The 72,089-nt window shown below is 41.1% G+C and overlaps 2 protein-coding genes across 2 annotated transcripts; both read right to left on the bottom strand.

The window, feature by feature from the left end:
- Positions 1–1,066: 1,066 nt before the first annotated feature.
- Positions 1,067–41,468, bottom strand: PIWIL4 (piwi like RNA-mediated gene silencing 4). The gene is given in 21 exon segments (XM_036861535.1): positions 1,067–1,347; positions 2,059–2,206; positions 2,313–2,438; positions 4,121–4,274; positions 5,643–5,713; positions 7,220–7,323; positions 8,373–8,573; positions 12,082–12,154; positions 14,143–14,327; positions 16,784–16,895; positions 17,422–17,539; positions 18,619–18,742; positions 23,040–23,151; positions 24,996–25,193; positions 27,279–27,297; positions 27,300–27,357; positions 29,751–29,888; positions 34,349–34,563; positions 37,577–37,708; positions 40,088–40,166; positions 41,382–41,468. Coding segments are annotated over 21 exon segments (2,571 nt in total). The 3' UTR covers positions 1,067–1,230.
- A 22,425-nt stretch (positions 41,469–63,893) lies between these two features.
- LOC118899489 (proline-rich protein 20E-like) lies at positions 63,894–64,508 on the bottom strand. Its single transcript, XM_036861278.1, has one exon. The coding sequence runs from the start codon at positions 64,506–64,508 to the stop codon at positions 63,894–63,896; it is 615 nt and encodes a 204-aa protein (XP_036717173.1).
- Positions 64,509–72,089: the final 7,581 nt, after the last annotated feature.

Raw genomic sequence — 72,089 nt, forward strand, 5'->3', positions numbered from 1 at the left:
AAAGCAATTTTGCTCTCGTGGTTGTGGTGAAATTCTGAGTGGAGTACGGAATTGGGTACATTTTTCTGTAAAGAGGAGCAAAGAAATGGGGTGGGAGCTGGAGGGCAAATGTTTCTGTTTTAATATGGAAGCAGTAAGAGTATATTTACAATGCTGATGGGAATAATCCAGTGTGAGAGGGAAATTGATGATGCAGAAGGGAGAGGGAAGGATTGCTAAAGCAGTGCTCTTGATAGAGCAGAGGCAACGGGATTTAGTACACCAGTGGAGGGCCTTCCACAGGAGCGCAGACACAGTTTATTTATGATAATGAGGCGAGGGGCAGGGTCTATGCACAGAGATGCCCTTAGGTGGGTAGATGGGATGGTAGCCTGTGCAAGTTGTCTCCTGATGGCGTCTGTCTTTTCTGTGCGGTAGGAAGCAAGGTCATCAATGAGAGCAGTTGCTACTAAGTGAAATAAAATCTCCTAAGAGAACAAGTAAAATCTGAAAAAGAATATATATATATATATATATACATATATATATATATATATCACTGAATCACTTTACTGTACACTTGAAACTAACACAACATTGTAAATTAACTATACTTCAATTTTCAAAAAGAGAGAATAAGTGAAATATTCATTTTTAGATAACTCAAAGAGTGATGGTGAAGTGGTCTACTGGGTAAGAGTCTTTGCTGAAAACCCTAAAATAATGAAATTCACATGAAATGCCAACTGAAGTTTGGATAACAATAAACACACATGTGATGCTCTGAATGTTCTTTATTTTCTAACAACTATTTAAACCACACAACAAAACGCTCTGTAACATAATTTAAGAAAACTTCTGCAAATTTTAGTGTAGAAAGTAGACCCCGTTTACCTACCATCAGAGCATCATGCAAACACTTATTTTCTTAGAAGCTATTTAGCTTTGTGGTATTACTTTCAGGTGATGGTATATTTTAATTCCATACACCACAATGAGCATTCACTCCAAGCACATAACTCTTTAAAATAAAACAACATACATTTCTTTTGAACCATTTCAGATTCAGTTGTTTGGGTTTCTTTTTTTTCCCCATAAATTAAAACTAAACTCAAAAAAAACAAAAAAAACAAAAAAAACTAAACTCAATCTCCTTCCCCCAGTCATAGCCTCGAGCTCATGGCAGATTTGTACGAAGTACACCAACGACTCCTCAGAATCCTCCGCTAGGGACGCCCGTGGTTCATGTCATCACAGGTAGAAGAGAGAATTGGCTAATTCCAAACTTGGTTCTTTATGAGTGCTTTGTGCCACCAGAAAGGTCAGCTTGTGTGCATACTGACACGGGGCTGGAACACTGATTAGGCCCTAAGGAGGAAAAAGTATTGGTAATAATTAAGAGGATAACTTCCTCTTCAAAGTGATATTATTTTCCTGAGTTTTTTCATCCACTAGTTTTATACACGATAGAATGTAAGTCAATTAGAACCAAACTCAATCAACAAAGGGCACCCTTGCTCCTGGGAACTTAAATTCACTGAGCAAGATGGGAGAGCAGAGAGGGCCAGTCTGGCTTCCCGGTGCTGGGACCTGCAAGCCACATGCTTAGGGCTGATCTAAGTTTCCTACGACTTGATGTTCCAAGGGGCTCAGAGCAAATCTTGGCTTTGGACTTGGTGAGCAGCTCTGGGCCTAACATATAGGAATACAGAACAGAGCCAAGCCTGTTACTTTCCCACCAGACACAACATCTGAGTTGTCTTCAACTGCCTCATCTGTAACTTGGAAATAACAATACCCTGATTTCCTCCCAGGCTGGCGTAAGAACATGTATATAATAAAGTCTTCTAGAAATTATCAATGCTAATGCATTATAAGAGTTACTGCTATTTTATGCCTATGATAGAGTGGGTTTCATCCACTGTGGACTTAAGAAGTCATTCACTCATCCATTCATCCCTCCTTTGTGGAAAATCAGGCATTGTGCCAGGGGTTGGGACACAAAGGTGAATAGGGTGACAATTCCCTGGTAGGCACCTTGAGTACCACTCTGTACCTAAATAAACAGCTGTCACTCACTGGCCAGTTGTAGTAGAGGTGGCACAGCTTGAATGTGAGTCTCTGCATGTGGTCGGGCTTCAGGCCGTTGTCATCATAAATGACATTATAGTAGGTGGGACTAATGGTTCCCCGACAGGTGACCCGGCTGATCAAGTAAAAGTCGTACCTGAGGGGAAAAGACAGACTGTGAGAAAGAAGGCTCGCAGAACAGGACCAAACCTGACCACACACAGTCAAAGCTTTGTTAAAAACGGATTTTCTAACAGACTTGCCATTCAGGCCGCGTTGCTCCTGAATCCACGATGGTGCCAGGTGGTGGGTTCTGCAGAGTTCGGCCTGTTTCCGTCAAGAATCGTGGCAGGCACTTCTTCCTGACCACGATCACTGACAGTTTGGGGCTTGGAATAAGAGAAGCAAAATAAAAATGAATAAATAAATAAATAAATAAATAAATAAATAAATAAATAATATGGAGAGAATTAAACCAAGCCATGCAACTTTCTATTTATTTATTTTTTTTTTTGGTAATTTTAAAATGAAATAAATTAATTGATCAGTGAAACATTGCAAAACAAAGAAAAGAAAAATTACCCCCAACCTCCCCTCCCCCAGAGACACAAACAATTTTTTAAATCAAGGACTGTCTTCATTTGTTGCAAAAGCGTGGTATGCTCAGTCATTTGACCAATTTATATCACTGAAGGGGGGCAGGGAACAACGGTTCACAGGACAATGAACTACAATCAGCACTTCTAAAGAAAGATTTTCCAGAATTATCCGTGGAGACAAGATTTTCTTCCCATTAGCAATCACCTATTTTCACCTTCACTCTTCTCAATTTCTGAATAGCAAAGGAAGAACCAGAAGTTCCTCTTATTCCTCAAATCAACGCTTCTGAATCCTGCAAAACACGCACCTGGGAGGATCGATGGATGGTCCACATACACATATGGGCCAAATGTTAAATGACCAAGTGTTAAGTCAGTATTTGGTAAAATCCAAATCCAAATATTCACCCATCATGGAAGAAACCTCTAGGATGCAAGGGTCACTGAAATTTCACTTTTGTTTTAATTATTTTAAAAATATATTATTTTCAATCTTGAAACTTTTTAAAAGTTGATGTTATAGTGCAGAACTAACTCCTTAACACCGTCAGCTGCTAAATTTACTCCTGCGATCCCCAAATTGCATGGGGGTGATTCTTAATAAAATCTAACTAACCCAAGGTCAGCGGGGAATGAGAAATTTTGGCTCTGATATTTTGGATACAGCTAAAGGTGGTTCTGCCTCCAAACTATGATGCTCTCCCTCCTTTCTGATGGTCACTAATGAGGTCAAGGCTCAGCTCCTTTGGGGCTCGTGGCTGTGACACTTTGGTTGACGGTGGTGATGATGGTGTAACCCTACAGACCAAGCTCTATGCACAATGGAATAAGATGTTTTCTGAGGATTTTAAGAAGCCAACTTAAGATCGTCATCCTCCTCCATTTTCTAGTTCTAACATTTTTCTTGCACTTACCACTTGATACAGTCATGGAGGAAAATATACCAAGACATTGAACCTAGAAATGTGACAGTAGAGCAAGGTACTTGGTGTTTAGCATGATCTGATTTTATGCAGCCCAGCTTTCACAGCACACACACCATTCTCAGCACCTTCTGCAGACCTGAGCTGCACATCAGTGCCTGCATGTCAGAGGCTTTTGCCCTGTGTGTTGATTTACGCCTCAAATTAGAAACCACGGCTTGTTTTTTTCCCTAGCATGTTAATACGTATGAAGCATCTTCAGCTGCCAGCAGCCCTGCAGGCTTCCTGCTGAATCTCAGTGTCAGGCGCTCTGGAGGATTCCTGCCTTCTTCTGGTGCCCCGACCCAGGGCCCCCAAAAGCTCACACCACCCAGACTATTTACATAATACCACCCCAACTACCCTCCAATCTAGGGTTGGTTGTACTCGCATAATGCAGAAACGGAGCGAAACTGCATGGAAAAAAAAAAGATGCTGGCATATAGCAGTTTTAATAGTTGTGATGAATGTGCTAGAACTGGAAGTGGGGAAAGGATACTAATTTGATACCTGGTATTTGAACTTGCTTCTGACACACTGCTCAGCAGCTGTGGAATTTCATATTCAATGAGTGTTTTTAGCTGACCATCCCCTACACCGTCACGGTACACAATTATCCGTGCTGGCAAACCGTGGTTATGCTTGTACCATCTGTTCAGTGCCCCTGCAGGATTTGGTGTTAGTAAGAAAAGAATGACTTGCCTGATGCCAACAAAGAATAACATTCCCATATATTTCAACATTTAAATAGCTTGCTAGTTCAGACCATGATAAGATAGGGTAATACCTAACTTGGGTTGTATTTGCAATAATATAAAAATGGATACCTTTCCAGAACATTCCTGCAACTCTGCTATTTAAGGAATCATTATGGTTTTTATGGCATAATATATTCTCAAACTTAGCATATCTCTTTAGTAAAATTTTAATATTTAAGCAATAAATTAAAATTTAATTCATGCAATAGACATACACATTTCCCAAACCCAAATTAATACTAATTTAGTTTCTTTAAATCTATAAATCCTCTCAATAAGGACAGACTGGATAATTTTATGTAAATTTCTTCTCTAATGAGCATAAATATGAAAACATAAGGAAAAGACTTGGCTGTTCCTCTAAAAGCATCTCTTCACATGGATTCACCCATCAGTCTCGCTGACAATATGAACTCTGAAAAATTTCCACTCGCTCTAAGAAATTGCCTAAAGAGCAGAGACCAGACAGTAACTCCTACCCAACACAAACTTTTCATAACTGCTACTAAGGTTTTGAAGTGAGGGGAAAGTAATATGATAAAATATTTCTTTTCATGCATATACGGCACCATTGTTTTAGGAGAGTTTATTGTCCGGGAAATTCATTTTAGTTTGATAGAAGATGACCATATAGGTTAAGTCCACTACCAAAATATGTCACCAAATTCACCTTTTTTGGAAACAAATATTTATGACTCCCCCCAAAGTTTATAGTTGGGACGATGCAAATCAGGGAGTGACTTGCACAGGTCACATTGCTAGGGAGTGGCCAAGCCAGATTGAGACCAGGGTTGGAAAGGGCATGGGAACCCCAGACCCCCTCTTTCTACTGCATCCCATCGTAAGGAGGGCACCCTCCCCACCTGCTGTCTTTCCCATCTTCTCCTGCCATGCCACACTTGATCTGTCAGCATTCCCATCCCAGCCCCAAAAGCTTCTCTCCTATTTCTAGACCTAATGCTGGTCTGTCATAATCCTTGCTCCTCCAGGGTAGGTTTCTTTTGACCTTCAAACTGCTTGCAAGAGCCACCAGCAGCTACAAACTTTTTTTCCTCCTGGCTTTTAGTTTATCACACACAGACACAAATGTAAATTCTACACAGCCTGTCTGTTAGCGTGAGTCAGGCCACAATTTCAGGGTCTCCAACTGGGTCAGTCAACTCAGGCAGGCTTGAGAAGTCTGTTTCCACCTGCCTGGTCTGCTAGAGGCTTATGAATTTTGGGTCTGAAAGAACAGTGCTCGGAGTCCACCCCCATTGTTACATTTTTAGTACCGGTCATGAAAACTTTTAAGCAATCTGCAACATCAGCCGATGTTCTCTGAAGGACACAGCGGGAGAACCATCTAAAGTAAGCAAAGAACAAAAGTGAAGTTCAATTTCAAAATTTCTATTCTAAGCATGCATTAGTATTAAGAAATAGACATAAGTAAATTAACGTTCATAATTTTATATACACTGTATGATCACAATTATATTAAAATGCTCTCCCTCACAGCCCCCCCCCCAAATAAAATTTATTGATACGAGAAACTAAAGCACAGTGCTAGCATCAGACGTCTCTGGGTTCAAATCCTGGCTGGTATACTCACCAGCTATGTGACTTTGCTATGTGAACCTAAGCCTCGGTTTCCTCATTTGTGCCAAGGAAATTTATAAGATAGTAAGGTAGTTAGTACCTCATAGAGTTGTTGTAAAAATTAAACTAGATAATATATGTAAAGTACTTAGCACAGCGCTTGGTACATAATAAGCATTGATAAATAGAGGCCACTACATTATTATTATAAGGGAATTTATTAGTTTAGCAGCTCTACTTTAAAAATATTCAAAGATTTCTCAAGCATAAACTTCATTTCTGTAGGTAAGTTTTTGGGAATTGAAAGCTTAACATGATTAACTTATCTAGATTTCAGAAGCAAGTTCTCTTGCTAATATTATTCATTAAAAGCACTTGGAAAATGAAGATCATGACTTAGCGGTATATATGTGTCCACATTATTCCAGTTCTCTCAATCTGTGCAATAATAATGATGCAATTAGAAATGCTGCTAACTAGCCGGAAGTTCCTTATGTGCTTGATTAAGGAAGTGACACACAGAACAGGGATCTCATACAACCTGAAGTCAGAGGCACGCAGTTACACTGCTGCTTTTCCTGTTTCTCACAATCCCAAATATATACCTGATCACAATTTAGTGGAGTAAATCACATAGCTTAATTCTAGGAAGAAAACATGGTTCAAAACAGCCTCAAAACACATTGTTTAGTTACGAATATTGAAACACTTCTAAGAACTACAATTTGACATGTACTATGAGTCAATGCTTAATGTGTTATCCCTCATCCTTGCCTATGTTTTTAATAGCTGTGTAAACAACCACCACATCGAGTTTCTGCAAGCATTAAAAATAACAGTAATAACAGCAAGCATGTCTTGAGCATTTACCGTAATAGGTAAGTGGCAGATAAGGATATAAATCCAGGCAATCTGATTCTCAACTGCTTGACATCGTGTATGTAAACTTCCTAGTATGGAGCCCAATACAGTGCAGGTGTTCAGAAAACAAATGCACAAGAATTTCTACACGGCCATCATTTGGGGAATATGATTTGCATACGAGCAACAGCTTGTCCTAATGTATGTATAAAAATAGTTTTTTAATGAAGCTACATTTTACCCCAATATTATCCATCACATTTATATATGTAAGTATAATTTATGACCATAAGTGTCCATATTTTAAAAATGAGTGAAGAATACAAACTATTCCTTGCTGTAAAGTCTTTAGTTAAACCACAAGTAATAGTCTAAATAACTGAAGAATATGTTAGGGTAATTTTAAAAGTACCTGGTGATTCTGGGGTTAATATTGGCCACAAATCCAACCACCACCATTCCCTGGCTGAATGCATCTTTACAGACATCAATACCAACCACCATCAGGGACTTTAACTGTAAAATTAAAATTTTTCATGATTTAATGGAATGAGGTATTTTCTCATGCAATGATGTAATATGAAGTTTTCAAAAGACTGTCCCTAGTTATTGAATTATTTAAGTTAAGCTATGTGCCAGGGAAATCAAGGTCGAGATGAGGCAGATTATTAAACCAGAAACCAGAGAAACTTAAAAGATGGAGGGAATAATAAGAATATGCTTCAAACAAACAAACAAACAAACAAAAAAGATGGAGGGAAGAACATAGTACATACTTTGCTTAAGAGACTCACTGTAATCAAAAATGGCCACCATCCTTTATGGGGGTGGGCAAGGGCCATCAGTGGCTCAGGAGATTCTGGTAAAGTGGTCCGACCATTTATCCCCTGTCTCTAGGCTGAAGGAATCTGAAGGGAAATTCCATTCCCCGTTCTTCAGCTCTCTAAGGAATCCTCACTTGTCTATGCCCTCCAGGAGGGGCAGCTGGGGGTAACCTTGTACATCCTGGTTAAGGGAGTAGGCAACATTCCCTCATTCCTCACCCTCCTCACTTCCTCCCATGGTGGCCATAGTTCAGGAAAGAGGAGAAGATTTTCTCAGTTCCCAACGCAACTTGGAGGTTTGTATCACAGGCTCTGCCGGTTCCCCAAGCTCTGGGGGGGGGCGTCCCATCCAGGGTGCAAGGTTACACTGCAAAGTATCACCCTGCTGAGAGCAGGTAAAGTCGGAGGCCATGCAGCACAGATTTTAAACCACGGCTGGGAGGCTCCAAATCAAGTGCCTCCAAGTCGATGCCAAACCAGATTGTCTTTCACGAAAGATTGTTATTAGCTTCACTGAAGCGCCATGAGAACAGGGGCCACGCCTCACCTTCTGGATACCCTCCCAGTGGCTGGTGTAAAGGAACCCAGAGCAGACAAACAGACAACCAACCAACCCAACAAACAAACAAAGCAAATACTTCTAGGATCACGTGAAAATATCTCCTCCTACTTTGATTTAATTTTTTAAATTCATTAATAGATAGATTGATGACTAAAAGGAAAAGAGTGACGGTTCCTCACAGGGATCTCCACAGCCCACAGCTCGCCTCCGAGTTTACAGGTCATTTGCAAGGCAATCTTGGTGGCGATGCTCATCATCATCCCCTGTTTATTCAACGTCTGAGCAAGCACACACTGGCTGGGGACTGGGCAGTCGGAGCTCAAATATTTTTTAATGGAATCATAATAGCTCTTCTGATTAGAAGGCAGAATACACATTACCTGAAAGCAAAAAAAAACAGGAGAAAAGAAAGTCGATTTACTTATGTTCAGAGGAAGCAAATATTAACATACCCACAGTTCTTTTTTTTTTTTTTTTGGGCACACCACACAGCTTGCAGTATCTTAGTTCCCTGACCAGGGATCGAACATGGGCCACGGCAGTGAAAGCACCAAGTCCTAACCACTGGACCACCAGGGAATTGCCCCTACAGTTCCTTCTCTTAAATGGCCTTTAAAGAGCAATGAATCTCAGCCATTTGAAATGCCTTCTCATCAGCTGTCCACTCTGCAAAGCCCCCCTCCAACCCTACCACTTCCCTTGGCTCTTCCTTCCTCCTTGCTTCTCTGCCAATTTGATTCCGCCAGTCTCCTCAAATTCCCTTCCATCCTAGCTCTTTCTCCAGCTGCCTCCCTTACTGCAGTGATCCTTCCCTGTAGCTCTCCAGCTGTCATCCCCACTGCCTCCTCCCCAACTTCATCCACAGATAAGCAAAGTGGAGAGTTAGCTTAAATTGTGGTCTTTTTCCCATTAGGCACTGGACAGGCAAAATAAAAGGAAGAAGCAACGACACATTATTTGTTAACTTGGACTTGAGTGTAAGGTATGAGGGGAGGGAAAATAAGGAAGAAGAAGCTTCAGGTGCTCTGGTATTTTTAAATTCCACCCTTCTCTCTCACTGCCCCTACTTTCCATCAGGTACTTCCCTCACAGAAGGACCTCTCCTGGCCTAACTCCATCTCCTTCCTATGCTTTATTCTCTACTTTCAAAACACCCAAATTACAGAAAAGAGAGGCACTGTCATAATTAACAGAAAACAAAGTGATTTTTTTCACCTATAGGACTGTTCATTATCATAATGTCAAGGGCTAAAATTATTTACACTTAATTATATGAAGTTGGGAAAGATATTTTTAAATTATCAGCAAAATTCTCTTAGGGGGGCTTCCTGCCTTCCATCCCATGAGTCTGGGGCTAAGCAAGGTAGGTGGCAGAACAAGGAATAGCCCAATGGGGACCAGGACCAAAAGAAGGTGGGAGTCAAGTGAGACTGGTTGCACACCAGGGATAAAGAAGTAAGCAAGTATGTGGAGAATAATAAGGGCCATGTTTCTCACTATTAGAGAGATGAGGTACAAATATGGAAAGGGGGAACACTTTCCTGTGGCACTAGGTTGCAACTGGAGGCGTGAACACGTTTTTAATATTTAAAATTTTAATAAAATATTTTAATATATACATAACTACATATAGTAATAAAATAGATGCAAGTGTGTATGTATATATGTGCACACTCATACATATACGTATTTCTTAGCTTTGCCCATTGGGAAAGCCTAGGGGCAGTGACACCCCAGTAGCAAATAAACACACCCAGTGCCCAGATCTTGGTTTCTAAATACTGTTCTCTACAAAAAGGAATCAGGGCTCTTTGGGAAAACATATGATTCTAGAGTTAGACAGCAAAACTTAGATTAACCTGGAATGTCTTACTGTGCCAGACAGTAAGGAAGTGTTCCAAGAAAGATGGGAACGTGTCAAAAAGACACAGAAGTCAGCTTGAATGGGGCTCCCACTGGCAAAACCAAGGACAATTTGGATATCGAAATAAACAACAGTAGTGATAGACTATAAGATGGTAAATAAAATAGGAATCCATGAATCCATACTGATGTAAGTAAGCGAACAAACAAATGGGAAGAAGAGAAAGCTCTTCCTTATAATGCCAACTAATAATTATAGAAGGAAGTAAAAATTAGAAAGCCACCATTTGGCAACCATCACAGTAGTAATGGATTCAGACAAGAATTATCAATGGATTCTAAAACTAGTAGGAAAAGTTTGATGAGGAACGGGATATTTACATAGTCTTAAAGTATCTCCTTACCAAAAAAAAAAAAAAAAAACCTGATTAATTACAAAGAGAAAAAGTGTAACTTTACAATGGAGAAAATGGACAGAAACCACCTTAAATCAATGGAGTACCCCCTGGTAAGATGCAGTAAGAACACAGAATCATTGCTGTGATACTTCTGCCAAAAGTGCATAACCTGAATTTAATCATAAGGAAACATGAGACAAACCCAAATTGAGGGACATTATATAAACTAACTGGTTTATGCTCTTCAAAATCGGAAGGTCATCAAAGTCAAGGGAAAACTATGGAACTGTTACAGACTGAAGGAGAGATTAAAGAGACAGGGAAACTAAGTGCAACATATTAGATCCTTTTAACAGAGAAGATATTTTGGGGACAAATGGAGAAATGTGAGTGGAGTCTGTGGATTAGCTAGTTGTACTGCTCCCTGATTTTGATGGTTGTTCTGTTTCCGTAGGAGAGTGACCTTGTTTGTACGAACTGTGTGCAAATGTATTTTTAAAAAGGTAATGGGCATCACGCCTGTAACTTACTCTCAAATGGTTCAGGAAAAATATAGATAAGATAGATAGGAAGGGAGGGAGGGAGGGAGGGAGGTGGAAAATGACAGAAAATCGTAAATATAATAAAATGTCAAAAATTGGGGAATCTGGGTGAATGGTGTATTACAGTTCTTTGTACTATTCCTGCAACTTTTCTGTTAGTTTGATTTTACTTTTTAAAGTGAAAAATAAATGCTCTTAGGATGATAATTTCCTGTATTATAACATCCTTACGGGCCATTTTTTTCTGGAAACAAAGAGATAGCTAAGCTGCTTTGCATGCGCTATGAATAGAAAAGTTGGGAGTTGGGATGAATAAGCTGGGGGAGGGTCAGACAGGAGATGGGACAGAAAAGCACTGCAGTACTGTGGGAGACTGAGAGAACATTTCCAAGAAATAGGAATGATTGAGAGACTTTTTTAAGAAAGGGATGTCAATTTTAACTTGTCTGGAATGTTGACATGTGATATAACCATGCCTTGGCGCCAAACCCTCAGCAAAGTCAGATACATAACATACACACACAGGACACATACATACACAAACACATACACACATACCACATGCACACACACACACACACACGATACTCTGGGAAATGAAGCAATTGTGGGTGTCCCTCAGGGTGATGCAGTGCAGGAGGAAAAGGCACCCATGAAAGGGGGCAAGAATTCAGAGCAAGCAGGGACATGGGGCCATAGGTGACATGGAAACACTTAAACCTTCCAAGAATCCCCTGAAACAATGGGGAGAACACAGGGTGCCCCAACACTTATGGGATAAGATGGGAGTCAGTTTATCTTAAATCTTGAGTAAAAGATGATCCTCCCAGTAAGCTGGAATATATGTAGACATCCAAGGGGCCGATACAGGAGTAACAACAAGTATTTGAAAATTAATATTAGAAGCATGAAAGGAAAACAAAATATTGATTAAAATATCAAGATTAATACTTTCCTGGGTGCTTGGGGAAATGCACAGCAATTTGCAAACATATCATGGGAGAACATGTTCAAATTCCTTCTTTCAAGGCTATTAGATATGAAGAAAAAATTAAATTATACCTCAAAAATTATCCTATACTTACCAACTGAACCTCAGGATCAACATATTTCTGTATAGCGTGAAGAAATGCAGCTGGATTTTCTTGTACTTTCATGCTACAAAAAAGATTAATTTTAAAAATGCATAGTTCCCTTCTTAGTAGCACATAATCATATAGAACTAAAAATAATATTAGTCAATTTTTATAACAGACTATAATTTGAGGAAAAAATCATTAAAGTGAAACCCTTTGAGTCTAAAATTGTTTCTCCCACACATGATACACCAGAAATAGTTCATTACCATTTTTATTAACTTAAAAAATAGTTTGGTGAAAAATGAAATTTTCTCCATTGTATAGAGTCCCTACAGATTCTATTTGAACAACAATTCTGTTGTTCAAAATAGAGTTGAAAGTGAACTTCTGAAACCACAAGTCTCAATATCAAATGTCTGAAACAGAGTTCAAGTTAAACTGGGATTAACAATTCTCTAATTCTGAATGTCCCTGGGAACTTTAAAATAAAAATCATTAGGTTAATGAGATCAAGATATTCAGCTAATCTGTATGATTCATACTAAAACATTTTTTTTTCCTTAATGGCACATTGTGTGGAGCCTGGAATATTTAGCCATAATCAATCAGTGGACAAGTATCAATACTTGTCAATTATCAGTTCTGTGGTTACATTATATTAGGGGCCAGATGCTACAGAAAAAAATTGCCACGCAGAAGAATTTTTAGATCTGTTTTCTTGACATAGGTTCAGCCTCTCATATGTATACATAATTGGACTTTCCCAATACCCAGTGGCCTTTTGAAAGTTGACCAGCAGGTGGCAGGACCACTGTCTGCCACTTGCTGGTTCTAACAGGAGTGGCCAGCAACGTTGTTTCAGATGGAAGAAAACTACACATATAAATCTAGTAAGTAAATGGATACTTCATAGAGGAAAAAAAAAAGGATGGACTGAAATACGAGCTTTCAAATAGAACAGGCCAAGAACCGAACACGGGCATGGGCTTGTTGGAATTTGGGTGAGAAAGAGCCTGTGATGCCGGCCCTGGCTCTGGGACTGTGGCTTCTTTCATGAATCTTTTCCTGCCTTATTACCTCATGGGTTAAGAGAAATTAGAGCAGGTGAAACTCAAACCAGGCGATTTGTTAACAGATTTGATAAGAGAAGAATTCTATACTACAGTGTAAAATGAGACTTCGGGAACAGCTATGGTTTTCAACAATGCTTATGCTGCTGATGTAATTAATTAGTAACCATGTGTTTAAAGAATAACTTCCCACCCTGCCAATTTAGGACATCTGCACCTCCATTACAGCAAAGAAAAAGAAGTATCTGTTGCTCTTTTTTATGCATAGCGAGCTCAATGAAGTAAAGGTATGACCAACTTTATGGCTTTTCTAAAGCAAAACAATATTCGACTTTGAGCGTGGCTGTGTATGAATGGATCCCTTATTAAATTGAAAGCATCATATTTATCTCATCCCATGCAAATAGCATAGCATTTAGTATGTAGTAGCAGATACTCAATAAATGTTCAAAGGCTAAATGAATGACCTGGTTCTATCAGAAACTATCTAGATGACTAACCTTATGCTACAGGAACAGAATAAGAAAAGCTTACTTCAGATCTATTCTTACATTAAATTTTAAAACATAAAATCTATCAAATAAGTCAGGAAATGCAACATTTATTTGTTAATATCCTGTTTGCTGTTCAGTTTTATAAATAAGTGATATGGAAGAATTAAGAAAAGAAAACTGAGGAGGCAATATATGGATTTATTAAGGATTTATACCCCAACTAGTACTGGAAAGACGTTGAGATAATGAGAATACTGCCTAGGAAGAACTATGAAAATAAAGCTTTATAAAGACCAACATAAAATACATTTCAACTGGATAAAAATTTAATTATTGCCAAATCTATCTACTTATAACTGCTTGGCACTCTATGTTAGGAAACTTTACTGACATAAAAAAAAAACAAAAAACTTTTGTAGCTATATGAGCCATCATCTCCTATCTTTTAACCAAACCAAATTAATATCTGAAAAAAGTTGGGATGGTTTTCTGCATTTTCTCACATTTTGGGTTGGTCCACATTAAATCCTAAGGGCCTTCCAACTCTTCTCAAGCAGTTCAAAAAGCTCTCCGTCACACTTTCAGCTCTGTTGCTACATATAACCAACCATTTATTCAAAGACTGCGCACTTAAAATCTTGCAAGTTCGCATATCCTTGGACCAGTCAGCCGCAGACACAGGTTCACACTGAGAAAAATAATGATTGTGAAAGGGTTGAACAAATTTACTCAGAGAACAATTAAATAAAAAAGACAGTGTGGAAATAGTTCATATTTGTCATAACAGAACTATTTAGTACAGTTTGCTATTCTCAGACTTAAAACACAGATACAAGCACTGCACATCTGAACACAACACATGGGCTTCCTGGGAGTTGAGGTATCTCAGCATCATCCCAGGTTAGCCGTTCCTTGCCTGCAGATCCTTGGCAAGTCCCTTTACTTCACGGGGCTCTGCTGTGGGCAAAGAAAGGTGTCTGGTTCAAACCTCTAGGTTCCCTTCCAGCTCTAAAAGTCTGTGACCTTTTACCATGAATGGCTCAGGCTAGTGGCTGTCCAGTTTGGTCTCTTTGCTTTAGGTACCTAGATATCTCAAATAGAAAATGCTGATGACTGACACAATGCAGGTCATCATACTGAAACTAACAAACCCTACAATTAAAGACTATACGTTATGCCAAGAGTAGATACGTCTAGGAGCAAAGATGAGGCCAGGACACAAGCTCATTTCTCATTCTTTGGAAGGTTCTCCATGTGACCAGGAAAAACAAGCTCCCTGCCTTGAAGAGGGGAGACTTTAGACTGGTCCCTAGCCTTCTGTTTATACCCACGGACTGGAATCAAATGGAAATGTCCTTGGTGTGGTAAACCAGGAAGAGTCACTGTTAGAATTTTTAAAAAACACTGCAATCTAAACTCTTGCTACTTAAAAGTGTTGTCTTGTAGCAGCATGGCTATCTCCTGAGAGCTCGTTAGAAATGCAGAGTCCTGGGCCTCACCCCAGACCCACTGAATCAGAATCTGCATGTTAACAAGCTCCCCAGTGATTCATCTGCACATCACCGTTTAAGAAGCACTGCAATCCCCTTGTTTTACAGGTTCCAAAGATATGGCTGAAAAGGGTTACGGAGCCAGCTGGTGGCACTGAAGGTTTAGAATACTGCTCTTGTCTTTGCAACCAGGGCCCTTTCCACCAAGCACTCTGACTTCCGGGCCCCAGCCAGTCTCACGGTGGCCAGGCAGGGGCTCAGCTTCGGGAAGCGACCTTAGCCTGAGAATGAAGGGGAAGGGCGAGGTCTTCATAAAGGCTTCTGTCTGGAGCTAGGATTTGTTCCTTCCCTTTACAGCCAGCGTGAGGAGAGCCACAGCTCTCTCGCCTACACTCCTACCTGTTGTGGGCTGGCAGGGGGCCCAGGGCAAATGGCCACGGCCCACTCTGAAGCCTGTGAACCTTTAGTGTACTCAGTTCCTCGAACCCAATTTCCAGAAAGCAGGATCAGCTGAGAAGTCAAGGACACAGCCACCTCTAGCCCACCCACCATCTCCTCTAGGGGGCAGGTTCTCCACTTTAGTGCCCCTTCTCCTATGGAGACCTGTTTCCAGGCCAAAAAATGCAAACAAAGCTCTGACAAATATGACTTTACCTAGAGATGATGAGACAGACCATTTTAAATATTTCCCATCTCACTTCACGTGTGGAACTGAAACTGAGCTTCTCTTTACTGACTCCTGAACGAGATCTTAATGGGGGTTTACATTTTAGGACTTGACAAAGTTTTGTTTTGTTCTGCTTTTAAAGCAGTTTTTCTTCAGTTTCTCTAATAAGGGTTTCGGTTGTTTGGATAGATTATCAAAAAGAAATGATGAGAAAAATCTCCATTCTGCCAACAAAAAAACATTCGTTTGCTCAGTCATTAGTTTTGACATGTTGGCTTACTTATTATATCAAATAAAGGCAAGAAGAGTGCCTTTAAAAATGAAATGTAATTGGCTTTAAAAATGGGCAAAACAGAGGGGAAAAGTAGAAGGAGAATGTGCAATTTTTGCATAAAATAGGTTCATTTTTAAATGGAAGCCCCAAAGAAGCAATGATTTGTCTCTCCAGGTTTCAGAATGCCTCTCTGCCTAAATGCCGTGGCTGGGATGGGCTCTGTGCAAATTTCTTCATGTTTATGCCAACTGAGCAGCATTTTACTTTGGGGAAAAAAAAAAAGAACTCAGGTACCAGGAAATATAATCTATTGGAATTAATCTTCAGCAGTTAAAAGAATTTTCTCAGGTACCATAGTTTTTTTTTTAAGTAAGTGATGTAAGAGTACTACAACACGCAATAATAGGTTGGCATGTTTTGATTGCAATGGCTTGAAATACCATTTTCTAACGCATCTTTAAATGTGACACCACATCACACTGACTGACCTAAATTATGTCCGCTGGGTGCCGCTAAGCCTTTCAAAAGTACACTCGGATTAAAAAGGAAAACAGAGGGACCTGGAGGTTTAGAACAAAGGAAGGGGAGGGACATGGCCATGGAGAAACCAAATGAATATTCTATTATAAGCCCACTAGTCATTCTGGCATATGATCAAACTGACACACATTCAAGAAAACACTTTTAAATGAAAATAACATCACTGCACTTACTATGTGGTCTTGTATTATTATTTTTTCTGAAGGCACAACCCGGCCAGTCAGAGACATCTGGCATCCAAAATGCAGGCCCCAGGTCTCCAGCTCAAAACGAGCATCCTTGTTTCTGTTGATAGAGTTGAGTTTTAAATCATTAAAGGGCTTACTTTCTAAAGAATTTTAATCATTAGAGATAAAATTACAACTTAATTATTCAGACTGATTTTTTTAGGGTTCCTGACTTCTATTTCTACCCACCATTTTTTTCCCTGCTCAAGAGAATTACAGGAAGACTGCACCCATGGGGGACACGCAGGGATGGAAAGGCTCGCAGTGTGGCTCACTGGTTAGCAAAATGGGACTTTGAGCCAGACAGAGCAGACTTCAACTCCGAGTGCTGACATTTAATAACATGTGACCTTGAGCAAACTCTGAAATCTTTAGAAGCCATGGTTTCCTTATTGGCAAAAGGTAGGACTAATTGACTACTTCATAGGGCTGATGTAAAAATTAAACACGACAATACACGGACAGTGCTACCACACTGCCTGGCACATGTTAAGTGCTCAGTAAAGGTGCGCTATTATTCCTGATAACAAACTTATCACTAAAGAGATGTTGTGAAGCGTCTGGATGTGGAGATGTCCCTGTACCTCTGGATATCATCTGCGAGCCTGGCCAGGCGCTGCTGCCTTCCCAAAGGACTGAGACGCGTTTCTTCGGCCACAGCCTTCATCAGCTGGAAATCAGATGTTGCCTGGCCAGGCAGCCCTATTCAATGTGAATGAAAACAAAGCGAAAAATGAACAGTCCTTGATGTAACCCCAGCCCATCTCAGGCACAGAGTAATAAAAGTTTTCACTTAAACTGAATCAGATTCACTGTCTGGATAGCACCATCTGACAGCAATGCAAGCCACGTGTCATTTAAAATTGTCTAGTAGCCACATTACAAAAAAGCCAAAAGGAAACAGATGCAATTATTCAAATAGTATATATTATTTAACTCAATATATCCAAAATCTTATCATTTCAACATGCAGCCAATATGAAAAATTTGTCAGTGAGGTGGCTTCCCTTTTCTTTTCATACTACGTCTTAGGCATCCAGTCTGTATTTGACACTTACAGCACTTCCCCATCCAGCCCCTCAGTCGCATTAGTCATGTGTCAAGTGCTCAGTGACCACGTGTGGCTAGAGGCCACCATGGGGACTGTGCAGACCTGGGATGTCATAGTACCACTAAGAATGGGCATCCCTCCCTGCAAGGATGATGTCCTTATTAACTTTTCTAATCACAAAAGAAATACATACACATCGTAACTGATTCGAGCAATACAAAGTGTAAAAAGTAGAAAGTCCACCCTTAGTCTCACCTTGGTAATCAGATGAACATGATTAAAAGTACCTGAGACAGTTATTCAGATCCTACTATAGAGCAAAGATTACCTTCTGGAAGCTTATGCAAAAAGCAAATAAGGAGCATTTTGGCACCACTCAAAGAATATACCTGAAGAAAATAAAATCATGTGGTTTCTTAGCCTAGTGAAGTTCAAAAAATGGGGAAGAACAGCTTGGTTTTAGGAAAATATCTGGGGACCATTTTAACATCAAACTAACAAATAGAATATGCGAGATAAAGGAAATAGATAGCTTTCACTGTGCTGAGCAATTTCCAAAGAGCACTCTACCCTTCCACTTCCTCTATGATCAAATAAATAACTTAAGGGTCATCCTCCATGGGTTAAATTAGTGCTCTGGCACTCAGCTAACTTAAGGAGGTTCTACCCACTGCAAAGTATCAGGAATCTGTGACTGAGAGCCTGACGGAGTATAGAACATAAACATCACCTGTTAGATAGCAGAGCTCGGGGATCAGGTGGGCCATCCGAACGTCAGCGTCATCATTTCTCTTGCTTTTCAACAGACTAACAAGCACGGGCTGGTTTAGGTCAGATAAGGTAATATCATATTGCTGTAGGGTGCAAGATTAATGAGGGAAAAGTGAACATGGCAACACTGTAAAACTAGCATCCTTGCTTATGAGCAACAAGGTAATCCCCAAATGAATAGATAAGCAAATCTTTTCAATAGAGGAAAAAAAAGTTCCTACTAATCCCTATGGTTACCTACTCATTTCTACTTCCTTCCTAGGACCTATCTCTTATACCTCAGGGTCAGTTTCATGATTTTATTATCTTTTATAAGGCAATACTGTTTGTTTGCTTTTTTTCATCCAGTTCCTTGCTCTCTTCTGAGTTTCATCCAGAGACAGAATAGCCTTCAGCTGGCTCCATCCGTAATGCCACGACCCCACTGCAGCATTTCCACCGTTGGAGACTGAGGCAGACTGCCCCATGCGTAACTAACTGGCTCTAAGCACCCGTGTTCATTTTGAAAGTACATATACACAAGTTGGAGGCAAGGGTTATATTGAGTCAATCTCAGATTTCCCAAAAGGGCACAACTGTCCTTCATTCCCAGGATAGTATGATGTTATAGGGAAACAGCTCTGAACTCTTGACAAATGTAAATCTGATCCCCAGCTCTTCTATCAATACTTACGTGGACTGTGACACTGGGGAAGTTACTTACCTTTCCTCATCTATGACACGAGGAGAACAGTAGCTCAGAGGTGTCCCATGTCAACCACTAGCATGGTGTCTGGTTTATAATGAGTCCTCAGCAATCATTAGTTCCTACCCCACCCCCTTTCCCTTTGTGAACTTGAATTTCAACATTCTCACCTTGCCACGAGTTCCTTTACCTTCCAACGGCCAAGTTTCCAATGAACACTCATTCCCAGTATAATTTACTCAATACTGATGACAGAACAACTGGAATTATAATTTACCAACTGCCTGGGGACTATATGGCGCTGACATCAATAATTATAATTAAGGAAGCCAGCAGTGAGTGCTTCTCTATTCAGTAAGGACTTTAAGTCATTAAAAACAATTCAGGAAACGTGATCATTGCAACAGTGCTATGGCTGAAAAGCTTGGAGAAGCCTTCGCAGAGAGTTTTTAGACGTGACTTCATTAATTCACAACTCGTGCTTGCTATATTCCAGGAACAGCGGGGGATACAAAGATAAAAGAGGCACAGCTCCTACGTTTACACATAACTACATTATCTACAAACCAAGGTAGACCAGTAGCACAAATAATATAGGCTAAGCACTTATATTTTTCCTCATTTAGTCTTTTTTTAATAGACGTGTACTATGTTTTTTTTTTAATTGAAGTGTAGTTGATTTACAATGTTGTGTTAGTTTCTGGTGTACAGCAAAGTGATAGTTATACATACACACACACACACACGTATGTATTCTCTTTCAGATTCTTTTCCATTATAGGTTGCTACAAGATATTGAGTATAGTTCCCTGTGCTAATAATAGGTCCCTGTTGTTTATCTATTTTATATATAGTAGTGTGTATATGTTAATCCCAAACTCCTCATTTATCCCCCACCCTTTCCCCTTTGGTGACTGTAAGTTTGTTTTCTATGTCGTGAGTCTATTTCTTTTTGGTAAATTAATTCATTTCCTCCTTTAATCTTAACCACTATGAGTCAAATACTATCATCACCCCCTTCACTGATGAGGAAACAGCATCAGAAATTAAATAACTTTCCCAAGGTCCCATAACTGTACATTAGCACAGCCAGGATTCATCCCTTAAGACTTGAGAACCTCTGCTTGTTACACCGCTCAGGACTGGGTCCCTCGCAAGGAGTAGGGAACAGGGTGATAGTGAAAACAATTTATGGCTGGTAAATCAGGGAAGGCTTCGTGAAGGAGGTAGAATCCAAGAGAGAACCTTGAAGAAAACGTGGGAGTATTACAAGTTCCAGGAACAGCTCAAGCAAAACTGGGACATATTCCAGGAAGAGGATATTCCATTTACCTGGAGCATGGCCAGGAATTCTACCTCCTAAGCTGTGTCATCAGCTGAACTTTACTCTCTCCCGTGCCCCAATTTTCTTAGCGTTTGAAAATATCTTTTCATGATAAGATAAAATAGAGAAATGTAAAGGTCAATATCAAGATGTCTTCCACTTTGAAAGCTGACTGCATAATAATTTAGCATGCCTTTCCTAGGACAGAGAAGAGGACATTCTAGAAATTGGCACCATTTTCTTTTTCTCCCTAATTACAATATATATGCAGTGAACCACAACTCATTACACAGGAAAGTGAGTGGGATTTTTATCATGATTCCCTTTTCAAAATGTCACGGGTCCTAAAATACATCAAAGAAGAATGAATTTAACTGTGCAGAAAAAAAAAAACCAAATGTTTAACAAACTTTGTGTTTGATAAACGAACACTTATGGAGCACATTTTCTGCACAAGATGCTTTGCCAAATGTCAAATGCCATCCGTGTTCTAAAAGGAAGACATGTTCTAGAAGCAATGTGGAATGTTCTACAAGTGCTCAGGGAAGAGAACAGCTAGCTCTTCTGTGAGTGTGACAGGGAGCAAAGTCAGAGAGGACTTCACTAACGAGATGACATTTGACCTTGAAGAGGAAAGGTACAGTGAGGCTTTATGCCACTGTCTCTTGAACACGAGCGAAGGCTGAGTGACAGCAAGTAGACTGCGGTGATGGCAGCGTGGGGTGCATGGTGGGAGTGCCGTGGGAGATGAGGTCAAACTGTGTGATGCTACAGTTGAAGAAGAGAAGGCTATTACCCAGCGCTCATCACCTGCAGGGACCGGACTAAAAGCTCTGCGTGGACTATTCAGCGCTTACACAGCACCATGAAGGCAGGCAGGTGACTCCCTTTAGAGACAACACTCCACGTTTCATGATTCGCCGAAGGTTACACAGCCAGTACCGGGACACCTTACTCCAGAGCTTACGCTCTTCACCACATTTCCGGGCAGCATTTCAGAAAGCTCTCTCTGGAGGCCATGAGGGTGATGGATCCCAGTGAAGAGAGGGCTGGGGCAAGGAGATCATAAAAGGGGACAGAAATCCCCCAGATGGAAATCCGGGAGAGGTTCTGCGCTAATGCAGTGGTAACAGGGCTGAGGAAGGGATGGGGTCCAGGGAGAATTCAAGGATAACGGAGGCAGAACTCATCTTGGTGACAACTGAACGAGGAGGTGACGGTAAAGATGAGGAAGGACGCAAAATGTCTTCCTGAGAGGCAGAATTCCCAAGGAGAGAGGGGAGTGGGAAAGACAATGAATTCAGCTTGAATTATGTTAGTGTGAGATGCCTGCAGGATACTCATGCAAATACAGTCTGAAACGGAGATGAGGATATAATTTAGGAATGAGGGCAAGGCAAAAATACCATATTTGAGCAATCTCAAAATATGAAGAGAAGATCCTCTGCAAGGGGACCATGGTGAATAATAGCATTTAATGTCTGGGGGAAATGAAGAAGGAAGATGTCAAAAGAGGCTGAGAAAGAACCACCTGAAACCTAGCAGAGAACCACCAGGGATGTGCGGAGCGGCCAAGGAAGAGGAGTTCAGCTCAGGGGGAGTGGTTACTAGTGTCCAAAGCCACCAAAAGCCCCTCCGAATAAGAACAGTAGCTGAATTTGACCTTGGAGAGCTATTTCCATAGCGGCAGAACCGGGTACCAGACTGCTGAGGCTTCAGGAAGGAAGAACTGAAGAGGCACTTGGAGCTAGCTTAGACAACCTTCTAAAGAAATGCGCTAAGGAGGAAAAAGAGGTCGCTTTTCCTGAAGGTGTAGAAAGGTCAAGGCAGGGTTTTTGCTTTCTGTTTGTGTCTGTTTTTAAAACAGTGAGATTTCGGAGACTGAAATACGACTGCACATTAAAGAGAAGGCACCTCTGAAAGGAACTGAAGTTGGATGGTGGGGATGCGGAAATTGTCATCACTGTGAATCAAGCTCCCAGAGTCAGCAGGAGATTCCATCAATAAATGTTTGAGTACCTACTAAATGCTACCCTGGGCATCCAGAAATCAAGAGCTGGGCGTTGAGGAGGGGAGTCAGACCATTCATGTCCCGCCTGTGATAGTCGGCTGCAGGTAAGTGCAGGGAGGGGACCCGGGGGAGAGCGTCCTAAGGAGGTAACTCAGACTACAGGAAGGACCACAGGAGACAGGATGAGGGTCTGAGCCAATCCAGGAACGGCGGAGATGGAGCGGAAGGGACAGGTCCGAAAATTACGTCAGAGGCAGACTCAGCCTGACACACTGGGGGACTTGCTGGATTGCAAAGGAACAGGGACCCTCCTCTGAGCTAAGCAGAAGGGAGATGAGGATGAAGGAAGACAAGTCCCACCTGCTTGTAGTAATCCACATAGGTGATCTCAGTGCCATCCCGCTTCTGGAAGGTGTGCGTGGGCTTCACTGACCAGTCAATGTCATCGATGCGATAGGTTTTGTTATTGTATCTGGTAAAGGCAAGAAATCTTTAAGTTCTTCTCCCAAATCCTACAAGGTAAGTGGCTCTTTCACTATACTTTTAATCCAAAGTATTATTCTCAAGAATTTCAGAAATTATGAAAGATAATAACTCAAGAATAGCCACTTTACAAAAAAAAAAAAAAAAAAGAACAGCTCTTATCTGAGAAAAGCATTAATTAACTCTTCCGTTCACAGGAGGACCTCTACCAGTGGGAGAGTCATTAGACCACCACGTGCTTTTCTCACTGAGATACACTGCCACTTCAGGTAAATCATTGTTACACGTTCAAAGGCTGAAGCACGGCTCAAAACTTTCCCATCAGCTTCTGGTGCCACTCAGATTTTTGGAACTCCCAACTAGTGTTTCTGATAAAAAGTACCCCAAGCAGGCTGATGGACCACCCAATTCTGGAAGCCTGCTTCATCTCCCATCTAGGGCTGGCCCTGGGCAAAACTGCAAAGCAGGTCGGCTAAGATCTTTCTAAGCTCTTTCTCTTCTTCATCAGGTACCGTGTGGCCTGGAACATTCTCTCATGCCACCACAGCCTTGGGACAGAAACCTCCTTGTCAGGTTTCTTCTGGGCTCTGGGTACCTTGCAAGGTGACTTTGAAATAGTGTGATAATCCATGAAGATCATGACAGGAGGATAAGGGGGCGGTGTGGAATTCAACCTGCACCACCTCTCTACTCTGTAACCCAGAAAAACAACTTCAAGTGGAAATTCCAAGCCAAACTAGGAGGAGACTAGTGGGTCCTCTAAATGAAGTGTCCACGGACTAGCAACAGCATAGGCGGGGCTTTCTGGTCCTCACGAAGTCACCTAACTGCCCATGGCTCATTCAGTTTAAATGTGCATTGATGACAAATGTATACACAGACAAACCTAGAGACTTGAAAGGTCTCAGCCTTAACGGCCTCATGATCTTATAGCAGAGATGAGACACGGACCTGACGTTCTGTCCTGTTGTTACTGAATCAAACTTGGGTCTGCTCGCCCATGCGCAGTAAAGCCAGTCTACTGACACATCGGGTCGTGGTGAAGGAAATGTGCATCAGATACTGTTATCTGGGTACTTCAGAGAGGAGCTAAAAAAGAGGATATGGGGCAGAGGTCTGCCTGGGAAGGCCCCATAGGGTCCTGCTTGTTTACACTGTGATGTAATAAAATGAAATAAAATGGCCCTAAAGAGGTGGCTTACAAACACTGGACTTTGGGAATTGCCTGGCGGTCCAGTGGTTAGGACTCCGAGCCTGCATTGCCGAGGGCGCGGGTTCAAATCCCTGGTCAGGGAACTAAGATCTTACAAGCCGCGTGGTGTGGCCAAAACAAGAAAGAAAGAAAAGAAAAGAAAAGAAAGAAAAGAAAGAAAGAAAGAAAGGAAGGAAGGAAGGAAGAAAGAAAGAAAGAAAGAAAGAAAGAGCACTGGGTTTTGGGAGCAGCACAGGGGCGGGAACTGAATAATTCCAACTGAATGGACGGAAGGTGGAAGCTTCAGAAAAGCAGTAATGTTTGAGCTGGACTTTGTGGGAGCAGAAATCTAAAAGGCAGAAATAGGGGTGGGGGAACCAGGCAGAGGGGCTGGAGCAGCAAAATGCAGACCACTGGAGGTTAGGGGAGAGGGTACAGCAGGAGGTAAGGAAGGACCAGGTCAGACTGTGGACCACCAAGCACGCCCCTAGAGGAAGCCAGCACTCTAGACCATTGAGAACGCTCAGGTCTATAACAGGTGAGTGGACTGATCAGATCTGGGCTCAGGCCAGTGCCCTGTTCCCACGTGGCATGCATAATGCCTTCTCTAGAGAAAAGTCAATTTAAATGCAGGCTTTTACCTGGTAAGGACAATGAGCCCAATCAGCTGTTTCTCACACGTCTGGGTACAGCAGGACATGCCAGTTTTGTGGCAGAGATCCGTCATGAATTCTAGAACAGTCTCATTCCTGAGTATTTTATAACTCACATCAGCACCAAACAGGAGCTTGCTTTCAAAATGTGACACAGAAATGGCAAACCCAGGCCAAAGGGACAATCTTCAAAAAAAATAAATAAATAAAAAAATTTTAATAAATAAAAAATTTTAAAAAATGTTTAAATGTTTGTATCAGGAAACAATAAACATTTTAAAATGGCGACTTACATTCCAATTCTCTAGATTTTATGAAACAGTTTTTCTTTAATCTGATTTCTTTCAGTGGCTGACTTAACACTTCAGTTATTTCCAGCTGGAGTGTCTTTAAACATATATTTAGGATAAAATACATTCCTGTAGAGCTGCATTCTTTGACCTTGATACTACTGACATTTGGACTGGATAATTCTTTGTCAGGGGCTGTCGTGTGCATTGCAGGATGTTTAGCAATACCCCTGGCCTCCACCCACTAGATGCCAGTATCAGCCCCCAAACTGTGACCACCAAAAATATCTCCAGACATTGCCACATGTCCCCTGGGGAGCAAAATCGCCTCTGGCTGAGAGTACAGCTGTAGGATTAAAATGTTTATGGGGGGATCCATCCCAGCATGAAAACATCTAGGTTCAGAAAAGCACACTGACTCAATGGTGAAGACAATGACTACACTTAATAATGAGATTAAGAAATAATCTAAGTGATACCACGTACAGACATACAAGGGAAACTGTAGCAGTGGCTACATCCCCTTTGCACATTTATGAATATCATCGTCTGAAGTCTTGAATAAGAAAACGTTATGGAAATGGCATGAAAGAATAGACAAATATTTGTAAAAAATCATTTCAGTTTATATTTTGTGGACTTCATTCGCTGTTGATACTCATGCCAGCTTTCAGGCCAAGCATATGCACGAGGACCAGCTCTAGCTCAGCACAACACTGGGCCCACGAGGATTTCTAATCCAGGGGGAGAGATAAGTGACAGGGGTGAATGAATAGGATGCTTTAGACAGACCACTCTGACACACTGAATTAACATACAGAAACCCTGCCCTTCTCCTCTACCCGGCAGAAGCCAAACACCCTGCCTCCACTTTCTATCTTTTCTGTACAGATCTCCCTCGACTTATGCTGGGTTTTCATCTTGATAAACCCATCGTAAGTTGAAAATATCCTCAGTCGAAAATGCATTTAATACACCTAACCTACCGAACACCATAGCCTAGCCAACCTTAACGTGCTCAGAACGCTTCCTTTAGCTGACAGCTGGGCAAAATTATCAAACACAAGCCTATTTTATCAGAAAGTGTTGAATATCTCGTGTCATTTATTGGATACTGTACTGAAAGTGAAAAAAGAGAATGGTTTGTGTGGGTCCAGCATGGTCGTAAGTGTGTCGGTCGTTTACCCCTCGTGATCGGGTGGCTCCCTGGAGCCGTGGGCTGCCGCCGCCCGGCCTCACCCAGCGAGTATCATCTCCACATCCGCTAGCCCGGGAAAGAGGTCAAAGTTCACGATTTGAGGGTATGGTTTCTACTGAATGTGCATGGCTTGCACATCATCATCATAAAGTCGAAATATTGTAAATCGAAACACTGTAAGGCAGGGACCGTCCGAACTTCTCCGTTTGCTTCGTGTCTGTCTTTGGGTTACTGGCTGCCTCCGTCTTTGGCACAGCTACTTATCTTGGAGAGCTGAGTAACAACCAGTTCAAGACACAGCCGATCACATTCCCTGCAGCATCTACCTCCCAGTGTAGGGTAAAAATCCTGCAAGTGTTCCTAACAGTTCACTAGGGCAGCTTAGCCGGCGTGTGTGTCTGACATCTGCTTACCCAATAATTTCCAATCGACCACCCTGGCTGTTGTGTTAACATTCTATCAGCAAGAAAACAGAGCCCAGCTACGTGGTATAACGTAATAGAGCTTATTCTTGCTCTCATTACGACTTGTCATACACAGAAAACTCAGTTTCTGAATTCCTTCTAGGATTTATGATATGACCATAGCACACTAATGTAAGAAAACAGGCTGCTAGCTTTTGACATTCACCATTCTATAAAGAACTTGAAATTTTTAAAAATTCATTACTTTTCATACCACAGAATCTCTCATAGGAGGCATAATGGTATAATATTGCAATCATAAATTATGCTGTTCACATTATAACAATTTCAGAGTAACAGAAAACATAAATAAACCTACTTGTGCCGGGGAATTTCACTGGCTCCGAAGGCTTATAGAAGTTCCTGCCAATTTGGTTACATGGACACTTTTTAAGATCCTGCAAGTATATATTTTTAAAATCTGTTAAAACAACCGTGGATAACAGTATACTTCCAAGTTTGTATGCATGCTGAAAGAAAAATAGTAGAAAAGTCCAGAACTCTTATTGTTATAATACTGGAAGGTTTAGCTGCTAAATATACATATGAGTGTATATACAAGAACTATCACTTCATATTTGGGAATGACACAATTGAAATTAGTTTCTATCTTTCTGGGGCATTAACTGCAATATAAAATATTAAGAATAAGTAGGTGGTCACTTTCCAGTTATGACTGTGATTGTACACATTCTGGTTGGTGGGGGATGAGGTGAGAAAGGCCATGTCCACAGGCTCTCTGGCCTCTTTCTTATTCTGAGATGAAGAGGCTGTTTCTCTTCTTTTTCTTTCTTTTTTATTTTTGTAGAGTATAATTTACAATGTTGTGTTAGTTTCAGGTGTACAACAAAGTGATTCAGTTATATCTATTCTTTTTCAGATTCTTTTCTATTATAGGTTATTACAAGATATTGAATAGAGTTCCCTGTGCCATACAGTAGGTCCTTGTTGTTTATTTTACATATAGTAGTGTGTATATGTTAATCCCAAACTCTTAATTTATCTCTCCCCCCCGCATCCCCTTTGGTAACCATAAATTTGTTTCCTATGTCTGTGGGTCTATTTCTGTTTTGTAAATAAGTTCATTTGTATCATTTCTTTAGATTCCACATAAAAGCAATATCGTATGATATTTGTCTCTCTCTGCCTGGCTTACTTCACTGAGTATGATCATCTCTAGGTCCATCCATATTGCCGCAGATGGCATTATTTCATTCTTTTTTATGGCTGAGTAATACTCCATTGTATATATATACCACATCTTTATCCATTCATCTCTCGATGGACATTTAGGTTGCTTCCATGTCTTGGCTATTATAAATAGTGCTGCTATGAACATTGGGGTGCATGTCTCTTTTCGAATTAGAGTTTTCTCCACGTATATATACCCAGGAGTGGGACTGCTGGGTCATATGGTAATTCTATTTTTAGTTTCTTAAGGAACCTCCATACTGTTCTCCATAGCGGCTGCACCAATTTACATTCCCGGGGAGGCTGTTTCTAATGAGGCTATTCAGGCTTCCCAGTGCTACCAAATGACAAGGTTGCCTCTTCAGCAACTAATCCTGGTCACCTTTGTAACGTGACACATCACTGATCTGAGGCTGCCCCATGCATGGGGGAAGCGGGAGGAGTTTTCAAGTCCGAAAACAGGGGTTCCAACTGCAACGATTTTTGGCTAGCCAATGTCATCTGAGCCTCAGTCCCCTTATCTGTAAAATGGGGATTTTAATCACACCTGCCTCAGGGCTCTCGAGTAAGGATAAGGAAGCTACTACCACCACACAGAGAGCTTTGTCACTGCAAGCACCTTCCAAACGTCAGCTGACTTAAAATAGTCCCTCTCAGGGGGGCATATTCAAGACTGGCTGCTGGAGAGCATTTTTACAGTGCTGAGCTGAGGCCCAGATATGATCTAAAGATGCTCGGCAAGATGTCTGACTAGAATTAGGAAACAATGTTATCTGTGTGATGAAAGTTCCTTTACGTGCCCTACTCAGCAAAATCCCAAACTCCCCTGTCCTCGTCCTGTCCAGAGGCCACTGTTGAGTGGAGGGCTCAAATCTTAGGTTTTTAAAACACTCATCCTAGTGAATCCACACCAATAGCAGGGAAAACGGTGTTCTCAAGTTTTCATGCTCCCACGTGTCATCTCGGAAGCTTGCTAAAATGGTGATTTTTAGGCCCACTCACGAAGTCTATTCACTAGGTCCAGTGAGGGGCTAGGAATCTGCATTTTGTCGAGTCCCCACCCACATCCAAGATACACGGAGCAAGTTGATCCTCAAGGTCAGTTTGAAGAACACTGAAAAGTTGGTGACAACCTTCCTTCGGCCCCCAGGGACAACACGGGGAAGGAAAAGGGGGCTAGAGGCAAGTGAGAGCAGAAAGCAGATGGTGATGGCCTTTCACACCTAAAATAAATCAGCCAGGAGAAAAACCAATCCTTCACTTTACTGACCGAGACACACGCCATCTTTTAAGTCTGGCGGTGGAGGCTGGGTGTGGGTACAGAAAAAGAAGAAAAGGGAAGAGGCACCTGCCCTGCGGCCACTGAGACATCACAACCCTTGAGTCCTTTGTCTCAACACAGATGATACTGGGTAGTGACAGAGGTGCCAGTTTGAGGCCGTGATGGACTGCGGTGTGTATTATTGCACAAGTACATGAAAGGATATGGAAAATTTCCCTAAACATGACATTGCTGCTGGCACACTGCCTACAAAGTGGTTAATACTTTTAGTACCCAGGCTCTACGATGACAGGCATCCTTAGCCTAAATTAAATTCACATTTAAGGCACTTTACTTCTTGAAGATGATACTGAAGACCTGGATGCACACGGGAGAACTTGCCGGCAGCTCCCTCGTCAGACTGATAGTCATCTTTACAGTCTCGCCTCTTTGAGTTTCACTTGACAATTCCATGACCTGGAAAAAGAAGTACTTAAAATGCACTCTACGGATTATCCTCAAGTGCACAGAACGCGGATATGCTAGAGCCGTCACAACTTAATAGGCATTAACAAAAACAAAACTGCAGGTGTTAGTAATGTAATAATCTAATGATTATGTTTGGAAGGTTTTTTTGGCTGTATTTTGCTAATACCAGAAAAGCAACACATCTCTTTCCTCTCGAACTTCTTAATAGAGAATCAAAACCAGCCTCGGGTTCAAAGATTCAATCCAAAGAGAATCCAGAGCAGCGGTTCTTGACCTTTTTGGGGAGTGGGGGTGGGAAGACAGGTCACAACCTACTTTGAGAGTCTGATAAAAGTTACAGACATTCTCCAAAGAAAATGTCACATATTTATATACAGCAACAATGTATATAATGTACCCATTTCCAGACGTTCATGGATGCCCAGAAGCCTACTAATGAACTTTCCTGCCCATCCTGGGTTCATGGATTTCAGAGGGAAGCCTCTCAAAAGTTCATTCAAAAAAACAGAGGAACAGAGAAGAAGAAAGCAAAGGATAGGGAACAGACGAGAGGGAAACGTAAATGTGGAAAGAGAGAGGAGAAAATGGTGAAAGTTTAAACAGATATGAAATCTGATTTTATTAACTTTTGAAAGGTCTAGAGAAATCCCTAGGGTTCTTATAATCTGGAACAACGTTCTAACAATTATAATGAATGCATGAATAGGTCTTTATACCAGATGCCTAACTAAATTTAAAGCTCTTCAGATCAGGGAGAGCTCAGTATAGATTTCTGCAATAAAAAACGACAAATCAGTCAGTAAAAATCTATGATCAAGGGTTTTGCAGAAGGGTAAGGAATTAGAAGAGGTCAGTTTATTAGCAGGCATTTATGTATTTTACCCCTACTTTCCATGGTGAAAGTGTAGTTTTAATGGCTTTTAGGTTGAACCAAGAATGTAGGGCAGGGATAGTTCACTTCAGGGAAACAAAGAGAAATCCTTTCACAGGGGATGAAATATTTCATTGAGGCGTTTCTTGCTTCAGATAAAACTGTACAGAAGTCAGAGGTGGCGAGCTGCAGGAAGAGCTTATCAACATCCAGAAGTCTAATGGGCAGGAGATGGGGGAGCGGCCCTCAGACTGCTGCCAGGATCTCAGGACAAAGGCGTAAGCCAACAAAGTATGTTGGGATGAGTGGCTGGCAGCAGACGGTGCCCACTCAGAGCTTTATTCAGGAACCGCATTCCTAACAGCCACCAAAGAGCAAAATCATCAGCACCCCCTGCACTTGCCCCACCAAACACCACTCCTCCTTGCTTCCTGCCTGTTGTGAATCCCACACCCTCACTCTCAGAGTGCGCTTTCACTTCCTCCTCTCCATCCACTTATCTAATGGGTTGGCAAGTCTTAGCCCTTCTACACCAGCAATTTCTCTACTCCATTTCAGCTGTTCCAATACCAATATTTACCACCGAGCCCAAGAGCACGTGACGTGGAGTTGCACAGACCCTGGTTCTCTGCCTCTTGCAGCCTGTATGATGCGGAGCAAGTTACTGCAACTCTTTAAGACCTTTTCCCATCTCTAACATGGGAGTGAGACCAGGATAACGAAGATTAAATGGGGTAATTCATGGATCTTATCCCTATCCTTTGCAGTGCTTTGTACCTTTGTTCAAGTTCTTTCGACAGCCTGCCTGGATTATTCCAGTGGCACTTTATTAATCTTCCCACTTTGTTCTGTCAGCCATTCAACAGGATGTGATCAGAGTCACTGAAATTTAACACAGCTCTATGGAACCTCTCCCTCAAAGGCTTCAGTGATCCACGGAGGACAGCTCCTGTTCCTCAGCAGGACATTCAAAGTTCTCCCTACCTTTGGAGCCACAACTTGCAATCCTTCCCAGCTAAGCCTGAACAACCAGAAGTTTCTAAACTATGCCCTTCACTTCCTATCTTTGTGTCTTTGCTCCTTCTGGGCCTCCCCATCTCCCCCTTCACTAATTCAAATCCTGCCCGGGAGATAAATTAATGACCATTCCCACTGAAGTGTCCTGCTGGGAATAACCTTTCCTTTCATCAGCTCTTTTTGAAGACCTTGGGTAAGACACTTAACCTCTCTAAGGCTCCAGGGGTGATGAGAGGATTAAATGAGTTCATGCATACAAGTAGCCTTGGCAGAGTAAGTGCTCATCAAATGTAATCCAGTGGTAGGTGGGACATAAAATACAGATCTGCTCATCTCAAGAGAGCTGTGCTGGGGCTAGTCCAGAGAACAACCAAGCAGAGCACCTAACACCTCGTAAATGCTCGATAAATGCTAGCACAACAAAACCACTAATTATTATTATGCCGCTTATGTCATTCTACCTTGCACTGCATTTATTTGTAAATAACTTCAGTACTAAATGGAAATGTTTTTGACAACAAGAACCTTGTTTTATTTATCCTGGTTTCCTCCAAGGTGCCAGCACCCTGCCTGGTACACCGTAGGTTCTTTACAAATGCAGAAGGAATGCATGAGAGTGGCAAATAGATGTGACCGGTGACAGCAACCTGGGTCGTGGCCACAGATGCACAGATGGGGTCTGAAAGACAGTGGAAGGCCAGGAGGCAGCAGAACAGGACTTCTAGAACTGCACTATTTGGGGGTGCAATGAGTGAATCAGTGGAGGGGCTCTTTCCATGAAAATAAGCATCCTATAAAGTGTGTAGGGGATGGATGAGAGTACAGGATTAAGCCTGACTCAGTATTAAGACCAGAAGAAAAAGGTGAGACTAGCAACCTTTGTTAGGACACGGTTTCTTTTTACTATCTCATTTTTACTGTCATTAGGTGGCAGGTCATATGTTGATAGGTAATAAGACAACACTCCTCTGTCTAAATCTAGTATCCCCTGTGTCTGGAAAATAGAAGCAACAGGTCTGATCTGTCACACCACGTTTTCACCATCTATTTACTCCCTGCCTCCTCATTAGACTCCATGCCCAACGATAAGAAGATGTGTGGCACATACTACATGCTCACTTTGAATAAGAAATAAGTAATATCAACTTATTCCTAGCATCTGTAGAGTAAAATTCCTCCACGTTCATTAGGTTAAATTGAAGAAAGCTGGACCATTCAAGGGGGCTATATGATTTTAATATATCCAAATTTCCGAACTGTTACTACAAATGTATTTAGAAGAGCAAGATCTTTAATGATAGTAATACCCTTGAAATATATCATTTAAGCATGAGAGGCCATATCAGCATGCTATCAACATCTAGTCATAGGACAAAATATTGAGGGATCAATAAGGACTCATGACGAATAAAAATGTTTCTAAATTTACAGATCCAGATTTTCCAAGTCCTTAAATTTAATCATATGGCATAATTTTTAAACTCCATATTCAGATGAAATAAACACTCAAGTAGCTCCTATAAATCTCACAGTCTCATAAAAGGAAAAAGATTCCAAGAGTGCTCAGAAACACACTTCTTGAGGAAATTAACAAAGATACACATGGAATCTAGAAATTTACATTTATGCTCTTGGTGTTCAAAATGCTGAACTAAAAAAAAAAAAGATTAAGCTTTCCAAGGGATAGAAGCGTCAAGTTTTAATCCAATACTCTGTTTTAATTTTTCATACAGAAATCAGTTCTTTCTCATAATTTTAATACTGCTTTAGAACAAAGTGTATGATAAAAACCTCAATACCAATATCTTGATCTTAGGGCTAAAAATGTGGAAGGCGTAAAAAAATAAAAATAAAAAAAGAATAAAGGGCTATGAATCTTGCAATTGTCATATCCAATGGTCATAACCATTAAAAAATATCCTTAAGATTGACATAAATAACTCCTATTTCATATGATGGAACAAGTCATGAAAGAAATGACAGTTTTAGAATCAGGATTGATGTAAAGTTCTTTGGACACGTGGACACAATGTGCAGAAGCAAAAAAATGTAGAGTAAATTTAAAGCTCTTAGGCCATAGGCTAAATGGTGTTTTTTAAACTTTTTTTTTTTTTTTTTTTTGGCTGCCCCTGTGCAACATGTAGGATTCCCCAACCAGGGATCAAACCCGTGCCCCCTGCATTGGGAACTCGGAGTCTTAACCACTGGACCACCAGGGAAGTCCCTGTTACTTAAACTCTTGCCTATTTGGGGAAAAGTTTAAAAGGATTCCTATTTCAAGGACACTTTGCCTTTAAAAAAGTAGTTGAAAAAGCAGTGTTTGTATTAACAGCTCTTCTTTTTTAAATGCCAGACCATCAGCTTCTTACTTAAGAAATCAATTCTGATGAGGTCTTAATTAAGAAGCCTTTCGCTCTCAGGCACGGGAATAGGAAAGAGAAAAGGAGTGAGTGATATCCTCATTCCAACTGTCATGGAAATCAGCTAACCTCTAAAATCTACATGAAGGAGTATCAATATACGCACACATGTGTGTATTAAAAAATTAACCGTACTATACCTTTTCTTCTAGCTTTTGGGAGAGAAAAAGGATGACACCATCAAATGCTTTGGCTTTGTTGGAAAGTTCCCTGCGACTATAAAGCAGAGCAGTTCTCAGCCTTCTAGATTCTATATCTGGACTATATGTCACATGATACTGGTATAGCCGCCAGTCCTGGGGCAAGTCCAGATTAAAAAGATTTGTGACCAGTTTCACAGGTATTCCACTGGAACCTGAAGAAAACAAATAAAAAACATGTTTTAACCAAAAAGAAAAAAAGAAAAAAATCACATCGTGTTCATATTAATTGCAGCATTCAAAAAATTTATTTGCATATGCATAATTGTTGCTAGGAAGCAAGGATTCTTGTTCAGTGACACAAGGTAAGCTCTAGTAACCAGCTGCCTGATAACCTTAGGGAGCCCTGCAAGCAAAAGGATCCTGTGTAAGGCAGGCCTCACAGGAACCTGAGAGCAGACACTGACATTCTTGTTTTGGGGAGAAAAGAAACATCTGAATTCAACTACCCTAGGACTCCTTCCAAAGCTTGCCTTCCAGCTGATTCTCAAATCGATCAAGTAAGTGTTTTGTAACCAAGCAGGACCCCCATGGGGCCTCCCCCATTTCCTCTGCTTTAGCTCCTCTCTGTGAAGTACCTTGGTAATAGCATCTAGTGCACATTTCCTGAATTGTTTTACAGATGCTAAAACCCCTACCAAATGGAAGAAATTAACTACTTGATGACCATTAGCTCCCTCCAGACCTACTGGCACCAAAGGATTGATAATGTTAACCCGTTACCTCACCATCAACCAACCAGAGAATTGTGCAGGAGCTGATCACAGACCCTGGGGCGCCTCTCTTTCACTTTGCCTTTAAACATGCTTTGCTGAAACCCTCGGGGAAGTTTGGGCTTCTTGAGCACTAGCTGTCCTAGACTCCTTGCACGGCGCCTCACAATAAACTGCTGCACTTTCCTTCACCACAGCCCAATGTCAGTAGATTGGCTTTACTGAGCATGGGGGAAGGGACCCAAGTTTAGTTCGGTAACAGTTTCAGATGCTGCTCTAGAATTATGGTGCTCTCAGATTATAAAGAAACTCTCCAGTTTTTATCACGAATACAACCCCCATCCCCTTGGAAATCCAGATAATCAAAAGTTCACCATACTTCGGAAAATTCTGAAATCACTTCATTCAGTGATTAGATGGCTCTGTAGGTCCCAGCGAAGGCCCCCCAGAGATAAGGGGGCGACTGGGGATGGAAGAAGAGATTTTACATCTTCCCTGTGTGAGAACAGACAGGGCTCTGGGCTTCTGTTTTTTTGCAGGCACAGGGAGGCCATGTGGGCTTCCAGGAATTCCATCCCCTACAGAATTTTTATTCACCTCTTCAAAATCTACAGGACAAATTCAGAGATGGCCACGTTGTAGCTGGTCAGTGCCCAGGATGGCATAAACTCCATCCAGGACAGACTCTAGGAGGGCAGAAAGGAAGTACTTCTCACCTCTCCTTGGAGGGAATCATCCAGTGTTTGTCTTATAGGAAAGAATTATCAAATAGTCACTATTTGCCTTTCTGGTGGAGGAAGTGGAAACGTGAGCCCTGAGGTGGTGAGGAAGAAAAAGTATCATGTATACCTTACGTAGTATTCCCTCAGTTTTGACCTGTGTGTCTACTGAGAAATAATGCACAACCTAAAAGGTTATGAGTTATGTTTTATTCAGCGGACAAAACTGAGGGCTTAAGCCCAGGACACAGCATCTCAGTTCTGAGGGACCGCTCGGAAGAGGTAAGGGAAGAGCCAGGATATAGAGGAGTTTTTGCAACAAAGACCAGGTAGTAGGAACGTCACAAGATTACTTTTAATTAAGGAAAACCATATGTCTCGAGTTAATGAATTTAGCGCTTTTCTATGTTCGGGAAGATGCAAAAGTCAGGGCTCACTGAAATCATTCCTTTGATATGCACCTCAGCTATCTGGGGTCAGTATCCTGTTCTTTCCCACCCTGAGTCTCCTTAGGGTGCATCATTGGAGGGTGGCTGCAGTGACTGAAGACTTGGCAGCCGGCGCCCCGTGTGTCTCCATCCTGAGTTCCCTCCGGGCTCACCGTGGGAGCGGCTGCAGTGGTTTCACGGCTGCAACATCTTTTGCGTACTGATGTGGCGGGCCATATTTTTTTCATTGATGTGTAAATATCCAGTAGGAACAAGGAATCTTTGTGCTATTTTAATTAAAGAAAAGGGTTTTTTTTTTTTTGTTCTCCCAGAGGACATGGCAACATATTTTAGCTGCTCATATTAATGGACAAAGAGAAGTCATCTAGAATATCAGAGCTGGCAATACCCTTTAAGACCACTTACACCAGTGTGTTCAAACTGTAATCATGACCCATTAGTGCTGCAGTTATGAAAGTAAGTGAGGTGAACCATCATGTTTCACAGAAAAAACTAGAATACGATAGAATGGATCCGAGTGCCCTGCCCATAGGAAGGGCAAGCATTGTTTCATGAACTTTGTTTCAGTTGTGTTTGTGTAGTGTGTGCATGCTGGAGAACAATTTATGTACTTATTTTTGCTGCATGGTTTGAAAGAGTTTGAAAAAGACTGATCTGCATCAGTGAGTCTTAACTTTTAGAGGGAGTTACAAAGCCTTTTGAGAATCCTATGAAAACAACAGGTCTACTTTTCCTGAAAATACACATGCAATCCTAGGTGCAATTTCAGGGGTAAGCCAGAATCTGCGTAAAGAATTCCCAAATAGGCTACATTTTTCTTTTTAGACCTGAGTCCAGAAAGGTTATTACCCATATAGGAAAAAGATTGGGAAAGAGACAAAGCATCTTTGCTGACCCCACCTCAGGTGTAGGAGAAAGGTTTTCAACAAGTGAAATGTAGTTTTGGAGAAAATGTTACTCTTCCTATTAATGAATAAGAGAGAATTAAGGCTAAACAACTAGTGTCTAGATAATGCTTGAATATAGCAGATGTTCAATACATATGTTTTAAGTCAATATATGAACTTGTTTATTAAATTTAAATAGAATTTCTAAGCAAAATTTGGTAACATTAAAAAAAAAAGTAGGAAATTCCCTGGCAGTCCAGTGGTTAGGACTCCGTGCTTCCACTGCAGGGGCTCTGGGTTCAATCCCTGGTCGGGGAACTAAGATCCCACAAGCAGCATGGCATGGCCAAAAAAATAAATAAATAAAAATTTAAAAGTAAGTAACATGAAGACTGGGTACCTCTTTTGCAATCTCTCACATGGGCCAATTTCTCTCTGGTACAGACACTCAAATCCATCATCTCTCGTCTGATTTTCCCACCTCTTTCCTTGACGGTACATCCAGCATCACCAGAAGATAGACCACCCTCATCTAAAATATGAAGAGAACACCAAAATGTTATATATTATTAATATTATATACATCAATAACATTTCATGCTAGTGATATCGTTTACAACTATCATATCAAAAATGCATCTAGGGCACCCTGGTGGCGCAGTGGTTGAGAATCTGCCTGCCAATGCAGGGGACACGGGTTCGAGCCCTGGTCCGGGAAGATCCCACATGCCGCGGAGCAACTAGGCCCGTGAGCCACAACTACTGAGCCTGCGCGTCTGGAGCCTGTGCCCCGCAACAAGAGAGGCCGCGACAGTGAAAGGCCCGTGTAGCGCGATGAAGAGTGGCCCCCGCTTGCCACAACTAGAGAAAGCCCTCACATAGAAACGAAGACCCAACACAGCCAAAAATAAAATAAATAAATAAAAGTCAGGAGCTCTTTAAAAAAAAAAAAAAAAATGCATCTAGAGGGAATTCCTTGGCAGTCCAGTGGTTAGGACTCCGAGCTCTCACTGTCAAGGGCACCAGGTTCAATGCCTGGTCAGGGAACTAAGATCCCGCATGCCGCTCGGCACAGCCGGGAAAAAGATGCATCTAGAACCAAAGCTCAGATTTTTGTGGCTTTTAATAAAACTGGCCTACATTGCTGAAACAGTCATGACTATACAGAAGTCTGCAGCCTGAAAATTGAAAACTGGTGAAGGAAGCATGGCATGTTTTGTTTAGAAATAACAGACTCTGAGTTAGTTCTACCTACTAACATTCGGGGCTGACCTGATTCTCCTCTGGCTAAGGAGAAAGCTCTATCTCCCTATATCCCACTCCACACCCATTTATGGAGGGCTGGTCTCCCTCCTGTAGCTCTTGTGTTAACACCCAAAGAATTACAGACTAAGATTGGCCACATCAACTTCTGTACAGATTGGGGCTGAACCTTTCCCCTTTCTCAATCACAAGAAGAGAAATGCCCATACGCTGCCATCAGTGTTTATGCTAGATCATTCCCCTGAGAATGAAAGTCAGCATGTCACCTTGGGACGTGTCACTTACTGTTAGGTTCTAGAAAATGGGAAATTAAAATCTGTTTCCTGATGAATATTTTCTTTTTTAAATGAGTACAAAAAGGTGCTAATTTTTTTGGATACAACTTTGGCACTTTGAAATGTGAAAATATAAATTTTATATTACAGAATTATTACTACAAGGTAATGTGACTAATAGTATGACAAACCTCTAGGACACTGGCTTGGCCACTGTCCTTTGATACAGTCACCGTATGCAACTACCCCAAATGGCGCTGCCCACTTGCCCAAAGCTGCTGCCCATACCCTTCTCAGTGGAGTTGGAGTCTCCCAGGAAAATCACAAAATTTATTTAATTTTTAAAAAATTCAATTATTCTCACTAGATTATCTGTATCATTTACCGCTCTTGGTTTCAAAAGATGTTTGGTGGTTTCTAAAAATTCAATCTGCCATAGAACAGTAGTTCCCAGAGTCTGGGGGGGGAGGGGCAAATGAGGAGTTATGTTTAATGGGTACAGAGTTTCAGTTTTTGTAAGATGAAAAACTGTTCTAGAGACAGATGGTGGTGATGGTTGCACAACAATGTGAATGTCCTCAATGCCACTGGACTGTACACTTAAACACTGTTAAAATGGTCAACTTTATATTATACCTATTTTACCACAATTTTTAAAAATAAAAAAAAAATCAGTCTACCCCCAAAGGATAAAGAGTTTCCATCACTTGCTAGTCACAAGAAGGCACAGAAGATGTGAAGGAAATTCCCAAAGAAATGTTGGAATAACACTTGAATGGTGGCAGTAGGGCTGGAATTATGGGACAATACATTTCTACTGTTTAAGCCACCCAGTCTGTGGTACTTTGTCACGGCAGCCCTAGCAAATTAGTGCATTGGGCATGCCAACTTATACTGTGTGGCAGGGGCTACTTGGACTAGCACGTTGACAAGTATCTTGAGGCCAAACCTGGATTTGCAGGGAAGAGAGCCACCATCAAATGGTGAGGTCTACCGTGGGTGGGGAAGGAAGAAGAGAGAAGGGGCAACAGGCATGCGAGGTTACTACCATCCCTGCAAGGCAATGGTATTGGCATTTATATGGCATAAAGAATTTAAAAATATGTTTTCAAAATTATTCAGTAAACAGACAGAATCAGAAAAACTGGTTTCCTAGTATCTGGGGGTTCCCAACTGCTAAGCACCATCAGGAAATTCAGTGGCAGATTCTGTGTTTGGAAGTCCCAAAGAAACACAACAAACACAGGGGGATCCTTCAGAAAAGGAAGATAAGATGCTCAAGAAGTGAGTCTGCTGCTGAAAGGCTTAGGAGAGTCACTCCTATTCCATTCAGATGGGACGGAACTGGATGGAACAGACAGAGCTGCACTTACATTTCTGTGAAATCCTGCTTGTTCCCACGTGGTCACTGCTAGAAGATGCTTCACTGTCACTAAGAGCAACAGACAGAGGCTAAAACGGGGAAAAAAAATGTTTGGTCAGATTTAAGATGTTAAGTCATAAACTAAAACTTTATCACAAGATGAGAATGGTATCACGTCCTATGTCATTAGATTACCACGAGCTAGGAAAAGAAAATGTTGGCAGGTAAGATGCTTGAGAGAGGAGAAAAGATTGCCCATTTTAGAAAAAAGATAAGGACAAGCTCCGGTTTTCCCCATTCATCAATCTTTGATTTCAGTGCCAACTGTGAGCCAGATACAGCCCTTAGCCCCTGGAGGTGGAAAGAGGCAGAAGTGTGATCCTTGCACCCGAGGAGCTCATCAGATGGAAGGTGGTACAGGTGATCGCAGACTTCATGCTTCTGTAGCCTTCAGACATGGGGCCTCTGATGTGAACATATTTGTAGCAAGAAAATAAACTGAGCCCAGAGGATCTGGGCCACCAGCTCAGATGATGACTCTCCTGAATAAACTGGTCCAAAAGTTCACAAAACAGGTGAAGGGAACCATTCATATTTTCTCTTCAGGGTAATTACTTCTCTGTTCAAGAAGGTATAAATCAGCCTGCTAAAAAAAAAATGGGTGATACCAAGAGAAGACCTCTCTATGAGAGTAAAGGCATAATGACCACAGACTACTCACTTGAACACTTCTGGTCTAAGATATTGCTCCAAATACTGAGTTTTTACTAAGTATTGCTCCAAATACTACATGTAGTTGTAACATCACTCAAAAATTGCTGGTTTGCCACTCAATTCAACCTAGTTGCCTGAGTCTAATAAGGAGCCCTATGCACAGTGGTTGCTCAAGAAACAGTGGTTGATTCTAAACTTCATTTGTGTCTGAGATTATTTCTTTTTATATATAAATTAGCGAGACAGATCATATTAGATTATATACCACATAATGGTACCTTTGAAGGGACAGCCATTTTCACGAGGAGACTTACAAATGAAGTAATTAAAACTTAATGATATACTTGCCTCCCATTTTCAGCCCTTTTCACTGACCAAAATATCTATATTAATATCTTACTCAGATAAGCTCCCCAACAGGGAAAAAAAAAAAATGTGAGAAACCCTGGAAGGACTCAAAGTTGAAAGAGAAGATAAGCCACTACTTCGTAGCAGAGAGGAAGAGATATCTGCCAAGGAAGGCGGTGTCCACGAAGGAAACAGAGGTAGGAGTGAGCGAGACGATGCCAGCTGCTAAGCTTTCTACCCACCGACGGCGAGGCCTGCATGCGCCCCACCTCCGCGGCGCTGGGGCTGCGGGCCATGCCTCGCGCCCTTACGCGGGCCCGGCCGTTCATGTTCCAGATGCGCCCAGAGTGACTTCAAAGGCAGCCAAGTCTCAACAAGGGTATTTTGTCACCGGTACTCAGATGACAAGGCTGCGACGGAAGCCGTGGAGGTAGTGGATCTCTGGGTCCGGGGCTGGAATCGCAGCCGAGGCTCACGAGTGGGTGGAGCCGCGCGCACAGCCCACCAGCGTCCCGTGGTAGGGGCGGGGCGGGGCGAGCACGTGGGCGGGAGGCCGCCGGAGGACTGCGGCCAGACTTCTCTTTTTGTCCACGCCCCCCGCCATATTTGGCATTATCCAGCTTTCTAGTTTTTGCCCATCATATGTGTATATAAGGTCGCATCACACACTGTTACCTGTGGTCTGTATTATCTGCTCACTTCTACTCCTGGCTTCTAGATGTCTTTGAATATGTCATGTAAATGTTGTTTCTGGGAAATATCTGACTCACCTACTGGGGGATTGGGAGAATTTATTTTAAAATGTGCATGAATGCCAAAGAAAACACAAAAGGGTAACCACCTCTTCAAATATGTGATAGCTGTGGAGTTTTTGTTGTTGTTGTTGTTCTGTGAATTGTCTGTTTATATCCGTTGCTCTTTTAAATTGGATTTCTCACGTTTTTCTTGTGATTTGGAAGAATTTTTTTTCTTAACATAGCAAATATCTACCCCCGAATTACCAATTATTAATTTTAACTTTGAAGTTCTTTATCTAATCAAAAGTCTTAACTTTGATGGAGTCACATCTACTAATTTTTAATTTTATGGTTTATGCTTTTTGGGGTTTTCTTGAAAGAAAATCTTCCCTGCCCTAAATTTACAAGGATGTATATGACATTTTCTTTTATTAACTTTATAAGTTTACTGTTCACATTAGCTATCTTGTATCCTTCGAGTCTATTTATATATATATATATATATATATATATATTTATATATATTTATATGATATGTAGGATGTGAGGTAGGGATCTAACTTTATCTCCCTATAGTGAGCCATTTTCCCCTAATGTCATCTATTAAAATTTATGTAATGGTTTGTGGACCCACAACCAGCAAATAACAAAGTCTCATATATACCTAGATCTAATTTTGTGCTTTCTATTTCTATTCTACTTATCTATATCTGCTCTGCACCAGTACTTTACCACTTGTAATTGCTATTTCTTTATATTACTCCTAAAATCTGGTGGGGCAAGTCTTTATTCTTTGATTTTTTCAATTCATTTATTTTTTGCAAACTGTATTCTTCCATATAAATTTTAAAATAAGTTTGTCAAACTTCTTTAAAACTCCCATTTAATTTCTAATCAGCATTGTACGGAATATATAAATTAGTTTGGGAAGAACTGCCCCTCTTACAGTGTTATAGTTCTTCATTTATTCAAGTTTCTCTTTATATCCTTTATAGAGTTTAATTTTTTCATAAAAGTCTTGTGTATTGTTTAATTGATGGAAATTTATAGTTTCATTAGTATTTTGAAGTATATCTTGTTTTCATTATATTTTCTAATTGGTTATTATTAATATAGATACATGGTATTGATTTTTGTAAGTTGATATTGTTTATCAAATTTGCTGAACTCTTTAGTTCATATAGCTTGTCCTTTGATTTCATTGAGTTTGCATGTAGATGATTATATCATCTACAAATAATAGTAATTTTATCTCATCCCTTCTTATTCTTATTCTTGTCTTATCATGTTGGTCAAGTTTTCCTGTACAATGTTGAAAGTGACTGTGATAGCTGATATTCTTGAGTCACTTAAGTGACTCACCCAAGGTACTACAGTTTGTGTGGCAGAGCTGGGATTCCAACTTTGGTCTATCTACCTTAAAGCCCACGTCATATCCCCTCATCTCTTATTCATCTCCCTCCAAAAAGGTGATCTGCCTGACTTTAGATACAGCCCGTACTGTAGAAAAAAGCCCCAGTCCTAAAATGCCATGCTCTTCTTTCTATTTATTTCCCATCAGAATACTCTTTTATTCAGTTGTCTTGGGAAATCATTATCGCTGAGGGCTGGCAAGTGCAAGAGGTATGATGGCCTTGGACAGAGATGGCCAGTCTTAGACTTGGCTCAGTGAAGCCACTCTAATGAATAACACATTTCTTTGAAAACGAATGAGTCTGACAGTTCTGAATGATCAAAAACTGCATGTTAAAAAGTAGGGCAGGTGGAAAATAGAATCTGGACAAGGAATCTACTTTTGAAAATCTGTGCTTTGTTTCTGAATATAAAAATAGTCTTTACCCCACGTTTTCCAAATTGACCACCTCCTGGTAAATTTGACTTGTATTGATGTGAGAACACTAAGAGTGATGAGAAATGCTGAGAACACATGCAGGCAACTTCAAACAGTCAAATCCTTTCAATTTTCCAAATACTAACTCATGAAATCATAAATATCAATTATTTCCAATCATTATCTGCATTTTCAACTCCCTGTTATAATTACTATATGTGACATAAAAATCATTCACACTGTGCCCTCCACATATGATTTTTAAAGGCACTTATGTATTCCCTGTAATAGGGAATGTACGGCATGGTTACAAGCATACATGGGCTTTAGGGTCAGACAGATTAGAATTTACATCCCAACTCCATCGCCTACTAGCTTTCTGACTCAAGAAAATGTATTTAATTTCATTTAGCCTCAGTTTCTTCAACTGTAAAATGGGGATAAAGTTATGCCAGGATTTCTCAACCTTGGCACTATTCACATTTTGGGCCTGATAATTTGCTATTTGAGGGAGTCTGTCCTATACATTATAGGATGTTTAGCAGTAATCTTGGCCTCTACTCACTAGACACCAGTATCTCTTTTCGCTGTGAGAACCAAAAATGTCTGTATATACTGCCAGATGTCTCCTGGAGGGCAAATTGCCCCAGATTAAGAACCACTTTGATATGGCTACCTATCAGGCTTGTTTCAAGGGTAAATGAAATAATAATAATGACACTTAGTGTAGTGTTTGGCATGTAATAAAAATTGGACAATTAGTTATTATCAGTACCAGAGGGTACGTTCTTGTCTCATGGCAGAAAGAATTCAGAGATGAGACAGGGAGGTCAAGAAAACAAAGTGAGGATTTATTTAAGTGATAGTATGATCTCAAGGGGAGAGCAGGCAGACTCAGGTGAGTAGCTGACCTGAGTTTCTTTGGCAAGCTGGTTATGTGGGGTGTAGAAAAGAAGAGGTGAAATATTCATTGGGGAGGGAAGGTTTTGGGAGTCATGTTCCCTGATTTTCATCTCAGCTCCACCTTCCTGAGACGGGGAGGGATTTTTGTCCTTATTTAGTCTTGATCGGAAGTGTCATGGTGGAGGTGCTCGATGGGTACTTCTTATCTGCAAGGCTAATTTTATTGTAATGAGAGCATAATGAGCAAAAGGTTACATTTGGAAGCCAGAGATTCCCACCTTTTCTCATCTTTCTTTGTCTGCCTCCCAGACATTTATCACCCCAAAATGTGTGGTTGCCTGTCAGTCTGGAGATTTCTGCTCTTCTTTGTCTGCCCAAGGACCCCCGTTGTTTACAAGATGTGTGGGTTCCTGCCATTTGGCCCATATCCCCTTTCTTTGCTCATATCTAGCTAACTGCCTGCTTTGACATTTTTATCATAAGAATGTGTGATGGACACATTTTACAAAAATTCACTTACTACAATTTTTGCCATGTTTCGTATTTGTGTCAAATCCCTTCACGTGCACATACTGGCCATGATGTTCTAGGCACAGACAACTCTTGTCTTGTGCCACCCTTCACATTCTCCTCTGCCCACCTTTTAACTCCAGCTGTTGCTGTGGTGATCATCTGCACACAGCGTAACCTCAGCTGCACCATACCTCTCTCGCTTCTGTCCTGAGGCATCTCTGCTGCTGCAGGATACATGCCCAGAGGAACCCACTTAGCCATTCCGACACATGAGCAAACCTAGAAGTGTGAAGGAGTTAACATCTCATGGGGCAATGCTTAGCCAAGGTGACGTGGAACATGATGGATAAATACTCCCTCCTCCATCCATTGGGCAAACTGTTTTGTGGTGCATTCTATGGATTTACAGAGGGTCTGAGTGGGATCAAGTATCAGATGTCACAGTGGTGATCACCTCGGTAATGCATTCTTTTTTTTCTTTTTTTTTTTTTTTATTTATGGCTGTGTGGGTCTTCGTTTCTGTGCGAGGGCTTTCTCTAGTTGTGGCAAGCGGGGGCCACTCTTCATCGCGGTGCGCGGGCCTCTCACTATCGCGGCCTCTCTTGTTGCGGAGCGCAGGCTCAGCAATTGTGGCTCACGGGCCTAGTCGCTCCACGGCATGTGGGATCATCCCAGAGCAGGGCTCGAACCCGTGTCCCCTGCATTGGCAGGCAGATTCTCAACCACTGCGCCACCAGGGAAGCCCGGTAATGCATTCTTGAGTTGACATCATCCTTCTCTCTTTCACTCTTCCCACTCCCTCTCTACTATTTCTTGCAATCACTTCCCAAAATAAACTACCAGCATGCAAGCCCTTATCTCAGGTTCTGTTTGGAGGGAAGCTAGGCTAGCCTAGTTCAGTAAGAGAATATAGTATTCACTCACTTAAAACATATTTCATGCCCACTGTGGACCTAAGCATGGGTATTTGAATTTTATCAATGACGAAAAATAAATTAAAATATTTACCTAAACTCATCCTCCAAGTCAGCTGTAAAATCCGTTTTTTCAGTTATTCAGTCCTGTGGTTGTACCTTAATTTTTTTTAATGATTTTTATTAGGAAAACACTCTAAATAATGACAACTTATGAGTGCAGACATGTTCAGATCAGCTAATTTATTTGTTCAGTATCTGTGGTTCCTGCTAGTACAAAACTAATTTCCCAGGCACAGGTGTAGATGGTTGAACCTGTGAAATTAGTGCATCAGTGTGTTGTCTTCTTTGGACCTTATTTCAACAACACTTACTGGATTAATTTTGAACAGTCCCATTTTTTAACTTTTTATTTTGAAATATATCACATTTACAGAAATTTGCAAGACCAGCATAAAGAACTTTTCACCAAGGTTCACAGGTTAATATTTTGACGTATGTGCTTTATTATTTTCTCTTCATGTACACACACACACACATATATATACATGACCCATTTACAAAAATGTTGTACACATAACACCCTTTGACCCCCTAATATTTTAGTGTGCATTTGTTAATAAGAATATCTTCTGAAAGATGGCAGGGTAGGAGGACGCAGAGTTTACATCTCCTCACAACTAGGGCACCTACTAGGCAGTGGTGGGGGACCTTGGACACTAAGGGGACAGGAGGGATCCCCGCACGACCAGATAGTATGTGGGGAGGAAGAAAAGTGTAGGCGGGGTGGGACCAGCACCCTTGAGGGGGGCTGGAGGAGGGCAGAGGTTCCCACGCTTGGAGGGAATTCCACAGCGAGGGGATCAGCAGGGATGGAGAGGGACCGTCAGGGGATCTGAAGGACGTGCGGCCAGCATCTCGGCCACCCACTTTGGCCCTGGCAAGCCATCTGCTGTCCTGGGCCTGAAACCCCACCCCCAGGGCCCCTTCCAGCCACACGGCTCCCAGGCCTGAACCCTGCCCCAGCCGGGGTCTCTTCCAGCCACATGGATCCCAGTGGAACTGAGTACCGCCCCTCACAAAGCCTCCATGGGCCGCAGGGTTCCCAACAGCCTGCGTGCCACCCCGACAAAGCCTCTTCCAGCCAAGCGGGTTCCAGGCCTGAGCCCCACCCCCACCCCCATCAAAGCCTCTTCCAGCTGTGTGGTCCCAGGCCTGAGACCCACCTCTGCCAAAGCCTCTGAGTTCCACCCCCCCTCCAAGGCCTCCTCTGGCTGTGCTGGCCCCTGTGGGTGCACCTGTGGAAGCCTGCACCCCAGCTGGCCTACTCAGACACGTGTGCTCTGGGCCCGCTCCAGGGACAGACACTGGCAAGAGGAACACAGGCAGAGGTGGGGCTGACAGGCGGGTCCAGAGACCTACCTAGAGGTCTTGGAGGCCTACTGGGGAGGCGGGGGGAGGCTGCAGCTCACCATGGGGTCAAGCACACTGATAGAGGAGCACCAGGGAATTTTTTATTTTTTTAATTAAAAAAAATTTTTTATCTTTTATTTTTAAATTTTGTTTATTTATTTTTATTTTTAAATTTTCTTTATTTTATTTTCCTTATTGCTTGGTTTTGTTTTGTTGTTGCTGTTTCATTTTGATCGTTATTTTTTCTAATATATTATTTATTTTTCTAATTTTATTTTATTTTATTTTTTATTCTTCATTATTGTTCTGATCTTTTGTTTGTTGCTTTTCTTTTTTTTATTCAAACAGAAAGTCACAAAAATTATAATCATCCTCATCAGTTCACTCAGTCCCATGTAATTAATTTTTTTTTTCATCTTGATCTTTTGTTAGCACTTTTATGAATTCATCAGTTTTCCATTAGAGTTCTGAAAATGTTTATTCATTCAGTTCAGCAGTATAGTTAGTTACCAGAAACCTGTACTTGTCAGAGTCTTTTCCGTGAATTCCTTGAAGATGAAACCCTTTTATAGGAACATTTTTGCAAAAGCATCAGAGTACACTCAGAACTCTCTGTAAATGACAAAAGACTTAAAAATGACCACAGTTAAAGATTTGATGAAAGTTCTTAATAATGCAATTGACAAGGAAATTTGGTTATTTCTGAGATATACATTTTAAAATAATAACTAGAATTATGACTTATAACATTATACCAGAACATATAAGGTTTTTAGAAATTTCATGTAGTGTCTGAAACATTTATGTTAACATATTTCCATACAAATAACCCAAAGAAAGTTTAGTATTAGTTGTGGTTTTTTTTTTGTTTGTTTGTTTTTTTATACATCAGGTTCTTATTAGTCATCAATTTTAGACACATCAGTGTATACATGTCAATCCCAATTGCCCAATTCATGTTGCTTTTTTTTTAATTAATGGCACTATTTCTAATTATTTATTTATTTATTTACTTATTTGGCTGCATTGGGTCTTCGTTGCTGCACGTGGGCTTTCTTTAGTTGTGTCGAGCAGGGGCTCCTCTTTGTTGCGGTGCGTGGGCTTCTCATTGCAGTGGCTTCTTGGTGCGGAGCACAGGCTCTAGGCATGCGGGCTTCAGTAGTTGTGGCACGTGGACTCAGTAGTTGTGGCTCGCGGGCTCTAGAGCACAGGCTCAGTAGTTGTGGCACATAGGCTTAGTTGCTCCGTGGCATGCGGGATCTTCCCGGACCAGGGCTTGAATCCGTGTCCCTGCATTAGCAGGCGGATTCTTAACCACTGCACCACCAGGGAAGCCCCTGTTGCTTTTTTTTTTTTTTTGTCTTTTTCTGCCATGCTGCATGGCTTGCAGAGTCTTGGTTCCCAGGCCAGGGGTTGAGATTGAGCACCTGTGGTGGGAGCGCCAAGTCCCAAGCATCTGGACCAACAGAGAACTTCAGGTCCCAGGGAATATTAATTGGGTGAAGTCTCCCGGAGGTCCTCATCTCAGCATCAAGACCCGGCTCCACCCAACTGCCTACAAACTCCAGTGCTGGACGCCTCAGACCAAACAACCAGCAAGACAGGAACATAGCCCCACCCATCAAAAAAAAAAAATGAGATGACAAAAATTATGTTACAGACAAAGGAACAAGGTAAAAACTTACAAGACCAAATAAATGAAGAGGAAATAGGCAACCTACTGGAAAAAGAATTCAGAGTAATGATAGAAAAGATGATCCAAAATTCCAGAAACAGAATTGAGGCATGGATTGAGAAAATACAAGAAATATTTAACGAGGACCTAGAAGCACTAAAGAAACAGGGATGAACAACACAATAACTACAATGAAAAATACAATAGAAGGAATCAATAGCAAATAACTGAGACAGAAGAACGAATAAATGAGCTGGAAGATAGAATGGTGGAAATAACTGCCGAGGAGCAGAATAAAGAAAAAAGAATGAAAAGAAATGAGGACAGTCTCAGAGACCTCCAAGACAACATTAAACACACCAACATTCAAATTATGGAGGTCCCTGAAGAAGAAGAGACAGAGGAAGGGTCTGAGAAAATATTTGAAGAGATTATAGTCAAAAACTTCCCTAACATGGGAAAGGAAATAGCCACCCAAATCCAGGAAGCACAGAGAGTCTGATACAGGATAAGCCCAAGGAGAAACACACCAAGACATGTACTAATCAAACTAACGAAAATTAAATTCAAAGAAAAAATATTAAAAGCAGCAAGGGAAAAGCAAAAATAACATACAAGGGAATCCCTATAAGGTTATCAGCTGATTTTTTAGCAGAAACTCTGCAGGCCAGAAGGGAGTGGCAGGATATATTTAAAGTAATGAAAGGGAAAAACCTGCAATCAAGATTACTCAACCCAGCAAGGATCTCATTCACATTTGACAGAGAAATCAAAAGCTTTACAGACAAGCAAAAGCTAAGAGAATTCAGCACCATCAAACCAGCTTTACAACAAATGCTGAATAAACTTCTCTAGGTGGGAAACACAAGAGAAGAAAAAGACCTACAAAAACAAACCCAAAATAATAAAGAAAATGGTAATAGAAACATACATATCAATAATTACCTTAAATGTAAATAGATTAAATGCTCCAATCAAAAGACACAGACTGGCTGAATGGATACAAAAACAAGACCCATATATATGCTGTCCACTTCAGACCTAGAGACACATACAGACTGAAAGTGAGGGGATGGAAAAAGATATTCCATGAAAATGGAAATCAAAAGAAATCTGGAGTAACAATACTCATATCAGACAAAATAGACTTTAAAATAAAGACTGTTATAAGAGACAAGGAAAGACACTACATAATGATCAAGGGATCGATACAAGAAGAAGATATAACAATTATAAATATGCACCCAACATAGGAGCACCTCAATATATAAGGCAAATGCTACCAGCCATAAAAGGGGAAATTGACAGGAACACAATAATAGTGCGGGACTTTAACACACCACTTATACCAATGGACAGATAATCCAGACAGAGAATAAATAAGGAAACACAAGCCTGAAACGACACAATAGACCACAGAGTCTTAATTGATATTTACAGGACTGTCTATCTGAAAGCAGCAGGATACACTTTGTTCTCAAGTGCATACAGAACATTCTCCAGGATAGATCACATCTTGGGTCACAAATCAAGCCTTGGTAAATTTAAGAAAATTGAAATCGTGTCAAGCATCTTTTCTGACCACAACACTGTGAGATTAGAAATCAATTACAGGAAAAGAACTGTAAAAAACACAAACACATTGAGGCTAAACAATATGCTAATAAATAAGCAAGAGATCACTGAGGAAATCAAAGAAGAAATTAAAAAATACATAGAGACAAATGACAATTAAAACACAATGACTGAAAACCTATGGGATGCAGCAAAAGCAGTCCTAAGAGGGAAGTTTATACCAGTTTAATTCTACCTCCAGAGACAAGAAAAATCTCAAACAGCCAAAGCTTACACCTAAAGCAACTAGAGAAAGAAGAACAAAAGCCAAAGTTAGTAGAGGGAAAGAAATCATAAAAATCAGAGCAGAAATAAATGAAACACAAATGAAGAAAGCAATAGCAAAAATTAATGAAACTAAAAGCTCGTTCTTTGAGAAGATAAACAAAATTGATAAACCTTTAGCCAGACTCATCAAGAAAAAAAGGGAGAGGATTCAAATCAATAATATTAGAAATGAAAAAGAAATTACAGTGGACACCACAGAAATACAAAGGATCATAAGAGACTACTACAAGCAATTATATGCCAATAAAGTGGACAACCTGGAAGAAATGGAAAACTTCTTAGAAAGGTACAACCTTCCAAGACTGAACCAGGAAGAAATAGAAAATATAAACACACCAATCACAAGTAATGGAATTGAAACTGATTAAAAATCTTCCAACAAACAAAAGTCCAAGACCAGATGGCTTCACAGTGAATTCCGTCAAACATTTAGAGAAGAGCTGTTCTCACTGTTTACACCCATCCTTCTCAAACTCTTCCAAAAAATTAAAGAGGAAGGAACACTCCCAAGTGCATTCTATGAGGCCACCATCACCCTGATACCAAAACTAGACGAAGATAGCACACAAAAAAGAAAATTACACACCAATATCACTGAAGAACATAGACGCAAAAATCCTCAACAAAATACTAGCAAAGAGAATCCAACAGCACATTAAAAGGATCATACACCATGATCAAGTGGGATTTATCCCAGAGATTCAAGGATTCTTCAATATATGCAAATCAATCAATGTGATACACCATATTAACAAATTAAAGAATAAAAAACATACAGTCATCTCAATAGATTCAGAAAAAGCTTTTGACAAAATTCAACACCCATTTATGAAAAAAAACTCTCCAGAAAGTGGGCATAGAGGGAACTTACCTCAACATAATAAAGGCCATATACGACAAACCCACAGCAAACATCATTCTCAGTGGTGAAAAACTGAAAGCATTTCCTCTAAGATCAGGAACAAGACAAGGATGTCCACTCCCACCACTATTAGTTAACATAGTTTTGGAAGCCCTAGCCATGGCAATGAGAGAAGAAAAAGAAATAAAAGGAATCTAAATTGGAAAAGAAAAAGTAGAACTGTCACTGTTTGCAGATGACATGATACTATACATAGAAAATCCTAAAGGTGCCACCAGAAAAGTACTAGAGCTGATTAATGAATTTGGGAAATTTGTAGGATACAAAATTAATGCACAGAAATCTCTTGCATTCCTATACACTAACAATGAAAGATCAGAAAGAGAAATTAAGGAAACAATCCCATTTACTATTGCAACAAAAAGAATAAAATACCTAGGAATAAACCTACATAAGGAGGTAAAATACCTGTACTCAGAAAACTATAAGACACTGATGAAAGAAATCAAAGATGACACAAACAGATGGAGAGATATACCATGTTCTTGGATTGGAAGAATCAATATTGTGAAAATGACTGTACTACTGAAAGCAATCTACAGATTTAATGCAATCCCTATCAAATTACTGATGGCATTTTTCACAGAGCTAGCACAAAAAATTTTACTATTTGTATGGAAACACAAAAGACCCTGAATAGCCACAGCAATCTTCAGAAATAAAAACGGAGCTGGGGGAATAAGCTCCCTGACTTCAGACTATACTACAAAGCTACAGTAATCAAGACAGTATGGTACTGGCATAAAAACAGAAATATAGATCAATGGAACAGGATAGAAAGCCCAGAGATAAACCCACACATCTATGGTCACCTAATCTATGACAAAGGAGGCAAGCATATACAATGGAGAAAAGACAGTCTCTTCAATAAGTGGTGCTGGGAAAACTGGACAGCTACATGTAAAAGAATGAAATTAGAACACTCCCTAACACCATACACAGAAATAAACTCAAAATGGATTAAAGACCTAAATGTAAGACTGGATACTATAAAACTCTTAAAAGAAAACATAGGAAGGACACTCTTCGACATAAATCACAGCAAGATCTTTTCTGACCCACCTCCTAGAGTAATGAAAGTAAAAACAAAAATAAATGGGACCTAATTAAATGTAAAAGCTTTTGCACAGCAAAGAAAGCCATAAACAAGATGAAAAGACAACCCTCAGAATGGGAGAAAACATTTGCAAATGAAGTAACTGACAAGGGATTAATCTCCAAAATATACAAACAGCTCATGCAGCTCAATATCAAAAAAAACAAGCAACCCAATCCAAAAATGGGCAGAAGACCTAAATAGACATTTCTCCAAAGAAGATATACAGATTACCAACAAATACATGAAAGGATGCTCAACATCACTAATCGTTAGAGAAATGCAAATCAAAACTACAATGAGGTATCAGCTCACACTGGTCAGAATGGCCATCCTCAAAATATCTACAAACAATAAATGCTGGAGAGGGTGTGGAGAAAAGGGAACCCTCTTGCACTGTTGGTGGGAATGTAAATTGATACAGTCACTATGGAGAATAGTATGGAGGTTCCTTAAAAATCTAAAAATAGAACTACCATATGATCCAGCAATCCCACTACTGGGCACATACCCAGAGAAAACCGTAATTCAAAAAGACACATGCACCCCCAATGTTCATTGTAGCACTGTTTACATAGCCAGGACACAGAAACAACCTAAATGTCCATCGACAGATGGATAGATAAAGAAGAGGTAGTACATATATACAATGGACTATTACTCAGACATAAAAAAGAATGAAACTGGGTCATTTGTGGAGACATGGATGGGCCTGTCATAGAGAGTGAAGTAAGTCAGAAAGAAAAAAACAAGTATCGTATATTAACACATATATGTGGAATCTAGAAAAATGGTACAGATGAACCTATTTGCAGGGTAGGAATAGAGACGCAGACGTAGAGAACAGACAGATGGGGAGAGAAGGGGGAGTGGGATTAATTGGGAGATTGGAATTGACATATATACACAACCATGTGTAAAACAGGTAACTAGTGGGAACCTGCTGTATAGTACAGGGAGCTCAGCTTGGTGCTCTGTGGTGGCCTAGATGGGTGGGATGAGGGGATGGGAGGGAGATCCAAGAAGGAGGGGATATATGTAGTCATACAGCTGATTCACTTCGTAATACAGAAGAAACTAGCACAACATTTTAAAGCAACCATACCCCTATTTTTTTAAAAAAAAGTAAGTGTAAAAGTAACATCAGATTTTGTAACAGTAACTTGAATGCAAGAAAACAGTAGATATTGTTTTGAAAGAAAAGAACTTCATTTTTGTAGTTTCACAACCAACTAAGCTATTAGTGAAATGTGAAAGAAAAATAAATTTCTTTTTGGGCAAAAAAAAAAGAAGAAGAATATCTTCCATTTCTCATATAACCACAATCCAGTTACAAAATTTAACGTGGATAAAACACTGTTGTCTAATCTACAGTCAATAGTTACTTTTGACAACTGTCCCCAAATGTCCTTTAAAACTTTTTTTCTTGTCCAAAGTACAGTTAGGACAGGATAATACATTGCATTTTGTTGTTACGCCTCAGTCTTCTTTTATCTGTGACATGAACAGTCTCTCGCTCTCTCTTTTTCTCTCTCTCTCAACAAATTGTAAGAAATACGTTACTAAAATATCGAGAGAAAGAAAAATTCCCATTATCCATGTTAACTGCTTAGCCATTGTGATGGAAATCATCCCAAAACATTTTATCTACCTCCTGCTCTATAGTAAATGCTCTGAAGGTCAATTAACTCCTTCTGAAGACATGAACTTACAAGCACTAAATATTCCATGCTGCAGAGGTGTTTCTGTTTATCTGTGTGTGGTCCCATTGTGCTCCAGGAAGGATTTACGATTATTTACACATGTACAAGATAAAACAAAAGAAAAATGTTTACAGTGGAGAGCTTCTCTATTCCCTAGTTTCTCCCCTAGTTCTCTAGCTTTACACTTCTTTACCTTTACATTTTCCTCACCCAAGCACTCATTCCATGGGAAAATCCATCCATCTCCAGCAAGAAACCTCACCCCAATGACTGCAGGCTGCCATTTTGACTTTCCTTGGTCATAAGCACGTTCACTTGGTGGGCTCCTTTTTCAGTTGAAAATATTAAAAATTATATCTTAGTGGCTTCCCTGGTGGCGCAGTGGTTGAGAATCCGCCTGCCAATGCAGGGGACACGGGTTCGAGCCCTGGTCTGGGAAGATCGCACATGCCGCGGAGCGGCTGGGCCCGTGAGCCATAATTACTGAGCCTGCGCGTCTGGAGCCTGTGCCCCGCAATGAGAGGCCGCGATAGTGAGAGGCCCGCGCACTGCGATGAAGAGTGGCCCCCGCTTGCCACAACTAGAGAAAGCCCTCGCACAGAAACGAAAACCCAACACAGCCATAAATAAATAAATAAATAAATAAAAATTAAAAAAAAAAAATTATATCTTATACGTTAGATGGTATAAAGATGAATATATTAATATTATATATTAGAACATTTTCTTGGAACAAAAAAAGTTTCCTTTTCTAATTTAAAAGAAATCAAATATTTTCATGTGACCCCCCCCCCGCCAAAGTACTGTGGGCCTTAGACACTGTGCCTACTGCATCTAATGCATGAGGCAGCCCTGCTGTCACATCCATTTGCATTTGCCAAGTTGAGTGATTTGATGTGGAGGCATACTCAGGCACTCCATCAGGAGGGTTATGGATGGCCCCTGGCTCCCAGTCCCCACCAGAAGTGTGCAGAAGGTGGATGAAGGTGGATCCCAAACCCAAGATCAACAGCCAAGGGTAGACGCAGGTCTTCCAGGTCAGATTTCCTTCACAGTAGTCCCCTCTGTGTGAGTGCAGGTATGTCTGCTTGTTTTATTTAATTATGGAAACTTTTTGGTTTTGTTGATTTTCTCTATTGATTTCCTGCTTTCAGTTTCATTGATTTCTGCTCTAGTTTCTTTTCTTCTGCTTCTTTTGGATATAATTTGCTATTCTTTTTCTAGTTTCCTTAGGTGGAAATGTAAATGATTGATTTTAGATCTTTCTTCTTTTCTAATATATGCATTCAATGCTACAGATTTCCCTCCAGCACTACTTTCACTGCATCCTGCAATCTTGATAAGTTGTATTTTCATTTTTATTTAGTTCAAATATTTTTTTAATTTCTCTTGGGATTTGTTCCTTTACCTGTGTATTATTTAGAAGTGTGTTGTCTAATCTCCATGTATTTGGAGATTTTCCACTTACCTTTCTGCTACTGACTTCTACTTTATTCCCATTGTGGTTGGAGAGCAGACATTGTATGACTTCTATTATTTTTAATTTGTTAAGGTGAGTTTCATGGCCCAGAATGTGGTCAATCTTGGTGAATGCTCCATGAGAGCTTGAGAAGAATGTGTATTTTCCTGTTATTGGATGAAGTAGTCCATAGATGTCAATTATATACAGTTGATTGATAGTGTTATTGAGTTCAACTATGTCCTTATGATTTTCAACCTGCTATCTGTCCATTTTTGAGAGATGGATGTTGAAGTCTCTAACTGTGAAAGTGGATTCATTTATTTCTCCCTGCAGTTCTATCAGTTTTTGCCTTATGTAATTTAATGGTCTGTTGTTAGGTGCATACACATTAAGGCTTGCTGTGTCTTATTGGAGAACTGACCCTTTTATCGTTACATAACTCCCTGCTTTATCCCCGATAACTTTCCTTGCTTTGAATTCTGCTCTGTCTCAAATTAGTACAGTTACTCTTGCTTTCTTTTAATTAATGTTAGCATGGTATAATTTTCTCCACCCATTTAACTTTTAATCTATATGTGTCTTTATATTTAAAATGGGTTTCTTGTAGACAGTATATATATATATATAGTTGGATCTCATTTTTTGATCTTCTCTGACAATCTCTGTTTTTAGTTGATGCTTTAGACCATTGATGTTCAAAGTGATTATTAACATAGTTGGATTAATATCTACCATATTCATTACTGTTTTCTCTTCATTGCACTTACTCTTTGTTCCTATTTTTGTCTTCCACTCTCTTTGCTTTTGTGGTTTTAATATATTTTTACTGAAATATATTTGATATGTAGCATTGTGCATATTTAAGGTGTACAACATGTTGATTTGATACATTTGTATGTTGTAATATGATTGCCATTGTAATGATAATTAGCACTTCTATCACATTAAACAATTATTTTTTCTTTTTAGTAGTTGGAATAGTTCTAGTCTTTTAGCAAGTTTGATGATTATAATGCAATATTATTGTCTATATTCACTATACTGTACATTATATCTCTCTGGCTATTTACTACTTGTTGTAAGTTTGTACCCTTAAACACCATCTATCCTATTCCTCAATCCCCTTACCATGATAACCACCATTTTAATCTTCGTTTTTATGGGTTTGGCCTTTTATAGATTCTATGTATGTGATGTCATATGGTACTTGTTTTTCTCTGTCTGACTTATCTTGCTTAGCATAATGTGCTCAAGGCCCATCCATGTTTTTGCAAATGGCAGGATGTCCTCCTTTCTCAAGGCTGAATAATATTCCATTGTATACATATGCCACATCTTCTTTATCTATCCATCCATTGATGGGCAATTAGGTTGTTTCCATAGCTTAGCTACTGTAAATAATTTTTCAAGAAACATGGGAATGCATGTATCTCCTTGATATCCTGTTTTCATCTCCTTTGAGTATATACTCAGAAATGGGATTGCTTGATTATATGGCAGATCTATTTTTAATTTTTTGAGTAACCTCCATATTGTTTTCCATAGTGGTTGAACCAATTTACATTTCCACCAACAGTGTACAAGCATTCCCTTTTCTCCACATCTTCACCAACTCTTATCTCTTGTCTCCTTTTTTTTGTGGGGTGGGATTTTTTTTAACATCTTTATTGGAGTATAATTGCTTTACAATGGTGTGTTAGTTTCTGCTTTATAACAAAGTGAATCAGTTATACATATACATATGTTCCCATATCTCTTCCCTCTTGCATCTCCCTCCCTCCCACCCTCTTGCATCTCCCTCCCTCCCACCCTCCTTATCCCACACCTCTAGGTGGTCACAAAGCACAGAGCTGATCTCCCTGTGCTATGCGGTTGCTTCCCACTAGCTATCTATTTTACGTTTGGTAGTGTATATATGTCCATGCCCCTCTCTCACTTTGTCCCAGCTTACCCTTCCCCCTCCCCGTATCCTCAAGTCCATTCTCTAGTAGGTCTGTGTCTTTATTCCTGTCTTGCCACTAGGTTCTTCATGACCTTTTTTTTTTTTTTTCCTTAGATTCCATATATATACGTCTTCTTGATGATAGCCATTCTAACAAGTGTGAAGTGATATCTCACTGTGGTTTTGATTTGCATTTCCCTCATGATCTGTGATGTTGAGCCTCTTTTCATGTACTCATTGGCTATTTGCATGTCTTCTTTGGAAAAATGTCTATTTAGTTCTTCTGCCCATTTTTTAATCAGATTGTTTGCTTTTTTGTTATTGAGTTGTATGGTTTCTTTATATATTTTGGATGTTAACCCCTTATCCAAATATGATTTGCAAAAATCTTCTCCCATGGGTACCTTTTCATTTTGTTAATTGTTTCTTTTGCTGTGCAGAGATCTTAAGCTTGATGTAGTCACATATGTTTTTGTACCAGTACCACACAGTTTTTATTACTATGGCTTCACACATAGTATTGTTTGAAATCAGGAAGTGTGATGCCTCTGGCTTTGTCCTTTTCCTCTGGAGTGCTCTTGCTGTTTGATGTCTTTTGTGGTTCCATACAAATTTTAGGGTTGCTTTTTCTATTTCTGTGATATATTCTGTTGGTATTTTGATAGGGATTGTGTTGAATCTATAGATGGCTTTGGGCAGTATAAACATATTAACAATATTAATTCTTCTTATTTATGAACAGAGGATGTCTTTCCATTTGTGGCTTCTTCAATTTCTTTCAGCAAAGTCTTGTAGATTTTGTTGTATACATCTTTCCCTTCCTTGGTTAAATTTATTCCTAAGTATTTTATTGTTTTTGATTGCAATAAATGAATAATTTTATTTCTTTTTCAGATGTTTCATCATTTGTGTATGGAAATGCAACTGATTTCTGTATGTTGATTTTGTATTCTTCAACTTTACTGAAATTGTTGATTTCAGTTCCAACAGTTTTTTTGTTGTCTTTGGAATTTTCTATGTAAAAATCATATCATCTGCAAATAGTTATAATTTTATTTCTTCTTTCCTGATTTAGCTGTATTCTATTTCTTTGTCTTACCTAATAGCTCTAGCTAGGACTTCCAGTACTATACTGAATAAGAGTGGTGAGAATGGGCATCCCTGTCTTGTTCCTGATTTTAGAGGAAGGGCTTTCAATTTTTCTTCATTGAGTGTAATGTTAGCTGTGGATTTGTCATATATGGCCTTTATTATATTGAGGTATGTTCCTTCTATACCCAATCTGCTAAGGTTTTTTTGTCATGAAAGGATGTAAATATTTTATCAAATGTTTTTTCTGCATCTATTGAGATGCTCATGTGATTTTTATCTTTCCTTTTATTAATGTGATGTGTTACATTTATCAATTTGCATATGTTGAAGCATCCCAGGGGTAAATTCCTCTTGGTCATGGTGTATAATCCTTTTAACGTGTCTTGAATTTAGTTTGCTAATATTTTTTTAAAAATTTTGCATTTATACTGATCAGGGATTTTGGTCTACAGATTTCTTTTCTTGTGGTTTCCTTATCTGGCTTTGGTATCAGGGTAATGCAGGTCTCATAGAATGAGTTTGGAAATGTTCCCTTCTTCTCAATTTTATAGAAGAGTTTGAGAAGGATTGGTATTAATTCTTCTTTAAATATTTGGTAGAACTTTCCAGGGAAGCCCTCTGGCCCTGGTTTTCTCTGTTGGGAGATTTTCATTATTGATTGAATCTTGTTACTAGTTATTGAATATGTTCAGATTTTCTTTTTCTTCCTGATTCAGTCTTGGTAAGTTGTGTATTTCTAGAAATTTATCCATTTCTTCTAGGTTATCTAATTTGTTGACTTATAATTGTTCTTAGTAGTCTCTTATGATCCTATGTATTTCTGTAGTATCAGTTGTAATGTCTCCTTTTTCATTTCTAATTTTATTTGAGTTTTCTCTCTTTTTCTTAGTCAGTCTAGCTAAAGGTTGGTCAATTTTGTTTATCGTTTTGAAAACCTGGCTCTTACTTTTGTTGGTCCTTTCTATTGCTTTTCTGACCTTTACTTCATTTATCTTCACTCTGATCTTTATTATTTCCTTCCTTCTGCTAAATTTGAGCTTAATTTGTTCTTTTTTTTCCAGTTCCTTGAGGTGTAAAGTTAGGTTGTTTATTTGAGGTATTTCTAATGTCTTAATATATGCATTTATTGTTATTAACTTTCCTCTCAGAACTGCATTTGCTGCATCCCATAAGTTTTGCTGTGTTGTATTTCTATTTTCATTTCTTTTGAGATAATTTTTATTTCCCTTTTGATTTCTTCTGTGACCCATTGGTTATTCAAGTGTATTGTTTAGTTTCCACATATTTGTACATTTTCCAGCCTTCCTCTTGTTGATGATGTCTGGTTTCATACCATTGTTGTCAAAAAAGATAGTTGGTATGATTTCAATCTTAAATTTGCTCAGATTTGCTTTGTGTCCTATCATATGATCTATCTTGTAGAATGTTCCATGTGCTCTTGAGAAGAATGTGTATTCAGAATACACACTGTATTATAAATAGAACAACAATATAAAGTTGTTCTCTATATATCTAAGTCCATTTGCTCCAAAGTATGTTTCAATTCCAACATTTCCTTGTTGACTTCTGTCTGGATGATCTATCTATTGCTGACAGTGGGGTATTGAAGTGTCCTACTCTTATTGTATTGTTGTCTATTTCTCCCTTTAGATCTGTTAGTATTTGCTTAATATATTTTGGTGCTTTGATATTGGGTGCATATATAATATTTACGATTGTTATATCTTCTTGAAGTTTGACCCCTTATCATATTATAATGATCTTCTTTGTCTCTTGTTGTCATTTTAGGCTTAAAGTCTACTTTGTCTGACATAAATATGGCTACCCCTGCTTTCTTTTGGTTTCCACTTACATGGAATATCTTCCATCCCTTCACTTTGGGCCTATATGTGTTTTTAGAGCTGAAATGAGTCTCCGGTAAGCAGCATATAGTTGGGTCTTGGTTTTTTTGGGGGGGGGTTGTTTTGTTTTGTTTTTAATCCATCCGGCCACTCTGTGCCTTTTGATTGGTGAATTCAACCCATTTACCTTTAGAGTGATTATTGATATATAAGGTCTTACTACTGCCATCTTATCACTTGCCTTCTGGTTATTTTGTATCTCTAGTGTTCCTTTCTTCCCTGTTTCTGTCTACCTGTGTAAATTGGTGCTTTTCTATGGTTATGTCCTCAGACTCCCCTCTTTTTATGTTTTGTGACTGTATTCTAGATTTTAGCTTTGTGGTCACCATGAGGATTACAAAAAACACCTCATAGATAAAGTAGTCCATTTTATTTTATTTATTTATTTATTTATTTTTAAAGCCAGAGAGAAGGGTTTACTTAAGGGGATGGTTGGATACACAAGAAAAAAATCTTTCATGGGAAAAATTCTCTTCATTTACTTTGGACATTTTCTCTTAAAATGAATCAAAATCAGGCGGTCAAAGCCTACTTAATAAAATACAAAATCCAATTCATAATAAACCTCCTATCAAACTCAGAAGATGGGAGTGATCTAGACTTGATCAAACATGTCTATGAGAAAAATACAGGAAACACCTGCTTAATGGTCAACGTGTAAAATATCCCCCTTGAAGCCAGGAGCACGGAGGCCGCCACCCACTTACTTGCTCCTTACTTAGCGTTTTTAACGTGTCCTGCTTTCTCCTTGTTTCTATTGCCCCCTCTGCCTTTTGTTTGATTCATCGAATTTTCTTGGATCCACGTGTTCCTCAATCTGTTTGGAATTATTCATTCTACTCCATCTCCTTTAGAAGTTACCAGTGGGGGGACTTCCCTGGCGGTCCAGCGGTTAGGACTCCGCACTCCCAATGCAGGGGGCCCAGATTCGATCCCTGGTCAGGGAACTAGATCCCACATGCTGCAACTAAAGATCCCGCACGTGGCAACAAAGATCCCATGTGCTGCAACTAAAGACCTGGCGCAGCCAAATAAATAAATAAATATTAAAAAAAAAAAAAAAAAAAAAGAAGTTACCAGTGGGGCCACCTGCTTACAAATGCCCAGGGTTCCTCTTCTCCCTCAGGTTGAGCATCTACAGGATTCCAGGACTAGAATTTCACTAATTTTTAGCTCCTCTGAACTCCTACATCCCCCAAATTTCGATGTCAATGCCTTCTGGAATTTTTTTTTTTTTTTTAGTTTTATTTGTTGGCTGCGTTGGGTCTTCGTTGCTGCGCACGGGCTTTCTCTAGTTGCGGGGAGCAGGGGCTACTCTTTGTTGCAGTGCGCAGGCTTCTCATTGCGGTGGCTTCTCTTGTTGCGGAGCACGGGCTCTAGGCGCGCGGGCTTCAGTAGTTGTGGCGCATGGGCTTAGTTGCTCCGCGGCATGTGGGATCTTCCCGGGCCAGGGAACGAACCCATGTCCCCTGCATTGGCAGGCGGATTCTTTTGTTTGGTTTTTTTTTTTAATTTTATTTATTTATTTGTTTATTTATGGCTGTGTTAGGTCCTCGTTTCTGTGCGAGGGCTTTCTCTAGTTGCGGCAAGTGCGGACCACTCTTCATCGCGGTGTGCGGGCCTCTCACTATCGTGGCCTCTCCTGTTGCGGAGCACAGGCTCCAGACGCGCAGGCTCAGCAATTGTGGCTCACGGGCCTAGTCGCTCCGCGGCATGTGGGATCCTCCCAGACCAGGGCTCAAACCCGTGTCCCCTGCATTGGCAGGCAGATTCCCAACCACTGGGCCACCAGGGAAGCCCCTATAGGCAGGCGGATTCTTATCCACTATGCCACCAGGGAAGTCCCCTTCTGGAATTTCAATTCCAGATTTTTCATCTTTCTTCGAGGATCATACTTATTCAGACTTAATAATACAGTTTACCCATTTCCTTGCTTTCTGGTCCTTCTTGCATCCCACTTCTTCCTCTTTTCTTCCCACTTCTTTTTTTTTTCCTGGCTGAAAAGCATTATCTGTGCTTTCAGGACAGGCAGCAAAACAACTCGCCTGGTGCCGACTTTCACAGGAAGGGGCTTTGTTATCAGCCTGAGAGCTCTCGAGCTCAGAGGAAGCTCCCACTTCGGGCCGCTCTAACTAGGATTCAGGCCCCTTTCCTGTGCCTCGACGGCGCCCCGGCCCCTCCTGTCCGCGCACCACCTGGTCCAGGTTATGGAATTCGAGACTCAGGGTCGTATGCTCTCCAGGATCCGAGGGGGTCTCCTCATGGCTTTCTCAGAATCACTGATGCTTTTGAGGGAGTGTTGATGTCAGGCCAGTTCTGCTTTCCCTGTAGGTCTCACCTCACAGGCAGCTCTTGGAATTTCCTCTTTAACCAAGCCTCATCCACGTGTGTCACTCTCACACCCAGTCAGGATCCGTGTTCTTCTTCAGAGGGGAGCCACTGGCCACGTTTCACAGGCTGCTGGGGGACCGCCGTCAGTATCCTGACCCTGCAGCCGCTCGCTGGGAAGTTCTGATCACAGCTTCTCCGTCTCGTGAGCATCCTGGGGCTCCCTCTGCCTAGACACCTCGTGCACTGCTCTGTCCCTTGGCACTGCCTATCCTGTGGGAAGCAGACCTGGGCCTGCCGGGATCCTGGGGGAACTTGCAGGCTCAGTCCGGGCAATGCAGGTAGCGGGGGAGACAGTGGGGACAGGAATGGGGCTCCAGTTGGGGGAGGGTCTCCTGGAGTATTTAGCAAATGCCCAGGTCAGAAAGAGATGGGCTGGCTGTGGTGGGCATAGGGCGCTGCGACCGAATACAGGTAGGTGCCAGAGGGTGTCTGCATGACTATCAAAGCCGAGCCCGAGGGTATGAACCCAACGTAGGAACAGGCGGAAGGCTGGACCTCCCTGAGACCCCAGAACCCATAGGCATTGGGCAGCCCCTGGGGTCTCATCCCAGGTGCGTCACTGCCGGGGCCGGGGTCCTGCAGCACGTGTCCGTGTGCCGCGGCCGCCATGGCCGCTCTGGCGAAAGGGGTCTCCCTGGCTTCTGGCTCCGCGGGCTGTTCGGGCACCTCTCCGCTGTCCAGCTCCAAATGCAGATCTGGCCCCAGCAGGCGTCCCGGCCCCTCCTGCAGTTGGGGGTCCCTGCGCCGGCCTCTTGCAGCCCTCTGGCTATCTCCCCTGCGGCGGCCTCGCCCTCTCTGTGCAAGGCGAGCCGAGTCCACGAAAGCGGGGGTCTCACATCTCATGGGGTTCACATAAGCAAAGGGTCTCGAGGGCTGGCCTGGCTGCGGGGGTCCGGCTGTCCCCCCAGGGTCTCCGCCTTCTGCACCAGGGCAGCCTGTCTCCTGGGGATGAACACCTTGATTGGTGGCCATTGAGCGAAAGCGCTTAGAGGGTCTCTGCTCCTGCATGAGGAATCTAGTCTCCCTGCCGTGACTCTGCGGCTGGCTCTGGGGGTCTGGAGACGCGGAGCGGCTTCCAGGAGACCCTTCCGGGAAGAGGGGCCTGGGCCTGAGGCGCTAGAGTCCAGGGGTGTCCGCAGTCACGACCGTCGTCCTGGTCCTGAGGGCAGCCTTCAGAAGTATCTCCGGTAGAGCAGGCCTGTCCTCTCAGGGGCCCTACAGGAAACTCGCTGCTCTTGAACCACCCAGGCCCCTCTTATAAGTCTGTCGGGATCACCCGTCGTGATTGGATAGAAGGAGGGCGGGCCAGCCAGTTTAACCCGAGAAGAGTTGATTGGGTTCCAGTTTTCTGCTGCCCAGAGACCCTGCCTTGAAGAAACGGGTTCTAGGCGCAATGCTCCGTTGACGGGTTGATCTAATCATTACAGAAAAAGAAGTAGTCCATTTTATGCTGACAGTAACTTATCTTCATTCTCCTATAAAATTCCACCCTTTTATTTCTCTCCCTTTATATTTTTGATGCCACAATTTACCTCTTTTTATACTGTGATGTATTTAACAAATTATGGTAACTATAGTTATTTTTAATGCTCTTCTCCTTTAACCTTTTACTATAATAAAGTGATGAAAACACCAATCTAATATGGTTACAATTTTCTAATTTTGACTTTTTATTATTCACCTTTACCAGAGTATTGTGTACTTTCCTATGTTTTTATGTCACTAATTATCATCTTTTCATTTCATCCTGAAGGACACCTTTCAGCATTTCTTGTGAGGCAGGTCTAGTGGTGGTGAGCTCCCTCAGCTTTTGTTTGTCTGGGAAAACCTTTCTTTCTTCTTCATATATGAAGGACAACTTTGCCAGATAAAGTATTCTTGGTTGGCATCTTTTCTCTTTCAACACTATGAACATGTCATTCCACTCTCTCCTGGCCTCAGGAGAGTTTCTTCTGAGGAATCCACTGATAGTCTAATAGGGGATCCTTTGTAGGTTGCTTTCTTTTCTTCCAAGGCTGCCTTTAAGATTCATTCTTTATCATTAATTTTTGACAGTTTCATTATAACGTGTCTTGGAAAAGGTCTTTTTACATTGAGATAATAGGGTGTTCTATGAACTTCATGGACTTGTATTTCCATTTCCTTCCCCAGGTTTGGAAAATTCTCATCTCTAAATAAACTTTCTGCACCCTTCTTCCTCTCTTCTCCTTCTGGTATACTAATTATTCTTATATTTGTCTTTCCAATTAAATTTTATAACTTGTAGAGCTTCTTCACTTTTTAAAAGTCTTAGCCTCTTTCCTCTTCTGACTGAATTATTTCTAAATTCCTATCCTCCATGTCACTTATTCTTTCTTCCATCTGATCTGCCCTGTTACTTATGCTCTCTAATGCATCCTTTATCTCATGCATTGAATTCTTCAGCCCCAAGATCTCTGTTTGGTTCTTTTTTATAATTTCAATCTCTTAGGTAAAGAATTCCTGTTCAATGATTTTATTCCTGAGTTCCTTGAATTGCCTGAGTTTTCTTGTAGCTGGTTGAATTTCTTCATAAATTATGAATTTATTCATAATTTCTTTATCATTTAGAAAGCAATATTCTGTGCCTTTGAATTTGGTTGCTAGAGAATTATCATTTTCTTTTTGTGAAATCATATTTCCTTTATTTTTCATAGTGTTTGATAATATGCACTTCTGCTTTCACACTTGAAGTAGCTGACTCCGTCCTTAGTTAAGTATTTATTTACTTTGGTTTTTACAGTTCAATAGGCTGACTATTAGAAACCTTTCTCTTGTATTCCAGAAGGTGGCGAAGTTGCTCAAGTTTTTTATTTCCCCTACTGGAGCTGTTTCTCAGGGCTGCAGTCAAGGGCACACACAAGGAGCTGGCAGCAGACTGGGGAGAGGTGTGGGCTTAGCATCTGGGGCTTTGGGGGTGTCCATAGCCCTCACAGGGGGATCCTTGAGTGGAGGACTCCCAGAGGTCCATAGTGGACATCCAGCTGAAGGCCCCAAGCATAGAGCAGGAAATGTGTTCCTTCAATGCCCTTTGATATTCTTGTCTGCCTCCTTCCTCTTTCCTCTCTCTCCCCCAAGTCACAGAGGTCCCTCCTCAGAAATCTGGGTGCTGCTGGAGAGAAATGGGTCCCTCCAGCTGCAACCAGGGTAGCAGAGCAGTCTGTCACTCACCACTTTTGCTTTCCACCTCCTCTGCTGGAGAGGTAGCCGTTGCAACTGCTCAGTTGTCCAGTGTGTTGCAGTGTCGCCCTCAGGAAGGGGGCTGCCTTGGCCATGTCCTCCCTCTCCTCTGCCTCCAAACTCATCCCTATCCCACTCTGATAGCATGCCAGTTTCTCCCATCAGGCAGGCTGGACCGCCACAAATTCTCTGTCTCCTGTGGTGTCTGCCCAGCTTTGCACTCTCCAGGCTCCCATTTTCCTAATCGTGGTAAGTGGGGTGGGGCAGGCTTACCGACTCTCTTGGATTCGCAGCCCCCTCTGAGGTCCTATCCACCCACTTTTGGATGTGCAGGTGGGTTGAGATCTCCCAGGTGTCCTGCTTTACCGTGCAGACACACTTTTGTTCAGTTATAGATGCCCCATTAGTTGTAAATCAAAGGGGAGAGAAGAAGGGAACAACTCAGACCATGTGATGCCGATGTCACTCCCCTCCCTATGCTTTAATAGGGTTTTAACAGCCAAACAGGTATCTCTGTGATCATTTGTTTTCTTATCCTTTTTACCAGAGATATTTTAAAGATAAGTATGAACTAGACAAGGTTATATCATTCGCAGTATTGGAAAATAAGTCCCAGGCACCAACTGAGATCCTAGATTGGCCTAGCCACCCTGGAAGGGGTCATAAAAACCATGACTAATTGGAACCAGCTGTTTGTCTTCCATACTCTGACCATGACAGACCCATCTTTCCTTTAGAAGCATTGACCACTGGAGAAATACTCATAACCTTGTGGCTAGGAATGAGAATTTAAAAGAGGCACATGACTACTGTAGAGGTGGTATCCCTTCTTCCCTTGAGTTAGCTCTCCCGGGCCAGCTAAGAACAGGTACATGAGGAAAGGAGCCAAGAGTTATGACATAATCATATTCAGATCTGCCCACAAACAACAGCCCAGGGGAGTAGGCCCTGCTCACCTGAGTCACTATGCCCATATAATACAGCCATAGCATCTGGTTTTGACATGGGTTCTTCAAAGACTATTGTAATTAGTTTCCCTGGCATGGGCTCTTTTTTCCAACCATACCCTAGACTTTGTCAGGGTAGTTAGGGCTACTTTATCTGTTGCCCTTTTCCCTGGTTTCCTGGTATCTAGGGCTGCTGTATGGCAATGGGTTCCAGAGTCAAGAAAGCACAACCCCAGTGGTGGCCCAGAGGCAGTAAGTGTCTTACTGGGCCAGTTCTGCATCATTCCAGGACTCATGCCAGAAGGATATAGAACATACTGTTTCAGCATGTCCAACATTCCTGAATTAAATCCCTTTCTAATTAAAAAGAAGAAATAAAGAAATACACACACACACACACAAGATAAATCCCTTCCTAATTAAAATACGAATAGTGGTACCTTATTTTTTCAAACCCAACTCAAATATCTCTTACTTTTTGAAAGCTTCCTGCCTCTCCAAGAAAACATTTTTCATTCTTTGACTTCTTTAGCATTCTGTACCTTTCTTTCAGCACTGACCACAATAGTTATTGGTAAGCTTGTCTTTTCAAAGTTATTATGTATATATGTATGTATGTATGTATTTATTTATTTATTTTTGGCTGTGTTGGGTCTTCATTGCTGCGTGCGGGCTTTCTCTAGTTGAGGCAAGCAGGGGCTACTCTTGGTTGCGGTGCCCAGGCTTCTCATTGCGGTGGCTTCTCTTGTTACGGAGCACGGGCTCTAGGCTCGCAGGCTTCAGTAGTTGTGGCACGTGGGCTCAGTAGTGGCTTGCAGGCTCTAGAGTGCAGGCTCAGTAGTTGTGGCGCACGGGCTTAGTTGCTGCACGGCATGTGGGATCTTCCCGGATCAGGGCTCAAACCCGTGTCCCCTGCACTGGCAGGTGGACTCAACCACTGTGCCACCAGGGAAGTCCCTCAAAGTTATTAACTCATGAGTTCCCTCAGCACAGGAACCAGCCTGGCCTCTAATCCCACCCTGAACTTAACACAATTCCTTGAACACAGTAAATGATCAATAAATATTTGTTGAAATACTTGAATTGGAGGGTGGCTTTTAAAACTTTGAAGATTTGTTACAGAAGAAAGCAGAAATATAAAATAAAGAAAACACAGTCTGCAAAAAATGGCAATAGGTGACAAAGGGCGTAACAAGCAGAAACAGAAAAACAACTTGCCCTCATGGAACACAAATAATTATCCTTCTGTTCTCAACAAAAACAACAGAGAGATATTATCAAGACTATAGGTTCTGGTTCAAAATGACCACGTAGGTGGATCCTGAGCTCACCTCCTCGTATGGACACACCAAATCTACAGCTATATATGGAACAATTAACTCTGAAAAAACAACCACCAAAGCCCAAACTAGCTGCTGAGTGACTTCTACGCATTGGGCAAACTAGGAAATTCCCACACTAAAGGAGTCAGGAGAGGCTGAGACACAACCTTGACGTTACCGCACCCCTGGCACGGCTACCCACAGTTGGGAGGGAACTCTCACAAACCCAAGTCTCTCCCTGAGGCGTAAAGGGTTTGAACCCCACATCTGGTACCCCAATTTTTAAGAGCTAGACCTGAAAGACAAGCCCCTAAAACAGCTAGCTTTGAATACCATGAGACCTACAAGGCAATGGTGAACTGAGAAACAGTCTACAGGACTTGCCTATGCAGATTCACCCACCCCAGGGCCCAGCACAGAGGCAGCTGACTGAAAAGTGCCCAGACTTTCTGTGAAAGACATTTATTTGCTTAACTTACACCGTTAGCCTGAGGAACAGTCATCTAATTTAACATACGTCTAGGGGCCTACTGAAACAGTCTCCAAAGACAGAGATTGGTGGGTGCCATCTTTGCGTTCTCCCTCTGCCCTGCTCCAGCTCACTGTACCTCCCAGAAAGGATCCTGTACCCTTGTCTGTTGCCTGGGTTTCTGTGGCTGTGGCTCTTTGATGGCCTGGCTCTGGTGGCCAGTGGGGCTTCCGTTTGTGGGTCCCATGAGACTGGTACAACAGAGGGGCAGTTCTTAGCCAGCTACCACGAGCAGGGCATAGCACAGACAGCTTACTGAAACACAGCCTCAGTCTTTCTGTGAAAGAGGCCTATTTGCTCATCCTGGAGCTTTGGCCTGAGGGGCAGGATTCTGGTTTGGCACACACCTGGGGGATACCGAAGGGTTCTTCAGGGACAGGCTGCTTGGTGCCATCTTTGTGCTCTCCCTCTGTCTCACTCCAGCCTGCAGAACCTCCAGAGGTTCTCCCCAAGCAGCGACGGGTCCGGGCCCGACATCAGGCTCCCCAGTCTGGGAGTCCTGAACTAGGAAGAGGAGCCCCAATGATGTTTGGCTTTAAGGCCAGCAGGGCTTATTTTAGGAGATCCGTAGGGCTGTGGGAAATAGAGAACCTACTCTTACAGAGCACACACCAAATCTCACAGCTCCTGGACCCAGTGCAGAAGCAGTAATTTGAAACGAACCTGGATCAGACCCACCTGCTGATCTTGGAAGGCCTCTCAGAGAGGCAAGAGGCAACTGGAGCTCACCCTGGGGACATAGACACTGGCAGCAGCCATTTTGGGGAGCTTGTTCTACCACGTGGACACTGGTGCCGGCAGGTGCCATTTTGGAATCCTCTCCCTAGCTTATTAGCACTGGGATCTACCCCGCAACCCTCACCAGCCTGTTGGCACCAGTACTAGGATCCCTCCAGCCAAGCAGCTAGCCAGGCAGGGACGCAGCCCCACCCATCAGCAGGCTTGCTGCCTTAAGACCCCCCGGGCCCACAGCTGCCCCAGACCCAGCCCTTTAAGACAAACTGGCTCGCTTAGTGGAACAAAAGGGACTTCAGGGTCAGGTAGAGCTGTTTCAGAGTTCATAAAGAACAATCTGAACTTAAGTTACTTAAACTTTAGAGCTTCAGTTTCCAAAATGATGGAAAATTACAATCTACCTTGTGAGGATTAGAGATAATATACACAAAACTCCAAGCAGACTATTTAACATACAATAGAAACACAAAATGTTTATCATTCACTTCAAAGCAAAAATGGCAAAATGATTTTTAATGATTGATTGTGGCTTCCTGGTACACTGTCATGAGAACAGTATGAGTTGTTTGTGATTTGACTCAAGATCCATGGCCCAGGGTCAGTGAGAAATCTCTGTCTTGGGCTCAGTTAGAGAAGCTGAGTCACATTTAATTGTCATCTTCAAATTAAAACTCCTATTTGAAGGAGGGAATGGGAAATGGAGAGAGTAAAGTATAGTTCCATTAACTCTCCTGAATCTGTGAATCAATCACTGAATAAGTCCAAAGAATTGACAACCGTTCAGCCAAAAAGAAAAGGTATTTTACGAAAATCTGGAACGGTGTTCACCACCCACAGGCAAAGTCAGAAGGCAACTAGCTATGGAGAGGAGATGAAAAATCTTAAAAGAAATAGGAGGTTACTGCAAAAAAAAAAAAAAAAATCAGTGTCAAAGGACTAAAGATGAATATTTACTGATGGTTTTGTAACTGGTTCCCACTGTACTACCTGGGACATGCTTAAAGTAGTCGGAAAAATATGTGCAGAAATACCACTTTTTGGATCAACAGGGCAGCAAGTATCAAAGTGGACAGCTGATGCCAGATGCCTAATTAGCATACCTTTGCTTTTCCTTCAGAATAAATATGTTTATGGCAAATGTTCTCTACTCTTTTTGCCTGGCATTCATAAGGGAGAAGCATAAACAGCAGTTCAACTAAGTCATTACAATTACACCATTAGTTAATATTACAAAAGGCAGTTAAGTCACATTTCCGTGTTAAATGCAATTATTTTTAAAATACACCTTTATTTTATTTTTTGGCTGCGCCGTGTGGCATATGGGATCTTAGTTCCCCAACCTGAGATGGAACCCATGCCCCCTGCAATGGAAGCGTGGAGTCTTAACCACTGGACCACCAGGGAAGTCCCTGAAATTATGTTTTATTACAAATATTACAATAAAGGATAGATCTCTCAAAAAAATCATGTAATAGGTTATTAATACCATTCTAAATAAATTAACAAAAATTTAAAAAACTGTTTTATTCCTAGTATGGTAAATACTGCTTGATAAAACCTACATAAACAAACTTATCCTTATGGTACTACCATATGATCCAGCAATCCCACTCCTGGACATATATCCAGAGAAAACCATAATTAGAAAAGGTACCTGCACCCCAACGTTCACTGCAGCACTGTTTACAATAGCCAAGACATGGAAGCAACCTAAATGTCCATCAGCAGAGGAATGGATAAAAAAACAAAGATGTGGTACTGGGAATTCCCTGGCAGTCCAGTGGTTAGGGCTCTGCACTTCCACTGCAGGGGGCACGGGTCA

Source organism: Balaenoptera musculus, chromosome 8 (assembly GCF_009873245.2).
Source record: "Balaenoptera musculus isolate JJ_BM4_2016_0621 chromosome 8, mBalMus1.pri.v3, whole genome shotgun sequence".
NCBI lineage: Eukaryota > Metazoa > Chordata > Mammalia > Artiodactyla > Balaenopteridae > Balaenoptera > Balaenoptera musculus.

Coding starts and splice junctions, on each gene's coding strand:
- LOC118899489 (XM_036861278.1), bottom strand. CDS start 64,508: ATGGCCACCAATCAAGGTGTTCATCCCCAGGAGACAGGCTGCCCTGGT.